The following is a 71691-nucleotide window of genomic DNA, read 5'->3' on the forward strand; positions in this document are numbered from 1 at the left end:
CACCACATGTTAATCTCAAAATCACAACCCATATGATATGTTCCCTCTAAATATGTGCACACAAGTGCAGAATACTTGTGAGAGACATGCACTTGTCATTAATAATAATGGTGAATTTATCATATAGATTGGACTTATATCACATAAATAGAAAACTTATACTAGACATTACAAACTTGAAAATAAATGACATGAAAAGAACCTACAACTAATAAACTATGTAGGTTACTTATAGATTAGAGAGAAACATAAGCAACCTACCATATGAAAAACTTATACTAAACATTACAAAGAAATAAAATATGCACATGCAATCCTAGACAAGGCAAATGTACTAGATGCAAAACAAAATACATGAACAACAATCTAGCTATCATTACCTCTTCACCTTTGGATGGAAGATTTGGATATATGATGATCAAAATCTTCATTAATGAGCCCAAACTTGTACATTTGGCTTCTTGATTGAATATTCACTTTATCTTGTGAGTAAGTCTTCAAATCCCCAAGTCGACCCATAGACTTTAAGTCTTCTTTGGAATCCAAATTGATTGGAGCCTTTTTATGTTGGTGATGACTTTCTTAGGCACCCAAATAGGTTGGTTACACCCCTAATCCTTTCTCCTAACCATATGTGCAACCACTTTGCCATTGTCATTCTTCTTTAGCTTATAGTGATTGCTCTTGGAATTGATCTTGTAGTTGAGTTTGGTGTAGATGTTGGATGTCTTGTTTGAGAGATTCATCATCTTTTTTCTTCTTATTTGTCTCCTTCTTGACTTTTTTGCATTGGAAGGACTTGTGGTCTTCTTGATAACACTTGAAGCATGTCACAGTGGACCCCTCCATAAGCTTGTTCATCATATTATCATGGTTATCTTGAGGAGATTGAACAGGATTATTGTCTTTCTATCTTGCTAAGTTCTTCTTGAGCTTCTCCACTTCTTACTTGAGCTTATCATTCTCTTATGCAATTAGATCATTACATGATTCTACAACATTCAAACAGATGTCTCATTGCAAAGGGGTGAGCTAGATAAATCAAGCTAATCATCACAAGAAATAGAAACATCTACCTTAGGATTAAAACCAAAGAGAGAGGTAGATTGTTTCAAATGAGCCTTTGTTTGAGATTCAATATCCTTAAATTTTACCTTAAGCTCTTCATGCTCCTTGTTTAGCAATTTGAATTTACTCAACAACTATTCATAATTGGAAACAAAAGAAGCATGAAGATCATTATGGGTATTAACTTTTTTAGGTTCTTTAGCTTGTTTCTTTAAGGCCATTTGTTGCTCATTGATCAATTCAAGAAGTTCTTCTTGAGAGGGTGAATCATCATTTGGCCAGAAGGCACTTGTGTGATGATGACTTCTATAATGATGATCTTGAGGAAGAGTTTCTCTTGAAGGAGTGGATGGTGAAGCTCTCATCACTTGAGCTTGAATCTTTATCTTCACTCACCCATATTCCTATGCTTGTGAATGCTTTGTCTCTTCCTCTTATCTCTCTCTTGTTCTTAGTCTTCTTCTCCTTCTTTATATGACCAATTGTGTTGACCAAATCTTTTTTGGAGATGGATGATTAACCTTGGCGTTGATCACCTTGATGTCCTTCTCCAATCTTGAGATGAGCTTGGCGATCTTGGGATCCATTTCTTCATCACTTGAGGTGTTTTGCTCATCTTCTTCATCGCTCTCTTCATCTTCATCACCATCATCTTCGCTTGAGCTTGATTTTTGCTCTTACCTTCTCATCTTCTCTTTCATGTGTGGTCAAGGAGCTTTCTTGCTTGTGAGTACAAAGTTCTTGGTATCATATGAGGATGAGCCTTCAACCTTCATGTTTATGGTCATCTCATGAACGGTGATCTTACCGAGAACTTGGTTTAGAATTATCTTGTTAATATTGTTGTTGTCGTAGATGATGGAGACTATCAACTTGTACTTTGGAAGAAAAGCTTGAAGTATTTTCTCACCACTTAATCATCTCTTACTAGCATCAAACCTAGCTCGTTGATTTCATTGACAAAAATATTCAAACATGAGTACATGTCATTAACATTTTTATGGGCAAATTATTTAATACTATTAAGTTGAGAGACTAGCACATGATATTTCTCATTGCGCATATCCTTTGTGCCTTCATATATTTCAATGAGATTGGTTCAAATATCATGAGTATTGGTGAGAGAACAAACTCGATTAAATACATCAATGCTTAGAGATGATAAAATAATACTCTTTGCTAAGGCATCAAATTGCATCTCCTTGTTTGTGATACATTGTTTCATCCCCTCTTTGATAACTCTCCAAACATCTAAACATTTAGCTTGCAAATAATAAGTCATTAGAATTTTTCCAATGGGAGAAATGAGTGACATCAAACGTGAAGCGCTACCGGTATCTATCCATACCTTGGACGTCACAACTCACTAGGCAGTGAAGCCTAACTGATAAAAATGAGAACACGACTCAAATGCCACTTTAATTAGCGTATCCTTGTGAAAGGTGTGAGCCCCAGCTCTGATACCATTAAAATGATCGATGACGTCCTAAGAGGGGGGTGAATTATGACACTTAAAAGTATTCAGCTCTAAAATCTTTACAAGATAAATCTATATTAATTTCTATCTAAATGTGCTCTAAGTTCATCTAGTGTGTCTACTCTATCGTTCAAAAGGTTTACAACCTATAGCCAATCCTAGCAAACTACTCTATGAAGGTAAATATGTAAGGATAGATTGTAAGAAGTAAATACGAAAATATAAAGATGATAGAGAGAGCAAACTCGGCACAAGAGATTTTTATCTCGTAGTATCGATAGCATAAACACCACCCCTAGTCTACGTTGGAGCAGCCACCTAGGCTATAGCTCCCAGACAGCATTTGGTCATGGCCTTTGAGCCACCTAGGCCTTAAGTAGATTGAGTCACCAAGCCACCAAGACAAGTCCGCACCATAAGCCTCTCTTTCGGTCACTTACCACCATCTTTGCTTCGAAGCTTGAGCCACCAAGTTAAGGGTCTCTGTGTCCCTGTACAAGAGATTTGTCACCGCTCCACACCAAGTTGGAGGGTCAACAAACTTGAGCTATCAACACTCAAGGTGTCAGCAAGTCACCAAGACTCCAAGGTATCGGCGTACCATTTGGTACAAGTTAGAATCACTTTTTGATCCTCTCTCTAGGCAGCGGCACCTAGCAACAACTCTCTCTAGGCCTATTATCATTAATTACTTTCTAATCATGTGTTTAATTGCATTAGATGATAACTTTAAGCACTTTGGTGGTTTGGATGTCTTCTTAAGTGTCTATGAGCTTCCATATTCTACAGTACACTCAAATAGTGAGTGTAGACCCGCGCACTAGTCATTGCTCCAATGGTCACAAAAGACAGTAAACACCAGATGATTCGGTGTTAACACCAGTCCAAACACATGGCCATCAAGTGTGTACAACAGTAGAAAACTAGCCATTGAAAACCCACTTAAAACCATTGTGAACACTGGATATTCTGGTATAACCTTGAACTTCATCGGCAGACTATCCGGTGTGTATACTTGAGCCGACCGAGCCACATCTTCTTCACTATTCATTGTCCAGTGTGTAGATCTTCAGGATACCGGAGCATCCGGTGTGTACAACCACACCAGACTAGAATTTGCAACATCTCTTAGAAAATACTCCGGTGAAGCCTCAAGTGTTTACTTATCTTCATCACTGGATAATCCAGTGTTCAAACGTTTTCAATCACTAAAAACTCCTCCTTGAAAATTCTCTGGTGTATACTCATTCTGATCACCGAACCATCCGGTGAGTTTAAATCCATTCTTCTGCAAATTGTACTTCTCCTGTAAAACACTCTGGTGTGTAAACTTCTCCTTAATACCGGTCTATTTGGTGTGTTGAACTGTAGAACCACTTTAGATACAAAATGCTCCGGTGTGTGCACTATACTGAACACTGAAGCATCCTGTGAGGTCATTTTTTTCAGGGACTTCTCTAATTCAATTAATCTTTATCGCGTCTGCTTTGACTTCTTCTTGTATTGTATCTATGAGACCTACAAAAGTATATACTTGATAAACATATTAGCACATTGACTATGTTCTCATTAATCACATGCATGCTATAAGAGAGTCATGTTCGCTACAGCAGGGACCGCCTGCGTGGCGCCATTGGCGGTGGCCGCCCCTCCTTCCACTGCTCCGGTTGGTGTTCGGTGGCCACGGCGTCATGTCAGTCCCAACTCTTTGGCATTTGCTCCTCCCCTTGCCCGGCCTCCTTCTCTTCTACAGGTTGAGCTCGTGAGGAGCTTCGTGCCACTAGGTTGGTCGAAGGATGACACAACTGCGAGGTGGCGGTGATGCTGCTGCTTTATTCATGACCTTTGTGCGGGCCGACCGTGTGCGAGGGGCGGGAGGTGGTAGCCACTGGCAAAAGTTTTGCCTAGTTTTTGGTCAGCATCGATGATGACGATGTCCTCGGGCACCGTTCTCCTCCTTATTTTTTCTTGAAATAACGACCACCCTGTTTTCACCTTTTTCCTTTCTTCCTCTCTGCAGATTGTATTCTCACTTGAATGTTCATGTGGTGTTTCATTACTCGGTTACACAACTCCATGATTTATCTCAGATTTGTTTAGTGATTTGATGGTCCAAGAAGCACAATGTCGATACTCAGTTAGTTCGGATGTTTATGGTGAAACCTATATACTTGGGTTCGGAGTTTCAGATTCGGTATAGATGCCCGTATTCTTTTAGGATTAAATCCTAGAAAAAAATCAATACATATACATATAAGTGTGTTCAATAGTCAAAGGAATTATGTGTATTCAATAGTCAAAGGAATGTAGTATGACACACTCATATGGATATGTACAGATATGAGCGTGATATATATGCATGTACTTATCCGACTTGTACACGCAAAAAGAAAAAGTTATGTCCTGGTCAGCGCTTTAAACTCCTCTGTTACCGACCGGCACCTGTATGGAATTTGTCCTTCTCAATTCTCACTCCTCCATGGGATATCGAGTCTGAAATTTTGTACACTTCACCGCCATTGGATTCCTATCGCTTTGATTTTTCACAGAAATTTTTCCGTCGTGACCTGGAAATGAAGTGAAATACGGACCCGTGCCTACTGCCTCAGATTTGGCATCGGTTCAGTTAAAAGCCGAGCCACAGCCCCGCTCGCTGTTCTCGATTCTCATCAGATCACAAGTGCCAGCCAATACGATTTCTTCGACAAAGCAAATAGCTGATCCATTATAATATAGAGCTTTGTTTCAAAAATGTTACATACATGAGCTTCTTCCATTGTTTCAGCTCAGAAGCATGAACATCTTCGGAACCGGCCACCTTAAATAAACGCTGTGGAACGCAGCTGCCAGCTAAACATTGCACTGTAACTCTCAGTACATTACGCTACAGGCAGGAGAAACGAAAAATGAGCTACAGCGTCAGCCGCGTTGTTTCTTCGCACTAGGCAAATCATCATCATAATGGCCGCCATCGTCTGCTCCATCTTTCTCGCCCTTCTTCCTGGCCAGGATCTTGTTTATCTTGTGGAGGTCATTCGTGAGCTTCTGGTCCTTGTTCTGCTTCCTGGTCTTCCTGCCGTCCTGCATCTTCACCCCAAACTGAAATGCAGCCTTTGGCATGGCTTCTTTCTGGTCGTTGTATTTCGCCCACTCATCTTCCGTCTCAAAGTCCCACCTGTGGAGACGGCCCTTAGCCTGCTCAAGAATCATATATCAGAATGTAGCAGAGTTACAGCGCAAAAACACCACGAAAGATGAGTAGTGTGGTCACAGGATGGATAAATCCATTAATTGGCTCAAAAAACTACAATTGCAGCAGGATGCAAGGGCTTTTATAGCACAGCAGAACATTAAAAAGCTGAACATCCAGAAAACAGTACTATCAGAACAGCAATTTTAGATCATGTTGAACATCAGAAATGAATAGTGCGCTAAAGTAAGAACCTCAAGAGAGCTATTGAAACACCAAAATTGGCAAAATACCAAATTTATCCAAAAGAATCAAAGTAAATGCATCAACCAGTTCAGTTGAAAGTTTCAACTTAAAAGTAGCCCAACAATATAAGTCAACTAAATGATGTTCATCCATTGCAGTTTTCCAGGAATCCATTATTCAAACATAGGCTTGTAAGTTGTAACTGCAATGGAACTTTTGCGCATATGAATATATGATAATTCGAAATAATTTCACTTACCCGTCCACCCATATCCATCTTTGATAGATCATCTTCATCATCACTCCCTGCAATCTCATTATTATATTCCTGATAGCCAGGATAACACTCCGAGTAACTATCTGAAATAAAATTCGGATCTTTCTCCCGTGCATCTTTTTCCCTCAGCTGCTTAAGCCTTTGGTCATCACGTTTGAAAACAGAACCTAAACCCCGATCCTTATCGGCTTGAGTCATGAAACTTGGATCTTGGGATATGCTTGGGTCAGCTAACACATCATACTCCTGGGTACTCTGTTGCACATATTGTTCTGGATAACCCAATTGCTGTTCTGCATACACATAGCCTGACCAGTCGCCTTGATATCCAGCAGCTACCATTTGGGCTTGAACAGCATCATACTCACTCTGACAACAGAAGAGACATTAACTGTTAGGACCAAGTTGAATGAAATATAGAGCAAACAAAAGCCTGATAATAGCAGCTGTCTTTTGTAACAGACCAAAAATATGAATAAATGATAAATATTTAGTTACACTCTAACATTCAATATGCATGGTTCAAATTATACAGTACCCACCAAAACTGAAGTTGATGAACATTAATAGGCTTACCGGTTGTTGCCAAGCCTGAGCAGGTTCAGACGGTGGTACAGGGCCATACATAGGTTCAGTGAAATAGGATTGCTTCTGATGGTTACGTGGGGATTCTTCCATATCCTCAGAAACAGGGCTCAGGCTCATTTCCTTGTTAGGAACAGAATAGTCAACTCCATCTCCGACAAAAATGTCATCATCGTCTGTTCTAGCGATAGGGACAGACTGTTTCTCCGTCCCATTAAAATCATTGTTTCGAGGGGGTGGTACTGGTGGTGGTGGCATATCCTTTTCTGATTGATTTTTCAGAGCAGAACCATTAGTTTGAGAAGGTCTTACTGGCTCATCATAGTCACCGCTTGCAAAATTGTTCTTCCCTGCAATGTAGCAAATATATAACTGGTTCATCAAGTGAAAGTGCAGATATTGGATGAGGAAGTACAGACATTATATCACATCATACATTACAAACACCATTAAGTCAATTGATTAATTTGCACTGAGTGTAATATTAATGCGGAAGCATAAGATATGACCATCACTAACTCACTAGCAGAGGCACAATACAAGGACCAGAAGTTAATTCTTGAAAGTATACTAGAAGAACAAGTGAAATAAAGCTCAAGTATCCTGGCAAAACTACCAACCTTACTTTTATATATCACTAGAATACAAGTACTCTTAGTTCTTCCAAACAGACCAGAGATCACTTTACATATTTTCTCATATCTTACCCAAGAAGTTTTCCTGTTTTCAGTATCTCAATCAACAAGATCTACAAGTACAACTTTCCATTTCATTATCAAGTAACACACCTTTGGTATCTCTCTCCTTTTTCTTTTTCTTTAAGACTTTCCCTGATGATCCAAGTCGAAGGTATGACATAATTTTAGCAATCCTGTCAAGTACAGAACCATCCACACTGACAGTAACCATCTCCTGCAGTAGCAAGAAGACTATTTAAAATGAAAATCAATAAGACACTTCAACATGGTATATGTCATATTGTCACAATACCTCTGGAACAGGGCAATCTGCTTTGCTCCTGTGAAGAGTTGTTGGAATATCATTGGTGAGTCCACCATCCTGATAGAATTGAAAGAAACATAATTACTTAGGCCACTAAAATGAACAGTTTGAACCGGGAAAAAAAGAAAGAAATGATGAAACAAAAAAAAATGAATGTAAAAAGGAAAGCGAGAAAAGAAATTGACAACACTGGCCATATCATAAGAGTAGGCTATGCAAACACCTCTACTCTATTTTTCTCTGAAAATCATTGGAAGGGATATAAAGAAGGTGTCACAGCAATGAGCTACTGATGATTTCTAAATTGTGATTGCCACAATGGAACATGCATATAGAGAAGGTACTCTAGACAGAAATTATGAGGCCATGATGCATTGCAATTTGCAATCACAATTAAATTTGCATGACATACAAATCATTGCATGAGAGGTAAAATAGTAAATTAATATAGTACTTAAATATAAATGAACATTGAAAGATCAGAAGATTTTAACTTTATTAAGTTCCCTTTTTTAATATTATGCCGTGAAAGTAGTGAATTCAGAAAATTGATTGAAGTTCTGCCCTTCAGGCGATGGGCAGATAAACAAACAAAAAGTATCTATCACTGAAAGAAACTGTCAAAACATAATCATGCATTTCTACTGTAAAAAGAAACAGAATGATCATAACATAAGTGTGATATCATTTATATGCTAACCTAGAATAAAAAAAAGGCTAAAAACTTGAAATATCAATTTCTTTTTCGAAACAATATAGCAGCGTCGAGTTAACACCTCAAAATATGTTGGATATTTATATATACATAACATACGTATGTTAGTACAGATGAACAATGACGAGTGATAAAAATTGAGCAATGTATGCATCCGGTCATTTCTATGAAGGGAAATAGGGAAGAGTTAATGACTACATTTTACAACTTATGATATAAGACTATTCCGAAACGTATCATAATCAATCGTGTTAATAACTAAAGCACATGAAAGCACTAGTGCGGGTTTTTTTTTAAGAGAATTACCATATTGTAAATAAATGCCATTCGACCAGGAAGAAACATTTCGTTCGCCTTTACTGTGCTTTGTGGCTTAATGATCCATTGGTAGACAGACTGCAATCAACAAAGAACGGCATTTAATACATATGATATATTACATAATCCTTATCATATTAAATAAAAAATAGTCACTGAGAAACTAAGAAAAATCTACCTTTGCAGTAGCAGTGCGGAACGTGACCACCTGGTCTTCTTTTGTTATCCTGTACAACAGAAGTAAAGATATGTAGTATCTAGTATGCTCCCAAAGCAATAAGCGTATCTAGAGTAGTAAGGACATGAAGCTGTAACTTTCATATTGCTACGGCTCAAACTGAGAGATGCAAAAATATTATATTTATCATTTCATTCTAGCACAAGGTTATGCTAGCAGGAAACAATTTTGACTGAGAGGTGAGAAATAATATTTACTGATAATGCAAATAGAAAAGAAAACATTAAATAAACATCAATTATCAGTTATCACACCCAACAATTCAGTTGTGCATAACACTTCAGAAAGATAAGTTGGTAAGGTTATGAAGAATTCCAAGAGATGTCAATACACAATATTACTTGAGGCAGAACCCTTTTATTTTTTTACTTAAAAGTATCCATTTCTAACAGGAACAGGAAATTGATCACTGTAACTAACTCTTCAAAAATTCAAACAGGAGGAAATTGGATCCCTCTTAAAATCGGCTCAAATTAGAGCCTGTTTGGTAGAGCTCTCCCTGATTCAAATTCTCTGTGAAGAGTGATTCTCTGGGAGAAGTGATTCTGTGACTGAAAGTGATTCTCTAGAATAAACTATATGGAGGAAGTGATTCTGTGCAGGAAGTGAATCAAGAGAAACTGCTTTTTTCAGCTCCCTAGCTTCTAGTTTATTTCAGAAAATCACTCCCACGGATTCCACTCAGGGAGCTAAAAGCTGAAAACTGCAACAAAGCTCCCCCTGATTCCAGCCAGAAAACTGCTCTAGGAGCTTTGCCAAACAGACCCTTACATGAAAGAGAGCTAGGCCAAGAAAAAGGTGGTCCAATTAGTTATCATAATGTGGAACAGACTTGCATACCGTTGCTTTGCTTTCTATGCAAATGAAAATTATGCAGGTTCCAGTCACTATATTAAGCATATTACAGCATTTGAAATGTAGATTGTATATGATAACCTTTCGAAATCCTAGTCAATGTTACAATCACAAAGGGAAAAGTATGATCAAATGGTACGAGGCTAAACGATATTGTGGTAGCAAGTACCTTGACTTTGCATCCTTCCCATCATCTGCATCAGGCTTCTTTTCATTTTCACTTCGTACTTTGTGAAGTAGAGCGTAGTCCAAGCCTTTGACCAGATGTGTATGCTCCAAGTCACCTTAAAAGCATAAAGCGGGAATAGATGTCAATCAAAATGGTATAAGATGAAAAATGTAAAATGTACCGGGCATGTTAGTCACCATATTCACAAAATCACACCAATACATCATGTACCTTCTCTACCTTTCTTTTCAATTACAAGAATTCGAGAAACTATTTGGAGGACTGAATATCACTGATTGATTTGGCTAAAGGACTCAAGCAGATGTTCACTCTTCATATTTCATTCAGAAAAAGGATGTTCTGAAACAGTGTACACAAGGCATTTTCCAAAGTAGATGACTATGTCAAGCTCAGACAGATTCTCATTTTCGCATGAATTACGATTCCAACGGCGCGTTCACATCCTTGCAATGTATTCACACTTGCACATACACATATAAAATGAGTACAGGTAAGAAGTAGACAATACGACAAGCCAAAAGGGACTTCTCCACCAAAATGGGAACAATTTGCTTCTAAATAAATGTAAATCGTCACACAACCAACCTCCAAGATATTTGCTTTTTTCAATTGAAATCTTTTGTGCATCTGCCAGTCTGTAGCACAAACAATTGCAGAAATTAGAATCGATAAAGAACATATGATAAACTAGGCACAAACAAAAGCGTCAGACACATGAATCATGTAATTTGTTACCTCAAATCTGTCCCAGGAGGTGCCACTGCATGAAATGAACCAAGCTCTGTAGGTTCATAGTCTGGATTTTGATCTTCACGACGCTCCTTAGCACGATCCCGATACCTCGGTGTCTCCGGTTCTTCTTTTTTCTCCTCTCTAAATGGAAAAACAAGATACAGCTAAGTTTGCTGGAAGGACTTAAAAAGCTAACATGAGAGGTGCATTAGAGGTATTTGTAGTTTGCATCTGATTTGTAACTATCACTTCCTATTTACACATGATCACAGATTCCAAAAGGTGTCCTGCAAAGCTGCATAATGCTTCCCCCAAAAGTGTGAGGAGAGCATGAATCCCCAATATATTTGCAGGACTCCCATGGTATGCACTTTAGCTATGCTATGATGCATCAACAACTCGTGACACATATACACAAAATAATATCATAAAGAAGGTTAGTATATTACAAAGACACACATAATTAGCCATATGGGCTTTTTCAAAAGAGTACAGGAATCAGTGAATCACCAGCAATGGTAAAGATCCATGCAATGCAGCAGACCGGTTAGGTGATTAAAGGGTTAAGCAGAGAGGAAAAAATAAGTCACAATTGCTCATTTTAAATCCAGCCCTTCACGCGATCATATTTTTTTTACGGAAGCCTTCAAGCGATCGTGCTACAAAGAATAGTAACTTTTTAATCAAGAGTTGCAGCTTTTATCTTTTATAGAATAAATTTTCCGCATTATATGTATCAGAAATATGACACACAAATATTTTTTCCCCACTTTCAAGTTCTAATTGCAAAGTTAGTTCCTTAATCTAATTTGCCCAATCCTAAATCACTTGGCACTAAGAAACGCGTAGAACAATGGAAAAAAAAAGGTACTGACGAGTACTTACTTTCGCCGCATCATCTTCTCCTTGTAGTAGTTCTTCTTCGACGACATCTTCTCTCTTCAGACTGTATCCCTAGAAACCCAAACCAAAGTGGGGAAATTAGAACCTTGAAGACGAAATTACAAACTTAGCTCACAGACTCGCGGCTCCGACTCCGCGACTCGATCTTACGTACCCGCTCACAGGAGCCAAGAAGTAGATGGCGGGAGCGAGACAGCGGAGGCGGGGACAGACGGCGGCAGCGTCGGACGGCGCCGCCGTAGTAAGCGGACTGGCGGATGCAGGCTAGACGGCCCGGTGGGAATGGCGCGAGGCGGAGGGAGACGGTGGCACCGTCCGGAGATGGGAGGCTGGAGAGACGGCGGTAGACGGCGGCGCGCTGGTGCCGGAGTGAGACTCGATTTTGCCCTCGCCTTTGCTGGGTTTCTGGCTTTCTGCGGCCGCAACGGAGCCACGGGTCGGATCAGGATTCTCTGCACCAGCCACCCGACGACGCGCATTGTAGGCCGCTGGATCGAGATCGGAGGGTCCTAATCACACCAACCGAGAAACTGATTTTTTTTTCGCGATATATATTATCAATTTATCGTGCACTAGATTTGACCGTCCAACCATAGATCCTGTCATGTTTGACCTCACGCAGCAGCTCCCCTTTGAACGCGACGGTGAGGTCGCCGATGAGGAGGCGGAGGCGCGCATTCTCGTCGAGCGTAGCGCCAGCATGCCGTCGTTGGAGTCGACGCCAGTGGCCGTCACTTCCGTCGTCTGTTCGATGCTTCGTTTTCGGGCCTCCAGCAACAACTGAGCAGTGGTAATTGGGCTTCCCCTCGGCTCATACAACAGTACAAGTGCACTTCACTCACTTGATCCTGACCGTTCGTTTTAGATCCAATGTCTCATGTGACCCTAATGCCGGTCGGGGAATGAAACACCGACCACCCCAGGAACGAGGCACGGAGTGTCGGAGACCCTTGCCGCGTGCGTCCACCTGCTTCCCCTCCGCCGTCCGCGACACCCAACGGATGGAATAGCGTCCGTGCTTGTGGAGGGCCAAGACGCTTGTGCGAGTCTATGGTCGCTACACCTATTCTCCGTTCAGTCTTCTCCGAGCAGTGGCCGCAACCGGAGCAGGGTCAAGGTGCAGATGGATGCTGCAAGAACACCATTTGCTACCTCCGACAAGCAAACGCCAGAACTGATTTTACTCAGTGTTTTTTCTTAGCTTTGGAGTCATCTGGATTTGAAGTTGCTCTTGAGTTCGAAATTGGGTTCATTCGATTATGCGCTGATCAACATTAAGCTACATAGGTTAGAAGTACAAGTAAGAATATGAGGAAAAAGCTGAAGGGCAAGATCCATCTGAAGAGGAATAACTTGGATTATGAGAAAATTCAGAGAATGTCCTCGAAAAAGGCAAGTCATAACTCCTGGATCATATTGGATCCATGTTTACAATTAATAAACCTAACAACTAAAACTTGATAACTATATGCTTGTATGCTATTTTCTCTATTCTAAATGTTGACCTAGTTATACGTAACTATGAGATGTGTTTCTGTTATCACATATCTTACAGAATGATAACCCTAGGAATGCCCCGTTATTTGCTATAATAATGACGGATGTTGCCTTGATACTAATATACTTAGGGTGGTACCTTATCTCACTGAAGATGTGCTACTCAATTATTCGTGATACATGTTTTATATAAAATGTGTATGTGAGTAAAAAGTGTTTGGATTGGTGTTAATAAAACTCTGGGTGAAAAACCTGTTTTGGCGGGGTGAGCAAGGTAGCCCTCTGAGGAGGGTGCCTCATGGGGCAAGTCCTCAGTGAGGATTGCTAGTATGAAAATACTCACCTTGGCCATATAAGAACAGGTTCTTATACCATCGTGCTAAGCAACCTTTGTGCAACCACATATCTTGTATGGGCATGACTTGGCTTCACACCCTACTAAGTTAACTCTGTATCCACTCAGAGGTTGAAGATGCAACGGGGACTAGAATAAGACTCAGATGATCTAAGTGGAGTCCCGAGGTCCGGCTTGGGTTTATAAGCGGGCCATGTTTAAGCCATGTCTAGAGAAAGCTATGTTTTATGTCCATAGTTAGTAGTCCCGTGAGTGGATATCACAGTGATACCCGGTGTGTACGAAAACTCATTATGCCTACTCAAATCACGATGGTGGTAACAACCTTAATATATCTTGTAGGTAAAATATACAACATCTGCAAAGTGTAAACCTATCAAGATAGCCATGCCGCGGTCATGGACATACGAAGTTACGACCACACAAAGGTTAGTTTTTTATGGTGTGAGTACTTCTTGACGTGTGAGTGGGTCGTGTGGTGCCCATGTTTTGAATATGCTGTCATGGAGCCGTTGAACTGATCCAGCCATTGAACTTGAGAACTACGAAGAATGAATAGCTTCCCTGGGCCAACAACCTTATTAATGACTAAACATGTATCTATTTCAAAGTTGAAATGCGGGTTACATATAACTCAACTGTATCAAAATTGGCTTTTCGCTAAAACTAAGCCATATGTCCGGATCCATTGATTAATCCTTTAAGCATCTATCAAATCCCTTGAGTAGTGTTAGAACTTGCTGAGTACCTTCCGTACTCAAATTTGCTTGTTGAATTCATATAAAGAAGACAGCATATGAGTATGATAATGAAGCACAGAAGATTATGTTAGACTTAATTCTTCATTTGACCATCATAATTGCTAGCCCTAAGATCAAACACCCTAAATACGGAACTGTGAGGTGTGTACCTACGTTCGGTGACGCCATAAGATGAGGGTGAAGTATGTGATCGCGTCGGTGTAGACGTACTTGTCGGTGAAGGTGATGTTGTGCAGCCCGTTGATGCAGATCACGTCGGTGACAGTGATGTGGTCACGATTGTAGACATGTAGTGGTCACCGGCATGGTGAAGAAGCTTCGGCTTGATGTAGCTGATCGCCGACACGTAGTCGTGGATGAAGCGATGGTGGTCTTCACCTCGTTAACATCACCCTTAAGGATCGATTGGGGTTTAGGTATGGGAGAGGCGGCTGACTTTCGTGAGTTGATTGATATCCCACCGACCCCTCCTCTCATCTATTCATATGGTGTTGCATGGGGTGGGACCACAACCAACGTGGTGGGCGCCCCCTAGTCAGGGCGTACGTGAGGAACGGGCTCCTCCTTAGGACTCGGTCTTTGATCGTCCATGATAGGGCTGAGATCAAACACCAACATTCTCCTTCTTGATCGTAAAGCTAACATCATAAGCCCACTCTCAATGAAACAACATACCAAGACAAAGCATCACATCGGCCAATGAAATACCACTAAAACTCAAATACTTATAGTGTACCACTTCATCTCAAAATGAAAATTCATTATGCTTAATGGAAGTTGGTTTGCTTTTATAGGGCTCTTATCCAGAATCATAGGCTTTCCAATAACCTCATATCGGCAACATAATCACAAAAATATATGGGGTGGTAAGCCTTTGGTGAGCGGTGCCGTAAGTATTAACTCAGTATTTATATGCTTGACACTGATGGTTTGATTCTGGATTTTATCTTTCACAACATAATACTTAATGCCAATATGTTTGGCAATACTACTCGACTTAGAAAAGCTACGTAAGTGGTTTTAAAATTTGTCTACCACTCTTAATCTGGGTATTAAGCTCTTTAGCCATACAGCCTGCCTAGTAGCCTCATAACATTCTACAAACTCAGTTTGCATCGATAACAATGTTGTAAGTGTTTGTTTAGAGCTTTTTCACGAGATAGCACCTCTGACAAGAGTATGAATATAACATGTCATGGTTTTTTTTAGTATCCACACACCTCGCAAATGAATTCTTAAATATAAGCATGTAGTACTTAGTGCCTTGCAAATACGAAGGACTTTCTCAACAGCTTTCCAGTGGTCCAGTCTTGGATTTGACTGATGTCTGCCGAGTATCTCGGTTATGAAAACTAAATCAGGGTGTGTACATAATGCTTCTGACAGCTAAAGCATAAGGAACCGACTCCATCTTATCAACTTCATGATGGTTCTTTGGATATCGCATATTAAAATATTCCAAACTTATTGCCCTTAATAATAGGAGCAGGCGAGGTAGAGTACTCATGCATATTGTATTTTTTTAGTACTCTGTCAATATATGCATTTGGACCTATCTTGGTTAATATCATTATAAACACTATTAGAGAAAATATTTGTACAGACGGTTCGGAAACCTCGTACGGAATGCTTTTTCAAACCGTCTGTGGAAAAGAGTCTGTACAAATCAGATTTGTATAGACAATTTTTGAACCGTTTGTATAAATAATTAGTACAGATGGTTCCAATTTGGAACCGTTTGTGCTAATAATTTGTACAGATAGTTCTAATGTTTTTAGAATCGTCTGTACAAATAATTAGTACAGATGGTTCCAGTTTAGAATCGTCTGTACTAAGACAAATAAAATACCAAAAAATAAAATTATGACCCATACTTTCATGTTATAATACATGAAACTCAGGATCAAGAAGAGGCAATCCAAGAATATAGGAACATACTATGGCAAAACTCACAAACCAGTCTATCACAATATTGCACCTGAAACTCTAATTCAAATATAGGAACAACTTATTTCAAAGTTTACACTGCACACAGAGACACTATTTCACCCTCAAGATTCATGACAGCAATGAGTCCTACTAGGGCAACGACAAATGAAATAGCATCTGCACAATGGTGCCATGCATTAGCTTTCATCAGCCAACACCCTTCCTTTTCCCCGGCTCTTTTTTATCCAGTAGAGCCTGTAATTACAAAGAAATAAAACAAATGATCAAGAAAATAAATTAATATTGCTAAAATAATTAAAAGGAAATACTTCTGAGAGTCAAAATAGTTGTTTCCTTCAGGCTGCTATGTATTCACATAGACAAGAAAGTTTCAAGCTACACATCTTCTATCAATGAAGTTAACAACACTTCCTGCAACAAACTACATGAGATATGCTACATGAGGCCAAATCGTATACTACTCCTTAATCTTCCTTAATATAATTGGTAATTTGGTACGTAAAGAAAAGTTAGTAAAAATACTTCTAACTGCAACATGAAATTTGACATACATAGACGATCCAATGCTTTTCGTAACAATGCATGACATTTAACTTAAAAGACCACCCTGATAAGCCAATTAACTGCATATTTATGAGGAATCACGAGCAGGGAGAGATTTGAGACTGACCATATGGATGCTCCTTATCTCTGGGAGCCTTAGTCGCCTTGTATGACAGCAGAGCCACCCCGCTCAACACCTTCACGCCCATGAAAATGCATAAGCAAATCAGCTAGTCCTTTGCAAGTCCAGCGCCTAGATCCCGCCGTACCTTGCGAGCGTGGAGGAGGAACTGGAGGAGATGGTGGCACCTGGAGGAACCCAGCCAAGCACTTGCCACCGCTGCCATAGGGTCGTCCTCCTTTTCGACTTCCACGGTGAAGCGTGCGAGTCAGGTGGAACTCCGCGGAACCCGCAAGATCTATGTGCGGGAAACCCCAAATTGGGCCCGCCGCGGCGCAGATCTAGGCGGAGATCAGCGATTGCTGCCCCATTGTAGATCTAGGCTAGGGTTCTATGGGAGGAGGGAGAGAAGGGAGGCAGAGGAGGGAGAGGAGGAAGGGTTAAGGTAGGGGTCCGGGGCACTAGAAGGAGAGCTAGGGGAGCTAGGGGGCTGGCGAGCTCGCCGAAGATCTGAACTAGCTTAGCGATTGTGGAAACCTCATGGGAGGATAAGCTTTCACTCGTTGGAGAAGGTTCTGGGAGATGCAAAGCGTGGACACGTGAGGAGATGCAAAAGCGGGACGCTCCATTGTAATGGAACTGTCTAAACTATGCGTGGGGGGGGGGGGAGACGCAAAGTGGGACGCTCCGGTAGTATTGGAACCGTCTGAACTATTGCATTTGTATAGATGGTCATATTTAGGAATTGTCTGTATTACTAGTACAGACGGCTCTAATTTAAGAAACGTCTGTACTAAAGCGTTCCACTTTGTGGGATTGCTCCTCTTATTTTTCAGACGGTTCCAGTTTAGAACCGTCTATGTTAACCTTTCCACAGATGACTCCAAATAGGTGTCAGTACTAGGGCATCCCACTAAATCATTTTTGTAGTACTGAAAGAACGTAAGAAACTTCACTAAGATCCTTCTTATGACTAAGATGATGAATTTTCTTCCCCTTTGAACTTTACTTAAATGCAGCTATTATTTTCCTTATGATTTGAACCAAAATAAAAGGAATCATTAGTAGAGCTTTATTATTATCAATCTCTTCTCTTTGAGCATTACTTTGAACCTTTTGATATTTTCCCTTAAAGTCATGCTTTGTTTTCTAGACTCATTTTCAGCCTACTGTTTTGGCTCTATCAGGAGCTTCTACTAAGTCTCATTTATCACTATTGCTCATAGACTTTAATTGATCCTTATATAAGTTGGGATCTTCTGAGATTGTTAAGGCTTGTCATTAGGTGCTTCATTAGAAATTTCAGAAACCTCAACAGCTCCCCCTCATTTATGCAAATGGCCAAAATCAGGGAGTCCTGAAGGTAAAGGGTGGAGAAATAGTTCCTTAACGAGACATTATATTATCTCCCTCGAAACGTGGCCAAAAAGACAACGCCACGGTTTCGAATAAGTCTCATTATTCACATCACATATATTCAGAGATATCAAAAACTCATTCAGAAGAAGCAAGAATTAAAAAACTTCTTAATTTAAACTTAATGATATAATTATTTTCTCCAAAATTACATTAATAATTGTAATCGTTCAATGAAAAAACTAAAGAAAGATTCCACATGAAAGAAGAAAACATGAAAACATTATTAAGTTGAAGAATGAAGCCGCTATCTAAATACTAATGAAAGTGATATGACGGCTTCAACTTCAGCTTTCTTCTATTGGCGACTCTAAACTTTGCACCCCATCTCTTAGGGTTCTCATGGTATGTAATTCATGTAATGAGTTGGTAATGTACACAATGTCACATGAATCAATTCACCATGAAATAAGGAAGAAATTAACATAAGGATATTCGTTAATAAATGTTATTATATCATTACCCTTTCTTGCCAGCCACCTCAGGAAACCAGAATAGTTGTCACATCCCAAAATGCTAATTACGTAGTTACGTATGCATAATCATCATGGTATTACGTTGTGCACATTTATTTGTTAATTTAAGCTTAAATTTACTTCAAAAATACCTTGGATATAATTAAAGCCATTTAGAAAGGAGGAAAACAAAAGAAGGGATATAATTAATTTGCTTTCCGCGGTCAGACCGCGAGTACCCACGGTCTGACCGCCTGGGCCAACCATGTAGGCTTGCTACGTGGATTTCTCACGGTTCTATCGGTACCTCCCACAGTCTGACTTCCAGCACGCAGTAACATTTAAAGGAATTGATCACTCTTTCTCTCTCACTTTCTCCCACTCTCACTCACTCTCTTCGCACGAACCGAAGGAGAGGAGAACCCTGATGACCGGAGATCGACGAAGGAAACTTCCCTAAGCTCCTTGAGGACTTCCCCGAGTTCATCCCCTTCATCCTCTTCGTCGGAGGAGCTTCTACGCGTGTTCTTCCACCTTGAGCTCATACGCCACTCCGGAGCCCGATCTCCCAACGGAGCCTCCCCGGAGTGGACCCCTCCGCTAGAAAGTTTCCCTACATCGAGGTGAGACACCCACTACCCTTGCCCCGTCATTCCCAAACTCTAGTTAGTCTCATTCCCGATTAGGCCCAACCTCAACCCTATCCTAGAACTTGTCCATGGAGCTTCCCGAGATTGGCTCGGTGAATATCATCCAAATCACCCTAGAAGCACTCTACTAGTCTTTTAGAGAATTTTTGTACCCGTCACGGTAGAAAGCCTCGCCGGAGCCTTCACCGGCGACCTCATAAAGGTACCACCAACAGGGTTCCAGCGGTCTGACCGCCGCTCAGGCCGGTCTGACCGCCAGCCACCGGTCTGACAGCCACCGTGCCTGCGGTCTGGCCGCCAAGGCCCTAAACTCTTTGCATGCCAGCGGTCTGACCGTCACTTAGCTTATCCGAGGTTCGACCCTTCGAAACCCTAATCATTTTGAAGCAACGCATCCTATTTGTTATATGAGCACGCATTATGTGCACACTTTTCCATTGTTTATTTATTTATGCGATGCATTCTTGGTTGATTTAGAGAGTGTCGCGCTGACGTTTCGAGTGAGCGAAGGCAGCGTCGAACTTCCGGAGTTTTGTGAGTGATGCGCAGGTAGCGTTAGGCAAGCATTAGAGCAGCAAGGCAAGCATCTAAGTATACTCAACCCACTATTTTGGATCAATTGTGTCTAATATGATAGATTATTCTTTATGTATGTTTGCATAATTAGCGTTCTAGAGTCGGGTGATATGGGTAGAACCAATGTTGATGCATTACCTTAACCTTGATATTGTTGTTGATCCTTATTCTTGTAACTTGGATATGATAATGTTGATGTCCAACTTCAAATGTTAACCGAAATGCTTAGCAATGCATATGTCCTCAGTAGAAATCGAGTAGTTGTTCAACCATTGCTCGCGAGCGTAAGGCTTACTTATGGTTCACAATGATAATGGCATTGGGATGGATGAGTTGTGAGGATGAAGCGAGATGTGGGTGGTGCTGGAGATAGGTCAGGAGAGGAACTTGGATGCTATAGACTGCTTGCATCATTTAAACACCGATCGTTATTGCAGTTGGCTCTAGCACTTTTCGTACTAACCACATGTTGATATAATGGTAAGACAAGTCGATTATCATACGTCGTACTGACGCTTGCCTTGTGGCCCTATCACACGTAAGAAAAAAGAAAAGGGAAGCAAGATGGTGCGGAGCCGGAGGTGTCCGGGACACGCTCGCGGTAACCCTGGTGTCATAGAGCCATGTGCAAATGGGTAGTTCCGAGTATGAGAAATGTTGACATGAGTACCCCTTATATGGGCCTGTGTAGTCACGTATGCCGAATAGTTCTCGAGTCATGTGGGTAAAGTTGTATCCGTGCAAGATGTAAAAATAATTTGAATTGTCACGCTCTCAGTTATAAGTATGCTTTTATCTATGCTCTTCAGGCATTCATAAACTATGGACTGCATACATGGCCACATACATGGCCACATGGGCATGAGAAACCCACTAGTGGAGCTGCTTATGCAAGAATCTAGCCAGAACATATTTCATTTCATTATCTTCGGGTTGGATATGCTCCTATTGCTTAGATAGCCATAGCCTTTTCATTTGGACTCTTGCCTAGTTTTCTGGAAGCCAACAACATAGTAAGCTCTCATATATTCACTTAACAAGAAAATGTTTCTTCTCAGTACAGTTGGTTTGATCTCAAGACCATGCAAAAATAACCAGTAGGAGGCCGAAGCAATTTAGAGGTTGCCTACTTTTTCAATGTGGGACAAAACAGAGTAACAGTACAGCAGCTTTCGTCGATGTACCGATGTATGCTGCGAATTCTACTAAAGAAATCTGAACTGTCTTAGGACAGGAACCGCTCTGAGTGGATAATCAGTCTTTTGCATCCATGACTCCACCTGATGTAACCTGGAAAACGTGCTGTTGGTCAAGGGAAACAACTTCTAGGCATCAGATTGCTAATTTGTATCATCTGAAGCTTTCAGTGACTGCAGTTAGTAGCATGTACAGTTAAATAATCACAAGAGTTTGCTGTGCAAATCTAAGCAAAGCAATTTATCTGGATTTTAGCGACCTGCCAAATTAAAGCAATCAGTAGCACAAGCATAAACATGGATAAAGCAAAAGGATATAGCTTCTCCCTCAGGGAGGTTAGGGCATCAAAGATCTTGCAGACACGCTGTTCGCCTTTGCCTTTCCTCAGCATCAGTCTAATGGTGGCAGCATGCGCCAACACATGGCCGCCTGCTGGTTTCTTTGGATCGGTTATGAACATACCTCCACCTGGATCAGCAATCACTGGAACAACAAGGAGGCAGCTTATAATTCGAAATTCATAAATCAAAGAACTCTTGGAATAGAGACAGGCCTAAATCGGAAAGCAAACCTTGGTTGGTGATGTACACTGCAACATTGAACTCCTCAGCAATCCTAGTAAGGCGGGATAGCATCTGTGCTAGTTTTTGCTGCAATTTCATAGCATATAGCCTTAAGAAAATAGATAAAATAGTACCTTCAACGCCTACTGTCAACAAAGTTAACTAACAAGAATACCTGACGCTCTTCAAGTTCACCCCTGCCACTGAAATCAACACGGAATAGTGCAATCACAGAATCCACAATCTATTTCCAGGACAAAAGAAATACCACATTAGCACAATTGAGGTACATGAAAACATCAAAGCACTTCACAGTTTCATGCCTACCAGAAGCCTGAAAGGTTCTTCAGCTATATTGGCAGCAAGGCCCAGGAGCAAGTTGTACTAGTGCTCATAGGTGTATGCACGAGCATATATGATCTAACCAGAAACAGACGTAAAATTGAACAATGAGCTTGGTCTATTAGTCCTGAAATCGGTTAACAGAAATGAGAAATGTTAAATGCACAGAATTCATACATTGTCAAGAACAGCGTTGGCATCGATCCCTTATCTCTCAGCAATTGGCACAATACGTTCAGGCCGGCTGAAAACTTCATTAAGGAAACAGTTTGGAGAGAATGGGAATGAAAATAAATCCATTGAGAGAGTCAACTTGACATATTACTCAGGAAATTCCAAAGATACAATGTTCCCTAAGTGTCATTGTAGGCAACCTTCCCATTCCCCCCATGCATGTGGATTGGAAGCTGTAATTTCATTAATTAGAAATAAGAAAGCTATTCTGTTGCTCCTTTTTCCTCAAAATATATTGCTTCTATAGCAGTAGGGTGCTATCGACAAAATTCGATGTGAGGGATGAACCTGAGTGGAGACAGAGAGTATGAGCCAACTGGGTCTTCCCTGACCTGCAAGAGAAAGTAAATGATATATATGTTAAGTTAGAAAGCTGGAACTGAACTCAGAAATATAAAGAGTTTAAACAAAAGTGCATCAAGGGCATAATCATTATGACTGTTCTCATTAAATAGTGAAGAGTATTTTTCATTTGCTGCCAAGAGGGTATGTGTGCATGATTGTGTGTCGTATACAACCACAAAATGTCCCAGCAACTTTTAAATTTTTTATATTTTTTAATCCGAAAATTGTAAATATATATATATATCTGTTTTGAAATTTTACAACTCTATACTTTTCGGGTTAAAAAATAAATAAATATACAGCGTTTAATACTCTTAAAATTCAAAACATTAACAAAATAGTCATGGAATTTTTTGAAAAAAAAATTGTGGTGTAAACTAGTGTAGAATTGCAAAATTTCAAAAAAACACATATATTTATAATTTTTGGATTTAAAAAAAATTGTGTGTCACAGTGCGAGGTGGGGTATTTGAAGGCTAATTGGGCCATCTCATTTTAGGACGGATCGGGCTGGGTGAGGGATTCAGAAATCTGTAGCAAGACAAACGGGTCAATACCGTGGATTAGTGGGTCTCACAACCCACGGCTTAGTATCATCGTTGTAGGCTTCGTGGGCTCCTCAGCCGATTCGGTGAAATTAGGCCTGGACTTGGTGCAGGCCTGGACTACAGATATGGCATGCAGTCCATTGCTAGCGCAGTGTATGTGTGATCCCGTTAAACGGGTGATCCATATGTCTCGCATGTGACAAGAGCTTTTTTTAATTTTAAAAATGAATGCATATTTCTAATATTTTTAAAATAAAAAATATATAAATAAAAGAATTCGCGAGGGGAAGAGCGACCGCGTGCTCATCCCTCACCCACACCACGATATTGGAATTGATCTCGGCTCTATCCTAATGTATCCTAACTAACATGGTCTCTACCCCGCACCTTGATCGGGAGAGTAGCCAACCCTTTGATTATGATTCTGTTTCACCAGTGCTATATATAAAAAGGGGGCTAAGGCTAGGGTCTTGAGATTTTGATGATATCATAAGACCAACACACTCCTACTTCCTAGGCTCTAGACCGATCACAGGAAGCACTACAATGGAGCGAAGACCACTGTCACGATGCCACCATCGAACTGCATCACGCTGGCACTGCATTAACCCATCTACACTGACGGTCTTCGCTGCAACATCTCCACCAACATAAACGCCTACAACTTGACCTACCCCAAGACATCAATCACGTCTAATGGCTGCACAAGGATCCGGTATGTATCCACATGCTTCCGCTCTATGTGATCATGAGCTAGGCTATCAAATTATGCCAATTACATGCAATTTTAGTTAACGCCAGCTTCCACTTTGCCGTGGCTACTAATGTGTCACAGTTTCCACTGAACTTTACCGTGATGCTACTGTTACATTTGTAGTACATGAAGATTGTTGTGCAGCATATTTTTCTATGAACACCAAATTCAGGCTCATGTGGGACGTTTACAAGAGCAGGGCTACATGCTTAAAAAAAGGAAAAATAAATATTCAACATGTACTATTTGAGTACGAGTATGCATTTATGCCATCCGATACATTTATAAGCTTCCATCCACGTAATTTCAGTCATTGGATCATGAATTGTACTAAAATAGTTGTACATTTATTGAAGTCGTTCAGTTTTTCCTTATAAATACCAAGAACTATGCAAAAAAAAAAAAAAAAAAAAAAAAAAAACTGCACCATGCACTGCCTCCGAATCAGTGAAAGTTTTTATTCCTGATCATGGCAGGAACCATTGTTCACCGTGTCCGTAAAAAGATTGACTTATTTCATCACGTGGAATAAACAATTGCGGAATCCAGTCTCCTGTATGGCTGTATTGATCGAACCTTTTCTCTGATCATTACTCGAGTGATTACAACTTCTGCCTCGCTGACTCTGTCTCTCGCAGCTGTGCATACATATCTGAGATTTCTTTTGCAAAGTATGCCTTAGCTTGCGGTCTTTTAACCTACAGAAGTATAGATATGGAGTTTCAGCAATCAGCATTCCCGTATTGGAATCTCCTCTAACAAAACCAATGGGCCTACCTTGAATGTTGGGGTGAGGAGACCATTTTCCAATGTGAAAGGCTCGGCAGCAAGAGTAACAGCTTTAGCAAATTCAAAACCTCTTAGCTGGTACAATAAGCACAGGGAGATCAATAACAGATCACATCTATAATAGACAGTTTCATTTCTTCTATAATAGCAAGGTCAGAGCAGAAGAGGGAGACCTGTGCTTCCTTTCCGATAGAATCCATGTCAGCCAGGACAGCTGCTCTTGCTCTAGGATCAGCACAGAGCTGTCTTAAATCCTCGTACTGCATGTTGGAAACAACACATTAGCATATGAAAAAGCAGTTCTATTGTTCCAGTGCTATGTTTGTTTTAATAATAAAAAAAGAAGAGTGTTGCTTGTGTGAGGAACTGGTCTTCACCAGGTTGTTGGGAGGAGCCTTTTAGAGGATACATTAATTATTAAATGACAAGAACACTGTATAGTAGAAACCATGTGTGTTACTTTTTGGCACTATTTTTAGCATGGTTGACGAGTACATCTACAAGGTTTCCCTAGAAAAGAAAAGCAACACAGGATTAATGGTAGGTTTACATTTCTAAACTTGATTTGTGAGTTCCTCCCATTACTTCTTTTTTCACGAGGTAAAGTAGATAGGTGACAAATGCAATTTTCAAAAGAGTTTTACCTGGATTCCTTCAGATGCAGCCCAAGCCTTCAGCAGCTCTGGTTCAACTGCAACAATGGCTACTAGGGCAGAGTTTAAACTATCACCTGCATTCAAATCAACAGCTTTAGGATATAAATGCCGCATTCATTATTACAGACTATATAGTTACGAACATTACCATATATAAAACATTGGGCAATGAACTTGCACTTAGCATAGACATTTTCAATCTTTTCTGGAGCTATGTATTCTCCTTGAGCTAACTTGAAAATGTTCTTTTTCCTAGAGTCCAAAAAAATATAAAACAATTAGTAAGTTAGGAAGAAAACTAGTCAGACTAAAGAGAAACTAGTCAGACCAAACAATATGTGCAGCAAGAACACGAGTTCTGCAGACGAATGGGAGGTTTTGATATCAGAAAGACTGAGATCCAAATGAAAGCAAAAAACGCATAATCGTCATCTCAATTCCAAAAGAAAAGGTGAACTAGAAAACAGTAATCATTCAATTTTACCTATCTATAATTTTTAGACGCCCTCCAGGCAGCCACAAACCTATGTCTCCAGTGTGCAACCAGCCATCTTGATCAATGACCTCTCTTCTGCAGGTTTTCAAATGCATTTATTTTAGCTCACTAATAAAAAACATAGAAATGTAAACTGAAGAGAAGGATAGCAAGTTACGTTTGGATTTCATCTTTATAATAACCATGGAAAATTGTAGGTCCCCTGACACAAATTTCTCCACGAGGATATGGTTTATCCTCAGAAGTATAATTCATTTCTGGGACATCCACAAGTTTAACCTCTGAAAATGAAAACAGGATTTGCATTAGAAAGAGTGTGGTAACAATGCACAAAGACAAATTGCGTGTAATCTTGGGAATTGAACCTAATTTTATTCCTTAAGAACATCCGATTAAAATGGACTATTGGAGCAAAGTGGACAACCTGATCGAACTTGAAAGTAACCCTTGAAACAAATGTTGGGTACATATCGTAAAATAACGACAATTCAGAATAAGTTTCTTCAGTGCAACTATTTTCAACCACCAATACCTCATTACTTTAGGGTGGCTTCTCTATCTAGGATGTACTATTAATATACTAAAGTTGAATTCATGAGAAAATTTCTGTCAACATAGGTGCAAGATTTACACAAGCAAATCTAATTGTGTCCTTGAAAATCCGAAAACAGAGCATACCGCAAGAAGGATTTGGGGATCCGACATGACCAATTAACTTATCACCAATATCCATTGTAGAGATGACACAAGATGTCTCTGTCATTCCATAGCCTTCAAGAATTTCGCCGCCAAAACATCTATAAAAGTTTAAACAGTATTTGTATTTGTTATTAGTAAAGCAAAGTTCCAAATGACGATCATGCTGCACCAAGAGAGCTCAGAAGAAGTCAGTTACATTCTCAAGAATTCCATGACATCTGCTGACAATGGAGAAGCACCTGAACTCATGAGTCTCACTCGTCCACCAAGCCTAGCTTTTATTTTGTTGAATACCAACTTGTCCCACATTGGGGATGGATTTTGCCCTAATAACACAAAGTATAGAAGTAACATTTTGTTATATATGTAGGAGACAAAATGGAATCAAATGATGAAATAAAAATAATAATTTTTGCATCTTCGAGTCCAATTAGAACTTCCAACTTATCCAATTACTGCTAACCAATAGAAAATTGAATAAATTCAATAGAATTATTAGCTGAAGTTCCCGACATATGAGTTATGACCATGCGCTATATGTTAGGAAATCCAGAAGATGCTACAAAATCTTCCTGTTTGCTATTGCCACACCTGATATCTCTACCTTCCAAGGTATACTTGGCAAGAAAACAATTGTTGTTGTTTTTTTCCCGGGGGGGGGGGGGGGGGGTGGGGGGCGTCACTTTCACAGGAAAGAAGGCTGGAAGGTATGGTATTTAGGGATCTTTTTCCAAAGAGCATAAGGCATTATAAAAGTTGTAGGAAAACAGCTTTCAAAGAACTTATGCTAATCAATATCTAAACGACAAACAGTAAGGGCACTTGACTTTAATAAACTTTGGGCCGTTCTTACCATTAATAATTGCTTGCCTCTTGGCACTGTATGCAGTACGGAACAATCTTTCTTTCAGCCCACCAGACTCCTTAACAGCATTTGTAATTCTGTAGAGTAAATAAGCATCTAGCTAGTTAACAGTACCAAAAACGAGGAAACAATGACCTCACAAATGATGACTACATGGTTCAAAAATCGTTTATCAGTAGTTTCCCAGGCCTTGGCTGGGAGCCAGTAATCATTCAGTTTATGGTCCAATCCCAGCCCCATTTCTATCTCATTTTTCTTTCAAACTTCCAACAATTTTCAACATCTAGCAACACCTATTTAGAATGTAGAATCCCAAACAACAAAAATGCATCTCAAAATGGCATACTCTCACTGGGATCACTTTACCCACTAGGAATTTCAGTTCCCGATGGTAACCGGACCACTGGGATTTAGAACCCGAGAAGTAGTAACACCAAAGTACCAAAATAAAATATCTAAATTACTGGTATAGTTGTATTACGCGGCATAAATTCTGTTATATAACCGGGGAACACTTGCGAATACTGTTGGTCTCAAAGCAGCCAGATCATCCATCAGCTTCAAATTATCCTGGAAATTAATGTAGTATACTCATAAAAAAGATGACAAACAATCAGAATTGAAGGTAAAAGATTATTATGACATGCAAAAAGTGGTCCAGGGTTAGGCTTTAGGAGCAAGGACCACCATAGTGCTCTGATACTACATTATGTAATGAACTTGTGTGTTTTGCAAAGGCCCGAGAGGGTAGAATATACACGAGAAAAAAACACAAGAAATCCCTATACAAGGAAGTAATAACATTGACACAGTATACTCTCTAATAGAAACAACTCAAGTGCACATTAGATATTTAGATGTCCTATTCTGCTCCTGTGCCTACCGATAACTTATAGAAGCAATTGTCCAACCAGTTAATGTTCTGAATGCATGTCAAATTTGTCCTACAGATTATAATGTTATTCAAACAAAGGAAAAAAGTAATGTACTATAAAGCCATCATCCTAAATAATTTTGATCTGCATACCCCTTGGTAGAATCCAATGGCAACACCACAGTGAAGCAATGCAATCTGGTTAGATCTCTCGTAGATGTGAGCCAAAGGTAGATATGAGATATACCTGAGCAGAATGATCAACAAGGCTATCGTCAAGAATAAGTTGTGGCAGGAAGAGACAATTCTAGAGTGAATGAAAAATCCTCACACATCAGTGGGGTAAAATTTAATTCCAAGGCTTGATCCTGCTACATTTGCGATTAAGTTCTCATGAGAAAGAACAGCTCCCTGGGAAAAGATTGGCATCCAATGTCACAGGTTTGAAATGTAGAAGTAGAAGAATTTTGCTTATGGATGCAACGAAAGCAAAGAATAATTAGAAGGATGGATGATTTACCTTGGGAGTGCCAGTAGTGCCACTGGTGTAGCAGATAGTTGCAACATCTTCAGGTTTTGGAGATCGAAAAGGTTGAGGACTCACCTTTCCCTGAGTTAAAGATCGAAAGGAATTCAAAAAACAGGGGAACACAACATATAGGAATGAGTGAAATTGGATGTTCTGGTAATTTTTTATTCAAAATAAAACACCAAAGACAATTTATTAAATTGGAGGTCCATAAAAAGAATTATTTATGTTGGAAATACATATGCAGACACTCGGTGCAAAACTAAAATAAAGGCAACATGGCCAGCTGCCAGCATGCACACACTCTGTATGCCTACAACACACAAAACTGTAAATTGAACAAAGAGACCATTTGTTGCTGTCCAAGATTGTCTCTATGCTCTCATGTGTATTGCATATAAAATGGAAGCAAAACACTAACTTAATGTCACAATTATGCCATGGTGGCATACTCATACACTGATACACATATAACATCATGTCAGTTTACTCTCAACTGGAGATTCAAAGGATAAGACCAATTTTCACCAGAAAAGGAAAAATAAAAACTTCATATGTGCGACTAGACGTCACATCAACACTATAAGGGATGAATCATTTAGAACATGGACAAGGAAGAAGAACAAGAAAAAAAGCAAGGAAGGAACCAAATGAAAATAGAAAGCACTATTCTGCGAAGTGCTTCCACAAAAGCTTGCTTAGCCCATTCCAAATTAATGTCACTAACAATGGCTATCATGTAGTTGATATCTATCACATTTCTTAACTTCATGTACAAATAAAAAAACAGATGGCATTGAAACCAATATTTAGCAGTTGTACAGTGGTAACCTCTATGTAGTGCTTAACAGTGTTTTCAAGTCATCCGATTAGCCACGATTAGTCGACTATTAATCGACAAATCAGTCAGATGCCGCTGACTGGGAACTGCTACGCGACTTGAGCGTCTAGATGCTGGTCGTCCAACTAGTCGTCGATCAATCGCGATTAGTCGTCCAGACAAGTCGTGGACGACTTGATGGAATTAGGAAGTTGGGCTGGTTTCGGCGGCCCAATAGGGTTTCATGAGCCCATATATATACCTCCTCTGTCCTCTCTCTCCATCTCCAGTCTACGACTCCGCCGCGCTTCCTTCTCTCTCTCCAACCCGCCACCGCCGCCACGCTTCCTCCTCTCTGCAGCTCGCTACCGCCGCCGTCACGTAGGAGTTCTCTCTCTCTCCGTCTCCAAGTCTCCAGCACGCAGCCGTCGCCTCTCTCTCCAAATGCTACACTGCCAAGCTCCAAGGGATTACAAAGATGAGCCACTCCTCGTCCTCCTTTGGCGGTTACCGGTTAGTGTACTACCTCCTCCATCTTCTTGCTAGTTGCCACTAGTGCTAATTTGCAATTTGTGCTCTTGGATGTGTGCTCATGTGTAGATGCCTATATATGTGCAGATGCATATGCTCAGCGTCTCTTTGTGCACTTGTGTTATAGTCTAGTAGTACAGTACATCCTGAATTACTGATATAGTATATTTATAGTATGAACAATGTATATTATATAGTATATTACTACTATATTTATAGTATTACTACTATCTGTCCCTGAGGAGTGCCAGGATGACTTAGCAACCTAGTCGACCGACTAGGCACCGACTCTGTGCCTAGTCAGCTGTTTAGTCGACCTAGTCGCCTAAACGGTGCCATGGCATCTAGGTTCAACTTACCATCTTGAAAGCATTGGTGTTTAAAACAGTTAGGCATAAAAAAAACTAATATAAAAGGTGAAGGATCAATTAAAAATCCCACCTGATTGTGCAGCTTGGTGTAAGATATAATTTGCACTCCAGTAGTTGTGGGTGCAGATGGCATCTTTGCATCATCTCCACCAACTACCTATACAAAACAAGTTAGGCAGAATAAGGAAGAGAAGTCCTTGAACACATGAATGTTACATCGCATTTATTAACTGTGAATAGTCCAGACTTACCACTATAAGCCGAACACATGGCATTTGGGCTATGAAACTTAACAGCTGCAGTCAGTAGATAAGGAAATCAATAAGTAGGAAATCAAACATACTTCTTTTCCAGAGAATATATCACGATATAATGCAAGTTGGTAGAAAATAAAACATACTTCTTTTCCAGATAATATATCATGATATAATGCAAGTTGAACGCTAAGCAGTGTATATAAACTGATCTAGTGTTTTAAACAAGAATAAAATTGTGATTCTAGTAATCACAAAAAAAAATGATGTAGTGTTTGTAAAGCCTATTTCGAGATCAGGCCCCAATACCCACCACCTTAGTCATTCTTGTATGGATAAGGGTCAGGAAAAACAGTTTTGAAGCATTAGAAGCATCCATGACGAGTCATGTTCAAAATAAATAAAAAATAGCCAAGTTCCCTGGAAATAAATAGCCATCTTCAACCTCCCTAGTTAGCACCGGTATGACTGGTGGCATGCAGCCTCATTGGTTGTATAGTATAAATTTATTGTAGGAGTTGGTAATTACCTAAGGTTGAGAGAAGGTATTAAAGCTTACAGTGCTTAGTGTTTGAGGCACACAGAATATAACTTCTACTGTTGCATGGTTCACAATGAATTGAACTGCATCTGGACCTGTGAGAAAGGACCATACACAAAAACTGTCACTAGATGAATCATGAACGAAAAAGAGACATATGGTCACTCTGTGATTTGAACATACCAAGAGTGTCATAAAGTGGCACAGATACATATGAATATGCAGCACAAGCATGGTCCACTATGATCCATTCAGGTCTGTTTATAAAATACAGACCAATGCGTGCACCCTGATTCCAATTAAACAAAATATTAAAAAACAAGTTCAAATAATGAAATAACTTCACCATAGAACACTATAGGTGCTATATCAATATACCAGTGTATCACAAGATATCTGCTTGTGATAGGCAAAAACAAATGGACAAGTGCTTGTAGAGACTCACTTCAAGTATTCCATGATAAATAAGACCAGAACCTATTGCAGTCCTGCTCGTACTAGCTTCTCCATATGTCATCCATTTGTACCTGCAACGTTATTTCACACAAATTAAACAAGGCTAGGTAAAAATCTACAGAAGGCAATGATATAGGATGCATCCGATAGACAATTCTTAGTTCCTTACTCTCCAACTGTTCCATCTGTGCAGATTCTTGTACCCAGGTATCTACAATCTCTAAAAGTCTCAACTGCATACCTGTGCAATTTGGAACACCATAGAACATTGTGCCTGAGAGATGATTACTGTCCTAAATTTTGAATATTGGTAATTTTGTATCAGTCATGTAGTATGTAAGAAAAATAATATAATTTTACCAGCTTTCACAAAGCCATAAGATAAAAACTTCTGCGTTCAAGTTTTTTCCAGCTTTTAATTTACCACTAGATTAAAAAACTCACTTCGGCAAGCTCAAGCCCCATATTTGGCTTCCGTAAATAAACAAGTAACAGAGTATACATTCCAAATTACTTCTTGCAGTTAGGTTTTGATGAGAATCACTGCTGGCCACAATTGCAAAAGCAAAAAATTAATGAGAACATCCTAAGGAAGTAAAGAGCTAGCATTGGTTTAGCTTTTGCTGTTATGTGCGGGATTACATACCGCAGAAAGGAAGGAAAGGGCGCGTCAACAGGGAAAGAGGCAGCGGCAGCAGATTGAGGAGATATTCGGTTTAGATGTATTTTGAAAGAAATAAAGTAGCGTTGGAAGTTATGTCCAGTTGGAGATAAGTTAGGAAATTCATATTAGGTAAGATTGGAGAGTTAGATTCGGTTTAGAGATTTAGAACCAGATTCGGTTAAGATTAGATGGAATTGTTTAGGGCCGGGCTCTATGTCTAAAGAGCAGCCGGCACCCTTTTGAAGTTAAGAAATATATCAGTTGTTCCTCGTCTCCTGCTATATGTTCCTAATCTCCTTGCTGCTGGCGCCTCACCTCCCTGCTGCAACCGACGCCACCAGGCATCAACTCCACCACCACGGGCATGAAACCGGCCAAGGATCAGCCGGAGACCTCCCACACATACCCTATCCGGTCACGTGATATTTGCCTCCAGAATAATCTAAAAGACTATCGCAGCATGATTTTATATGCACAGATTTGTAAATAATTCAAAACAATAATTTGATAATTGATAGTAATGTTGGTGATAACAGGATAAATTTGATCAAGTTGAGAAATTAAGAGAGAAAGGTTGCATGTTCAAGAGAGATGGTGAGGATCCTTACACAAAATTATCATGCAGCGTTCCGATGTCTGGGTTACCAGGAAATCTGTTTATTAACCTTAGAGGTGATCGTGCAGATCTGCAAGATGGGAACAGCAATTATCAGCCACCACACAAGCAAAAAATCAGCTTAACATTAAACATCCTACCGGTACACATCCCACTTTCCAGTTTGCAACTTCTCTGGGAGAACAACACTGTAGCCCTGCACTGAAAATACAATATAGAGTGAATTTACTAGCGATAATTTTTTGAAGAAGCTATTTTTCAAACTAAAACAATGGATTGTTTTCTCTGAGGAAAATAATATGTTAACTCAAGCATGTACAGTTCAAATGGAGAAGACATAGGATAGGCAATGGGTCATCGGAAACGAAATGGGCATGAAATTGATAGCAGCAATACCATATACATATCCTTGTTCCTGATCAGGATATGGATACAAATGCTGACAGATATCAGGGTGGACTCACGTCATTGCTAAAATAAATGTTAAAATATGGCTTACGAGTGCATACAGATCTTTTACTGACCGAATTAATGTTATATACAAATTACACTCTTGGATGCATATGGGTACAGATATTTACTTAAACTTTGCATCCATCCTCCGTTTTTATGGGGTACCCTGATCAGGTCAACAGAGAGGGGTACCCCGATCAGGTCACACAAAGCAATTCAAAATTGAAATGGCATATGCTCGCCTTTTGCTGAAAAATACTTCCCCAGAAGTTCCAATACTGCCGCCCTGGTTGCTGGTGCTCAGATGCAAAAAGGGGAAAGTGTTGAATATAAATGTATGTACCGTAATGCACAGCAGCGTAGCAACGATTATATTCTAAAATCTCTTTCCACAGAAAAAGAACTCCATTAAGAGAAGAGAGGGAGCAAGGCCAAGGAACAGATGCGCGGTGCCAGTGCCCCCAGATTCGGAAGCAAAACCAATGCGCCGGTCTGCCCCACTAATATCTCCATCACGACTGTGACCGCCGCCGCAGCACCACCACTTCGGAGAGAGGCCCCATTGAATCGACCGCAAATTCGAAGTCGCAGCATCGCCACACGGGACGGGAGTCGGAACGGTTGAGCATATCAACAGGTGAAAAACAGGGGGGAGAGCGACGCACCATGAGCGTACTCCCCGGCGGTGGGATTGGCAGCGAGGCCGCAGCCTCCGGTGGGCGCCGGCGGCTGGAGGTGGGCGGAGACCGCGCGGAGCCGTCGCTGGGCGGCGTCCATTGGGGATTGCTCTGGCTGTCCCCTTTCCATGGCTTCCGTACTCAACTCGAGTCCTCCGTCTCTGTCGGTAGCGTTGCGTGCGGAGGTACAATATGTCTGGCGTGGGCGTGGGGGACTCGTGGTGTTCAAACTTGTTGACAGGAGGAGATGTTTCAAATTTCTACTTATAAACCTTGGCTGATTCTTATCTTTTCGTTTACTCTTCTCTTATATCTAATAAAAACTTCTAAAATCTCTTTATCTTATTATTAACTATAAATATAAGACTCATTTTACTAATAAAATAAAAAATTGTGAACAACTGCTAACTCTTTCTTCGAATTAAAAACAAACTATGATAACGCTCCAACATATTTAATCGACAGTGCTCTCATAACATATCTATATTTCTACTTTATAAAGCATGGTTGATTCTTATCTTTTGTTTATTCTTCTCCTACATCTAATAAAAACTTCTAAAATCTATTTATCTTATTATTGATTATAAATATAGGACTCATTAAAATAAAAAAATAAAAAATAGTGAATAACTGCTTTCTCTTTCTTCGAATTAAAAACAAACTCATATTTAATCGACAGCCCTGTCATGACATATCTATATCCCTATATATTAAATTTATATTTAATATTATTATATCTAATGTTTATATTTTTGTTATGATAAAAAACGACGTAGCTAGTTTGGAAAGGTTTTGTTCGGATAAACGAAGACCAGATTCCAACTTTTCTAGACGGACGCATCGATGTTTTTGACGCTTTTCGGAGCCATTCGGGGAGCACGGCACGGATAGATCGGATCGGTTTGCTTGCGTGGGCGTCTCGTTGTGCGGCACGGCACGGCACGCCGTACAGCCTTTGGTTGGCTGCCTGGGCCGAACAGGGAACAGCGGAGGTGGGTTTGGGCGGGGGAGTACGGGCCAGGCGGCCAGCCGCCGGCGGGCGTGGCGGCAGACGAAAGCCTTTGGTTGGTTGGTTGGTTGGTTGGTTGCTGGACGGTGTTGCGTGTGCTGGTGGCAACTCTCGTTGGGAACAAGACTTGACAATCCGGTTCGTGGTAATAACTTGCACGTACTGCAGCTAAACGCCCCTTTTGGGACAACACTTAACAAAAAACGAATTGATCTTGCGAACGGTTCGCTTCTCACGAACTCCATCATGGAACGTCTCCCTCATACACTAAAAGACAGAAGTGGTGAAAATCAAGTTTCTCTCGGCCGCAACGGGCTTTCGCGGGTTAAGAAAATAGACTTGTCAGAATTGTTATTTTCTCCTCGAGACTGAAAACGGACTAAAAGAAACTATCAAAACAAAAACCGTTAGCACGTCTTATACTAATAGGGAAAGCACTAGAATGTTAATTTATGCTCATATCATTATTACATTATGTTAAAATTATCTTCTTCATAGTTGACAGTATCGTTAATGATAAAGGATGCTAGCTCCTTATTTAACATTGTAATGCTTGAAGCTGAAGATGATCGTGATGAAGAATATTAACCCACTGGCGAAGAACCACCTGCACTTGCACCCCTTATTTTTCCCATGTTGTTTTATTCTCACTTGTTATTAGTGTTGGTGGAGGTTGTTGCAAGCGAAATCCACCTTACTTGCTTTCATACTTATTGTCGATGGTTAATCTTTGATAATATATCTGGGTAAGGGCAGATCCAGCTCAATACCAAGGGATGCTAGGCCTCTTGCTATTGGATTAAATTCATGGTTTATGGGCTAAAATGATGCATGTTTTTTGGATTTTTTTTCTTTCTTTCTCCTGGGCTTCCTGGACATGTGGGCTAAAATGATGTATTTTTTTCTGAATTTTCCTCTATCTTCCTGAGCCGGGCCCGTGCTACAGCCCCCCAGCACGGGTCCTAGATCTGCCCCTGTATCCAAGGTATGTCGGATGATAGGTGCGTGATCACCGTTTTCAGTGGCTATTGGTGAGTATGTGTGTGTCGAATGAACTTCAAGACAATAAGGTTTATCCAGGTTTAGGCCTCCCTCAGGATAATAGACCTATGTCAAATGTATTTTCTTATGAGTTAGATGATCTTCTCCTCGTTATAGGCCCGATCCTCCCCCTTTATATAATAGGAGACGAAGTGTACATACAAACAGAATGTGTCAAAATACGGTTGCCACCTTATACCTAACAAAGATAGCTACTCCTAAGTCATCATTATAGGTGGCGGGCACGCCCAGCTCGACCTGGTCATCCTGCACGTCTAGTCCCATCCGTCAACCACTATCATGCCTACTGCGCTTGTCACACCCGCCTGCCCTACCGTCACGCATGCCTACTAGGCCGTTCCGTAGTATTAAATACTACGGGATAGGTCACACTTTCTCTGTGTCGGTCCACGACTTCGCTCACCGAAAGGGTGCATGGGGAAGAAAAACGCATGAGCGAATGGCATTAAATTTTATTAGATTGGTTAGGTGAGTACCTACCCCACGACAAGCCCTTGATGGTTGCGGGATTTCCATCTACGACCAGTGGACTGGTCACGCGAGCCCCACCTAGATGCGCAGGGGGACCATGGTCTTAAAATATCAACCACCACCTGGCACCCGACATGAGCCCTCTTGACAGGAGACCTCTTATTCTTTACATCGATAGTAGCACCCAATCTCCACTGTGGATAGAGTGGACTGATTGGTTCACCTAATGGTTCTGAGGTCACTAGACCCCATTTGGCCATGGTCGAGTCTAGTCGGACCACTTAGGCCCTGTGTGAACATAAATTCGTCCAAGGAGTGCTCATAGAAGTGGCTTGCTCTTGGGGTCGACTCAGGAAACCTCATCCCAAGTGGAGGTTTAAACGTCCGGAGAGAAAGAGATCGTGGGGGAGAGAAAAATGTGAGTGGAAGAGAATAATGGGACAGAGAAACATTAATTACCACCAGACCCGAGAGAATTTTGGTTCCCCAGGTGCATATTTGCAAATTTCGTGGAGATTGGATCCGCGGCGGTTAGGATATCGCACTGGCCTTATAAATTAGAAAGCCCAAGATTTCTCATCCTTTCGCTACCTCCCATAGCCTCCACGCCTTTTGCGCTCAGAATCCTTCTTCTCCATCCCCGTTCCTATACCCGCCATGCCCGTGTACCAGCAATGAGCCAAATTTCCCCTAGTCCAGGTGCAATGCGACGAGGCTGAAATAGATGCATGACACCAGCCTGCTTCCTCTTCACCTGTCTTCTGGATACCGCTCTAGGGAGAGCGTGCCTACTCATCGCCAAGGGGAGGCTGTCATGTTTATTTCCTTCTTCCTAGCTAGCCTCGTGCCGACCTTCTCTGAGTTCTTCACTACTATCATTACCTTCTACGACATCAATCACCTCCATCTTAACCCCAATTTCATCATCATTCTGAGCATCTTTTCTCACATGTGCGAGAATTTTATTAGGGTCAAGCCGTGTCTCGATCTCTTCTGGCTTTTCTACTTGGCCTGGTCAATGACTGGACTTGCCACCAGGAGTTGCGAGTTATGTCTTCGTGATGGCATCGCGGATTCCTATCTCGAGATGAGCCTCAAATCATCGTGGTCGGATTGGATGGATGATTGATTCTACCTATCAACAGATAACGCCTTGGACCTGCGCATGCCGAGCGCACCGGCGCTGGTCACCAGAAACAGGAGGAGCGTCCCAAAGACAACTACAGAGCTTCTGACCCTCATCACTGGGGTCAAGCGGCTTGGGGAAGCCGGGCTGACAGGATCGGACGTCGTCCATGATTTCGCCAAATCGCCTAGCCCTTTCACCAGTGCATGGCCCATTATGTTCCCCACACCCTCACTAACCAGGTCGGCCAGCAAAGCAGTCAAACCACCGGAATCAAGGTCGACATGCCTACTGTCCGGTTTCTAGACGTGTTCTGCTCGTGCACTGGATTTGCAGTTGCGTTCCCCGTCAATCCAAAAGTTGTATTGAAGCACCAACCACATCACGGCGTGTCCCATCGAGTCTTCTACGTGACCCTAGGAGCCCATATCCGTTTGTGCAGCGACACGACCAAAACGCAATTGGCAACCACAGCATGTCGCAACCGTCACCCATCTCGTCTTCGTTGATCGTTCTTCCTCTCAGTGGATGATCTACCAAAACCCATACCGTAGCATTGTGTTCCCGAGATATATGAACGTCTTTGTTCAAACGGTTTTTCAAATTTCATAGCAAATCTCCTAGAACGCGAGTGTCTTCGTTGTTGCATCTGTTCGCGGTCACCACCAAACCTAGCAGCAGTCATCACCGTTTTGCCGCTACCTTAGATGACCCCTTCCAAAACCAACCATACCGTTAAGTTAGTTTTTCCGCGTTCTACGCCATGCTTCTCTCGTTTCGCTGAAACGTCATCGAAGCCTGAACCACCACCGTTACATAGAGTTACTGGTAGTATCCTTAACCTAGAAGCGTAACCTTTGGCCACTTGATCCATCATGGGTGGTCGAAACTAGATCTCAGTGTATCCCTTCTTTAATTCAAGATGGTACTTGCACAGCATACCAAGTCAGCACAACATCATCCTCCTTAGCCTAGTCAGCAAAGTCTAGTCTGCCCTACACTTCTTGAATCTTGCGCAATAATATTGTGAAATAAAGCCATTTCACATAAGAAGATAACACCACTAAACTAGTCTTTCCTTTTCAGCCTAATCCATCTTTCAAAAGGCCATTCTCTTTCACCTTAACTCTGATTTAGACGATTCTTGCGTTTAAATATTTCTAAAATCACACATATCCAACCATAGTATTTTTAAAGTGTTTTGATGATATTTGGTATGTTATTCTTATTGTTTGCTTTGTATTGTTTGTCGGTAGTTTATGTGATTAGTCGATAATGTTTCGGAATAGTTTGAGAGACTTCAAAACCAAAATTTTGATAATACTTAGCAGCGTTAGGTAAAAAACAAATGTCCTTAATTATTTTGAAGCTATAATTTAAACTGTTTTATTTTACAAAGTTATATACAATGTCTATCAATATGATGGGTAGTCACGTATGTTAGGATTTTTTTAGATTTTCCCATATCATCCATTAAAACCTAGGTGAGTTATGGTTATATGTCATTTATGGTTATGTGTTCTTTAGCCATGCTTTTGGGATGTTGAGAAGTATCATATACCTGATTAATGAACTTATGCAACAATGATCGTTAATGTATTAATGGTCTAGCAATATGGAACCTTAGGCCTTGAGCAAATTGGTTTTGGTGATCGTCTTGGTTATGTTGTTGGTTTAGTGTTTGCTCAAGTAACCTAAGTAAGGATCAGTTCGTGGAGCGACAATCCAAAAAGTATTTTACCAACCACGAGACATGATATGTGACATGCTTGGCCTATTAATTAGTGGATTCCAGTTTTTGTGCGTGCCAAACGAAAGAGTGGATGTGTGGGGATGGCTAAGGTCAGAACCATTTGGTTAGTGGTATGAGATGTGTAGTGGAAGGGAAGGGTGAAATTTTGCTGAAACTATAAGGCGCAAAAGGGGGCTTCTGAGTGGCGTGAATACCACTTTGATGGTGGTGAAAACTAGCAGGTATGCAAATACTGGATGAAACTTTGTAACGCCTTTGTAGTGACTTTCCGGGCGATACACACTGGTGTGTGTTAAGTGTTTCATGGACATGGCAACAAGGAAAATCACGACTCATGTGGAAAACTGGATAACCTCTGCAGAGTGTAAAAACTGTTATAACAGTCGTGTCCGCGGTTATGGAAGATTTAAATCCTTATATGATTAGTGGGTTGTAGTTATAAGTTTGGTTGTGATTTTAGTTATAGTACAGGGAGTACTAGACAATTATGATATGCAAGGTGGGGAGCCTTATATGTTGCACTGTATAGTTAATTGTTTAATATTTTTTGTGTCCAAATATCTTTTCATTACTCGTATTTACGCAAATATACCATGTGCTAGTTTATTATTATTGAAAACCTACATATCATTATCTCTCCCACATTTCCTGAGCGCGTCATATAATTGCACTTGTTATTTTTTCTATACCATACGATATGTATGTTGCTGCTCGGTGAGTGAAGATGTTGAAGACTATCAAGACGAGGTTGCGACGTTCTATGCGCGTGTCTCCTGATCGGTTGCTTACGGTGTTGGTGGACACCAGTGCTTCTGTTCCGATGCAGATATCTTCATAAAAGATAATATATGTCAATTGTTGTAAGAGTTAACATTTATTTAATAAAAATATTGTTTTTGTTATTTTATCTGTGACTTCTTTAAAGAGTTAACGTTTATTTAATAAAAATATTGTTTATTTATTTAATCTGTGATGTTCTTTTGTGTATTAAATATTTTTGATACATATAAATTGCATCTAATTTTGACCGTTAAAGTCAGATATGACAGCACGATTAGTCGGCCATCTTTAACCGGACGAGAACGAAGGAAGGAAATGTATGTTACTGGAAGACAAAGGAAAACATGCTTCGTTGCGTGCTGGTTTAGAAGGAAATGGAAGGTCACAAACGGCCCAGAAAAAAATAGACTAGCGGCCAACGAAATAGTCATGGACCACTTAATGACCTTTACACGGCTTGTGACGGATCGCGGGCGCGGTAAATATCCTAACCGTAATTTTTTTATTTTTGGAATTTGTAACATACGTCTTGTTTGAAAATCTGTTAGATAGGCATGTCCATGTGGCACGAGGTGAGGCTGATTGTGCAGCTTTTTAAAGAGATATAGATACTAGTAATGGACGGTGCCACATGGTCACCTCATCGTCCATCCAGAAGACATACATGTAGATCTGCAAATTTTGATGCACATATTTGCAAATTCCGAAAATAAAAAATAAAAAATCTCCCTCGTTTCGTCCGGTAACAAGCATATTCGGCTCTCCCTCGTTTCGTGGCCCTGTCAGCATATTCGGCTACCACGAAACCTACCCATGCACGGCTTACACATGGGCCTCGTATATGGATGGCCCCACTTCAGGGAGAAGGTGCTACGCGCCAAAGTCTCTCTCTCAATCCCGTCAGCCCACTCCGGAAGGTGGATCGCGAACACGATTCCCAATCCCCAATTAACCCTAGAACAATACAAGCCGCAATCGAAGGTGCAGAGACCAACCTCATCCCAAATCTCAATCGCCGCAGCAGTCCGAGGCCGTGGAGGCTGCGCGAGGAGGAAGGTCGTGCCGAGGATCCAGCCATGGCGAGCGCGGATCTGCTGCGGAGGGAGGAGGAGTTCTACTCCTCCCTGTTCGATTCCGCCAAAGGTAAACTCCTTTACCAGTAGATTGCGTAAGTTCGTAGGTCCTGATGTCGATTTTGCTCCAAAGCAGCATGATGTAGTAGCCCCCCCCCCCCCCCCCTTGAAATTTTGGTTCGTGGACGCAGGCGACGGCGTCAAGGCGCGTTCACAGCTGATCGAGAGGAAGATTGAAGCCCTCGAGGACATGGCTACCAAGGTGAGAGCTTGTACCTCGTGCAGTTGCAGATTATACCAAACGGCGTTCCTTTGTGCCTCATTTTTGTGGATGTCTAAAACAAATTGTGTGCTATTCTTGTGATAAGAAACAAAACGCGAATGTGTGCTGCCGGTGCGTGGCACTGTGTGGTGCAGCGCAGGCGGTGGTCCTACTCGGAGGCTGTTGGCTCGTGGTGCTGTTCGTTGGCCGTTTGTTCGCCGTGTGTTGGCCGTTGTTTGTGGTGCACAAATGTTTGTGGTGCTATGTTGTGCGCATCTTCGAGTGCGCCCCATTTTGCAGGTGGAGGGACGGCGCCATTCTTAGCGCTGTGCATGCAGTTTGTGGAAGCCGAGACCCATTTGCTGTCATCTGAGCTCCATATCGTCCCGTATCGCTGTCGGGTTCCTCCCCTTGCTTGATCTCTCCTCTCTCAGATCTGGCCCGCGGGGAGCCTGGTGGCACGGTGATTCGGGGACGGGGTAGGTACGAGGTGTTGAAGTGCGGCTGCTGCCAGAAGCTGGGTGGGATTGGGAAGGCACGGGCGAAAGTCTTGCCCGGCTTTTTACCAGTGCCAATGACAGCGATGTCCTCGGGTGCCGCTCTCCTCCCTTGAGGTGTTGTTGTGACGTTTTCCCTTGTCCTACCCGTGGGGGATTCTCCGGGTGAAAGCCTTGTCCAAGCTTCCGGACGTGCGACGGCGGCGCAAAAACGTCATGTCCTCCTCGAAGGCATCACATTGGAAATCCATCACAGCTTTTTGGTGGCCGCGGGCCTCTTGGTGCAGCTTTGGTCTGTTCGGCAACGGCTTTGATCACACCTTGTGAAAGACCCTTGATGTCGTCTAGAGGGGGGGGGGGTGTGAATAGACGTTTATCTGAAATTTTAAACTTGCAGCAGAAATTAGTAAAATCGGAAGTTTCGACCTTAACCGGAACTTCCGGGTTCAACTCGGATATTTCAGTGACAGAGAGAAAAAACTTAACTTTAACCACCCCTACTCAATTCTAGTACTTGTAATGAATATCCACGAGTTCACAAGGAAGCTGTCGACCTATGCAACTGATCTATTTCAACTAGAGCTTCACTAATGTAGAAATCAATCGAGTATAAGATGAAGTGAACAAAAAGGAACAAGTGCTCAATAAAGCAAACCAAGTGAAGGAGATAATGATTTGTTTACCGAAGTTCAGATCTCTCCAATGAGGTTCCTACGTTTCCGTTGAGGGGCTCCAAAGAGCAGGGTCTCTCCTAACCTTTTGCCTCACCAAGCAATCACAAAGATCGAACTTGGCTGTCACTATGTGATTTCTTCCCTTCAGAGGTGAAATCGCGGCCTTCACAAACTTTCTTGTGGTATACCACAAGCTTGGGTGCTCACAAGCGATACCTAGTCGTCTAGGAGCTCTAAGAGTAACAAATTCGACGATGAATCGACTTGCTCACGAACTCAAATGCTCAAGATGGGAATTATCCTCACTTAATCTCTTGCTCTCACAACTCAACCCACAAATCTTTGCAAATCTCAAGCTAAAGGAAGGTGGGAGTGAGTGCTTTTTGACTCTAAAGGTTGTCTCTTTCGTGCAAAAGCAACAACCCCCTCAAAAGGGGTGAGGGGGGTATATATATCAAACCCCCGAAAACTAGCCGTTACAAAGCATTCTTGTCTAACCCGAAACTTTTGAGTCCTAAGTCGGTTGAAAAGTTACCGCTACATTTGTTCTATTTAGAAGTTAATCGAACTCGAAACTTTCGGTCCAAAATCAAAACTTCCGGTTTCATGAGAAAACCAAAACCGAGAGCTTCCTTCTGAGTTGAACCCGGAACTACTGACTAACTCGGAACTTCAGAGTACCCAAGTTAAATTCTAGATTCCCGGTGGTCGTGGGTGATATGTATCTTCTCAAATTGTCCTAGATATTCTATGAGCATTGAGACATGTCAAGTAAATTCATTGGCGCATCCCTCTTGATAGTACGACATCCCTAAACTCAAATTCAAATTCAAACTTAAAAACTTAGGGATAACTATATACGTTTCTTTCTTCTTTTTTAGGGTCGCGAAATCGTCCTTTATTTTCTTCAGATAGGACTATTAGCTATTCATCAACTTATTGAACTTATCAGTCTCTTAATCGTTTGTCATTAATCATCCAAAACCCACACAGGGGCCTAGATGCACTTTCACCTTGCCTCTTGGAGGCTCGGAAGGAGTTGCTTTTTGAGGGACGGTGGGCACACTTTGAGAGGAGCTTGTGGAGGTGGAGTTGGAGCTGCTGCGTTGATGATGCGACAGAGCTAGGCAATGATGACATGAAGCAAGGTCTATCTCGAGGTGCCAATGGTGCCTATGGATGCGAGCGTGATGATGATGGGTTTTGGGTCGTGGTCCGCTATGGAAGTCAGAGCTGCTATGTCCTTTGCGGAGCTGGGCAACGATGGCCGGCGCTAGACCCCGTCGTTGTAGAGTCGTGCTGAGTGGTATGTGAGCTGTTTTGCGGTTGTTCAGTTGTGGTTGATCTGGTGTCGTCCTGTAGTTGATCGGTTGTATAGTTTTCGGATCCGGTTTCCCTTATAAACTGTGTCAATTCTCTTCTTCTAATTTAAAATCGGCAATGCTTGTGCTGTCCTTTCGAAAACAAAAAAGAAAACACAAATGTAAACAATGACATAAATGAATCAGTATCAGCGTGGAATTTTTCCCCTTTTGGTGGGAGCATAATGAGGAACAAAAGCTAGTTTTTCGTTAACTAAATATGCTACTTCTATGTTTGTAGCTACATTTATGTAATATGATTACATGAAACATGTTATCTTGTGTATTAGGGATCTGCAGGTTGATGATCTACAAATTACAATGTTACACAGGTCAGTAACCGGAGATCACGTAGATGGCTGAATGATCGCTTGCTGATTGAACTTGTCCCGCGTCTTCATGTTGAAGAAATCAAAGGCCTCTTTGCCCCTCCGCCATGGGGTAAACTCCAATGCCGATAGAGTTTTTTAACGCTATTTTTGTAACTTGGTAATACACTTTGCGGTTCCATGCACCTTTGACTATTTGTTGTGTGCTTTAGATTGCTGCATGTAAACATATAACAGAAATGCTCTTGACTGTGTTGACAGAGAGACAATTATTTCTCTTAAGTATGCCCATGTTAAAGTTTCACAAGTACTGCTGTACTGAAATTTATGGAGTCAAGTGTATGCTCGATGCTGTTCTATTTGTCTGTTAATCACATGTTTTCCTCCAAGTGCTTGTGTGGAGTTGCTCTTCCATTTATCATTGGCATCACATACACGATTTTTTTCCTGTGTATATTTTGGAAAAGCTCATCTCTATGTGATAATGATTATGTAGGTGAGGAACTGCCCTTGTCAGCATTCTGCAGGACAAGTGTTGGTGAATGGGATGCCTTCAGGAGCATTGACATGGATGATGAGGTATGTTAGTGCCTGTCTTGCTACCACATGTTGTCCATCATTGGTTCACTGTATAATTTGGTGAAATGTGAAAAATAGAAATAAGATTTGTGTATCATACTACCGTCACATGCATTCATTTATTGATCAGTTATACTTATCAAGTTTTCTTATTTGTAGGCAAGATTGATGCAACACATGAAACAATCGTCAGAAAAACAGAAGAACCGTGTGGATGAAGATGAATTGATTGCGCTGAATGCTTGGCATCGTATAGATCGCCAAACAAGAGAAGCCATTAAGAGAAATTTCCTACCTGATCTGCTTGAAATATATGAAGTACTGCCTTCTCTCTTTTAATTCTAGTTTTCATAAACCAATTTCATTATATTTTTCCTTCGCTGAGAAAAACTTAATTATATTCATAGTTCTTACTGTTAAAATGATTATAATAGATTCAAGACTAATTAGTTTTTATTGTAAAGTGGACATCCATGTTCTTGATTATGTACTGTATATTTGTATCTACTATCTAGCACATGTAAAATAGCTCATCATGCCACATCTAACTGGTTTGTGATGTATATTTCAAACCTCAAAAGGTTATGTGAAGTATAAAAACTAAAACAGATATTATTTGATAGTTATTAATTAATTGTTAAGCTTTTAGTATCAACAACAGGTTAGCACTATGCTGCATGCTCATAAAAGCAAAGAAGATGTCCTTTTACCACCATTTCTATGCTGCCTAGGTATTGCTAGAAAAATATTTGTCGGAATAGGACATCGTGCTGTGGACCTTTTGTGCGGTGCCCACTACCTGCTTACTGGAAACCTTGTGTAATATGTTTACGGGCTTCAAAAGTTGCAGCAATCCTAGATAACTGAAATTCTTTTTAGCTTACCAGAATTCACAGCAGAGTTATTGTCACTTAGAATTCTGATTTTCTTCACTTAACATACCACATGTTAGCCTACCCCAACTTGTTTGGGACAAAGGCTTTGTTGTTGTTGTTGTAACATACCACTTGTACCAACTTTTCTTCCAGCAGATTTGAGTCCAGAGATTCTTAACGGCTTGCCAGTTGCTTGACATTGCAGCTTCTGCCTTTCAATTTTGCAGGAACGTGTTAGGGCCTTCATTGAAGATTCTAGTGATAAAGATGTGCTTGTGCTGAATGTCCAGGACCCATTTCAGAGGCTGCTTCTGCACGGTGTTTGTGAGGTGAATATGTTACCAAGCTTCATAAAATTCTTTACTTTTTTGGAAGAATTTAATTTCTCTCTCAGGATATTTGTAGTCTTGATCACGATTTTTGTGTATGCAGTTTTACAATGTAACCTCAACAACCATGAGCAGTGTAAGAGATGGAAAGCCGTGGAAGGCAACTACGATTAAGAAGAGGCTGGGCACAGGTGTTCCTTCCAGAATCACATTAGTTAGCTTTCTGAGAATGAAGAAGAATGGGTCCCAGTAACATATCGTTGCGTGAGGACCTGTGGCACCTGCACCCAGATTTGCTGGGATGTCTACTAAAGTATCGACAATTGCTTTAAAAAATGTTGCTCAAGAAGACAAACTTGTTGCTTTAGGTTCTGTTTAGGTTGTACACAAATGTAAATTATCCATGTTTTCATCTGTGCACACTTCAAGGGAATTGATTGGTCGCAGGCTATGATATCGAATGCTTGTTGCCTGTTGCACCTACCTAAGTTTTCTGTTGTTGTACTAACCAGTTGTCGAATTTGATTGATTTCTTGATTGTTGTCTTGTGGGAATAATTAGCCAGATCTCCAACCCACAGTCAGTTGATTTTCAGAATGATGCCTCAAGCCTAACATTCAGAAAGACTGTACGAACCCACAGTAGCCTACGAAATTGAGCATACGAAGTAATAACTGTATGAAGGCACTCCTGCCAGTAGCCTGCTACTGACTGCTAACTGGCTAGACTCGGTTGTTTTTGTTTTGTACTGTCACAAGATTCTGTGAAGAAACTTACTCTTATTAGATTATAGATCGTATGATTTTATACTATAACTTAGCTGGTGAATTATAAGAATTAGCCTTTAAAATACAACTGTTTTTTTTTTTTTGCTTTTAAAGCTAGAATCCATAATTATAATAAAAACAAACATCACTTTAATCAGATCTACTCTATTGATGGAATGATGGTTCATGGTATATCCTCTGCCTCGACTAACCTCTCGTCTGATTTGGCATGCATGCTCTGCAGCAGCGAGTCTGGGGCCAAGAATGACCAGTCGTTGGTCGCTGTGGCTTTAGGAAAAAGATGGTGAGGCAGGGGCTGCTGGGCGCAGGTGGCCTGGCCGGCTACGTGGACACCGCGCCATGCCAAGCACAGGCGAGCTCCCACGCCTTTACGTCCCATCGTTGCAGATTGACAGGCCGAGTCTGAGGCTCGAGAGACCGTAGCGTCGGCAGCGAGCAACCCGGCGGGCTGTCCCCCGGCTCCTCGTGACCCGAACGTTGGTTGGCCGCGGCGCCTCTTGTTCTGGCTTCGTCGCGCGAATCTAGTCGGCGCCTGCCTTGTGCACTGCGTCACCCGCGCACACTTTGAAGATTCTGCATGGGCAGCGGGGCCGGCCGGCCAACGGCTGCTGTTCCTGTCGCCCAGCCGCGGCTGGCCAACACAGAAAAGACTCGTCGCCGAGGGCAGGATGCAGCGGTGAAACGCGAGAGGGTGTGCAGAAACACTAGACGAAAGGCAGCACAGGCTCAGCAGACGAAATGCAGCAAGGAAATTAAATACAGATTTACTACATTCAATCCACTAAATGTCCGTCCGATCGTTTGACAGTACGTCTATTCTTTGATTTATATTTAGCCAGAATTTTTTATTTAACATATCACAAAATTGTATATAACTCTACTAAAAATAATATTGTTCACTCATAAATCAATTTTTTATCAACCGTTAGATCTTCATCTAACAGTTACTGTTATCGAGTGAGACATACTCTTATCTTCACTACATTAAAAATTAGCAACTCCCAGTTAAATACTATGTGTTTCTCGTTCTGGAAACTGGGTCCCCATTCGAAAACAATCTGATCTCATCTTATCAAAATCTTTACCGTTTTATTAAAATCTTTCGTAAATAGCGTATCATGTCCCTCGATCTCATGGACTCGAGAAGTATGACTATACTTGGAGACGCATGCGTTCCACAGCACTGACAGCCGACGCCACGGGCCAGGACTTGGGGAGTCAGTGTCGAGGCTAGCGCGGGTAACGGCCATCTTGACAAATAATGTAGAAAGCTACTGCAGTACTGCTGCAGCCACGCCCGGTCACACTAGCGCAGTGCATCTTTCACACACTCCGGCGTCACGCGGATCGACCTGTTCGGCTCTCCGTTCCCGTTGGTTGCATTGCACGGCATCTACCAGACCACTGCTGACTCGCTGTCAGAAACACAGAGCGATGATGATCTGGTACGTGCTGTGCGCTGTGCTGCAGTAGCTATGCTCTTGTGACCAGACGGGTCGATCAAAGACGTCAGGACGAGACGCGACGCGACCCGGCGAGACGCTCGCCAAACGGTCCACTGAAACGTTGGGCTCCATCAGGCACCATCCATTCGTTCATTCCAGGATCGAAATCGATCGAATTCCCCAAGAAAAGCATGCGCCGGCAGCATCCCATCGTCATCGTAGGCTCAGCTCGTTCGTGGCCGCGGAATGACCAGGTCGGTCCAGAAGAAGGAAGACATATAGCTCCAGCGACGAGGGGTTGTGATGTCGAGTCTGGTGTCTTCTGTTTGCGCATGCATGCACGGGCGCGGCGGCGGCGGCAGGCACATCGATCAGTACGCACCCTCCCTACCATGATCGACCACGACCACTGCTCACAAGTTTAGGAGCATGTGGTCCAGGTGAGGTCGTTGTAGATCACCAGTCAATGTGCATATATTGACATGAACATCTTTCACGGGCATGCCTGTACGGGATAGGGCCAGTCCTTGAACCCATTTACATGTGTGAATGTTATACTTACGGTGTGTGTGGTTCCTCCTATTTTCCTCATCTTAATCTAGCGGATGCTGGTAGAATCTAAAAAAAATCTCATTTGACTACCTGTATCTGTATCTACTGTTACAGTTTAGTCTAACAGATGTAAATATACAGTATCATCTTAATCTAAGAGTGGAGCTCGATTCGAGTTTTACTTTACACCATAATATGTCGGATACAGACTTTACATCCGCTCACGTAGATAGACTCACTTATTAGTATCACAAATAATCTTCACGAGTAACTAATCACACTCTCAACTCTTACATCCGCTCATACGGTTTCAGATTTAATCAACCAAATAAAAATCAGCTTAGTCTATCCAGATAGATACAACTAACAAAATATTCTTATGTTAAACAAATATAACTTTACTCAGTCCGCTTTCACTAATCTATTTATACGATACAACTTTATAAAATCTAGTACAGAGAAACAAAACATACGCTTACTAAGCTAGACTTATTTTTTTTAAATCCATCTCCATCAGTAGCTTACTTTTCGTGCGATACGATCCTATTATTAGATCATCTTCAGCAAATACTTTAAAAATATATCATCTATAACACTGTTACAGCATTCCCTAACACTATTATAACATTCTTTATTTTTTAATCTCCAGTAGTTACCCTATTTCTTACCTTCTATTACTCTTCTGCGCCTCTCAAACTCACACGCATACTCTGTGCACAGTGATACGTCCTCTAAACCGATGACAAATTTACCGTTCCCCGCTGCTTCAGTGTTGTGACCGTAACACTGTAGCATAGAAACCGATTCTGTTAGAGAAAAGATCAGACAGATGGATCGATAAAATCAACGCCAACATGAATACGGCTGGCCGATATAGCCTCTCTTAAAGATGACCTTAGTAGATGTACATCTACACACTTACTGAGCTAGACTTAATTTTTTTAATCTGTATTTTTGAGAGGAAGGAGACATGATCTGATAAATTTATTTTATTTTATACGGAAAGGATGCATGATTTGATGTGACGAGTACGTACAAACGCATGCGTGCTAGAGGCCCATGATGTTGACAAAGTGAGAGAAGACCACACATAGAGTACGGCCCAAACGAATTGGAAAATGACGGGGCACGTCCAGCATCGATGCGCATCCAAATTCCTAACCGCATGGTCCAGACTCCAGAGTTCAGACATGTGAAATGTAGTACCAATGACCAGTAGCCAGTAGTTCATTCACCGCTCATCCGTTCACTATACATCCAAATAAAAAAACAATTATACATCGTGAACGTTTCGATAAGGCCGAGCAATTGAATTGAGCTGCCGAGTACAACAGGAAAATGTAACTTCTATCGTCTTGCGCATATATATATATATATATATATATATATATATAATACTTATATATCTATTGATTTTTTATCTATTTTATAATTTTTTACACCTATCTATTCAGTATAAATATCAATACAGATAAATGATACTAATAAGACATACATCTGAATTAATGCCCTAGTGAAAATTTTCTGGGCGCTATATCTTCTTCTTCCTCCTCAACAGCTTCTCACATTTATTCCCTTCCGCCGCCGGCCGGGGTCTCTCCACCGCCGCCCCGAAGATGTTCATTTGGAAGTGGATCAGAGTTGCTAAAACTTTAAATACTCTTTAGCAGCAAGACACTCAACTACTCCGTAAACGTCTCCTTAATTTCTTTTAAGTTGAATCACATGTCTACAGAAAAAAAAGGAAAAGGATGTGTCATTGTATGTGATTAACTTGAAGAGTGCAAGGAATGCTTGCAAGATACTGCTACCGCCTCAATCAAAATCGTTACTTATTAAATACCTACTCGGTACGTACACTTGATTAATCAATTGTGCATCGAAACATTATTTGACAACACAACGATTTGTCACCTTCGGGAACTCGTCACATTGATTGAGTATAAGATGAGCTTCGTTCACTGTCGATCCTGTGTCAAGTAATAAGTCCATGCTTGATATGTTACATGACTCCCCTTTGGGCAGGATCTCATGATATGCTGTGGAAGAACAACCCCTCACGCCATCGCCACAAAATGATGAGGACAAAGCCTCCCATCTTTACATAGAATACGATAACCTGAACATGAAGTACTACGGTCCGTTTGAATGAGAGAAACGTTTTAGATTTTAGTTAGGATAAGTGGAATCTCTGTTAAACTGTGACTTTCGCAAGTGGTTTGAATACGGGAGAATTTTTTTCTCTTTTTTACACTGCAAGGGAGAAATAGGTAAAATGTAATTTCTCTTGTTTCTGAATCATCTTCTTCTCATTTACAAATGTCATCTTCTTCCGAGAATAATAATTTATCTAACTAGCCAAACGATTATACAAAGTAATTTTGGTTTACCAAAGAAACGTTTTAAAAAAAAAACTAGAATCAAAACATTTGTCGAAGAATACAGAACCCACCAAATGGGTCATAAATAAAAATATCTCTCTCTACCGTTACCTCTCCTAGGATGAAAAAAAGTTCTAAGAATTATTACTTGTGCTAGAAAAAACATGAGAGGGGTTCCTGTGGCAACCTATGATGAAAGCATATCATTGACCAAATGTTACCGTTCGACAGTAAACACCCAAAATGCATGCTATGTTGCTCAATAATTGTAATTTGTAAGTAGCAATTTTGCGCAACAAATGATTCTGCATGTGCATGGACGAACCTGGATTGACCTGCGATGGTGACACGCAAACTGTCACGTACACCACCCCTTCCCTTTCCGTGGCCGTTGTCATGCATCAGTTAGCAACGTCAAAACACCGGGCCGGGTGGGACGCTGGATGCAAGTGGTACACTGGTACCTAAGGCCATCTCCAGAGAATTCTTAAATCTTATTTTTCTTGTGCTATAGTGTTTTGCGGTGTACTGTAGTACTGAAAATTCATCTCCACCACATTCTCCATCTAGTGCTACAGTGCTGCTACAGTAAAGAATGCTGTAATAGTGATAGGGATACTGTAATAGTGTTTTGAGAATGAAAATTTAAGTAGCTGTTGGAGATAATCTAATAGGTAATTATGAGTCATTATTTAGTTTATTTTTTAAAATTTAATTATGTGTAAGTGAATCTCTAATTATTTTTTTAATTTTATATCGATCTAATAACTAAAAAATATAAAACTTGCATGGCCTACGCTCGCCGTCCGTCAAATACTTGGATGAACCCTCCTGACACAGCCTTGAGGTGTGAGTCAGTGCGATCCCTTCTTCTTTTCTCCATTTCACTTTTGGTGTGAGATGAACGTAAATGTGACGACCAGAAGAGGAGTTACGCCACTAAGAAAAGACCGTAACAGCCTAACAGAAAAAGGAGGGCGGATTTTAGTCATGTTTAACTGAGTTTTAGTTTAAAATTTTTTAGGACTGAATATTTCTAATTCTAGAAATTTATAGAACTGAATTTATAGGTACATTAAGAACATCTAAACGAGTCATCAGTTTTTACTTTAAACTAAAAACTATTGCTTAAATTATTTTATTTTAACTTACGATCTTAAAATCCGCCGTCAAGATCTGCTGAACGGGATTTTAGGTAGCAACCAAAAGGCCATAAATGAGTGAAGAGTTAATGTGCTCACCACCCTCCTCTCCTCTGACTGACCAACTGACACACATGCAGAGCGCGCGTCGGCGGCCAGCTCCACTCCACTACGCTACACCGGCGAGCGAGCGAGCGAGGACGGTGTGAGCTCGGCGGGAGGGGACCTGATGGGACTGCGCTGCGCAGTCCACGGCGCCACGTCACGGGTGGTAGCACCGAGGCCCCGCATTAAACCTCCTTAGACTATCTCCAACAATATTCTCTTCATTTCGTTTTTTTCTTAATTCCTTTTCCCGTTCTCATTTCCTTTATTTTCACTCATTTTCAACAACTTCCTTTCGAGAAAAATCGTGAAGGGAAAGGAGAAAGAATCCCAGCCTAGAGAGAATGACCCTGAGAATCCCTTCGCGATGAGAACTGTGAAGAGAAACTGTTGGAGCGCTGAAGGGAACGAAAATCCCGTCGTGAAGGAATTCAGGATCCTGAAGGAAAACCGTTGGATACAGTCTTACAAAACCTGATCTAATTATATATTTTTTTATCTAACGATTGAATTGAAAAAGAAGAGAGAAAGACGTGTCAATATATAAAATCGGATCTTTCATAGAAAGAGATTATATAAAATTTACTTCACACGCGGGGCTGGGCTGTGGCCAATTATACCAGCCTCATGTGCATCCTGCATCCATTCTTCAGTCTTTTTTTACATCGAGGCCCCTTCTTACAGTGCTATTCCCGATCTAGCACCTTGGTTGACATATCCGCAAAAAATGGTAAAAAAACACCTCGTTAACGGATGAAGTCCACGTGACGGCGTTTCGTAAACATAAGTATCATACAGGGCATTTTTCGTGATAACCCAATTTCTAATTGGTGCCAACCCCTTTCCATGGTACCAAGGGAGCGATGACTGAAAGTGTGAACGAGGTTGGTTACACCGCTTTCAAATTTAGTTTTCGTGAAATGAGTTGCGGTATTTCGTGAAGTAGATTTATCATTGATTGAAAGTGTAAATGAATTTACGCTACTTTTTAGTCTATTTTATATTGTATAAATTGGTAAATCATGTGACATTGAGCGTTTATTGTTGCGTAGGAGATAAAATAATTATACTCGGTGATCGAGTGTAACAGCTATGTCGCATGATGTAAACATCTATGGCTTTGGTTGCATTGGCTAACTGTTGTTGCTGGATATGGTGAACAATTTGTTATCCAATGAGAGTTTGTAATATCTACTCCAACAATCACTACTACAAAACCTATTTTCCGAGACATCTAGGATTGATTTGTACAGGCGGTTCGTAGTAAAAACCGCTTGAGAAAGTGGCTGCGGCCCCGTGCGGCCGAGGATCGCCTGTGAAAAGTAATTTTCACATGCGGTTACTTACGTGGACCGCCTGTGAAAATTACAGGCGATTTATTAAGTCGACCGTCTGTGAAAATACTCCATAAATACTGCTTCTTCTCGGTCAGCTCCATTCAGACAGACTTACTGTTCGAAACAGTAAGCATTTACTGTGGCGGCCGATTTGGAAAATAGGGGGGAGGTTTTGTTTTTGATCTCCTTGGAGGAGCCAAATAAGGTATGTATATCTCATCCCTAGCTTGCATTTTTTTGAAGTTTAAATTTAGATTTAAGGCTAAATTAGAGTTTCAATGTGATCTAGAGATGCTCATGGTTCTTGCTATTTTGATCATCAAATTGGCTCAAATTTGTTGCAATATTGATTTAATTGTGTAGATTCACATGATTCTAGTATTATATTTTAAAAATGTAGCTAGAATGTGATGTTTAGCCTTAGGAGGTTTCATCATGCATGAATAGGGATATTTTCTCTAGATTTAGATCTAGATCTAGGGAGAGGGAGAGGGAGAGAGAGTAATGAATTCACATTATTTTGAGTCATAAATTTATGTTAATGTAGATTCAATTGCGTAGATATATTATAATCATAATAATCTTTTTTAATTCTGATTTTCAAATAAATTATTTAATTAATTAATGTATCTAATTTTGTGGTTGAAGTTAAAGATGGACAGACCATGGATGTATGATACGCCAAGACATGGAGAAATATACATCAAAGGACTCTCTGTTTTTATTGAAGCCGTAGAGAAGGACGCTTTAACTAAAAAGACAAAGGAAATGTACTGTCCATGTTCTGACTGCAAGAACCAGAAATTGTGGGACAAATCAAGTGTAATCAAATCGCACTTGATCTTGAGAGGTTTTGTTGAGAATTACAAATGTTGGTCCAATCACGGCGAACAACGTATAAGCAAACCAAACCAGAACATCGCTGCTGATCAAGTAGAAGATGATGATGAAGGAGCAGTCGAAGGCGACAATGATTTTATGATGGATGATGAACCCGATTTTGATCTGGATGATGATGCTGACTTTGATCTGGAGGAAATGCTGCGTCACGCTGAACCGCATGTTTTAAGGGACACGAGAGGTTTAGATAATTTTGAGGCATTAAAAAAGGCATCGAAGGAACTTTTGTATGAGGAATCGAAGGGCTGTGATAAGGAGTTCATGGTGTTGCATTCGGTGCTTGAACTTCTAAGGTTGAAGGCCAGCAATGGATGGTCCGACAAGAGTTTCTCGGATCTGTTGAGTCTCTTGGCAAACATGCTTCTGAAGCCTAACTCCTTGCCCACCACCACTTATCTGGCGAAGAAGCTTATCTGCCCGTTGTCATTGGATGTGCAAAAAATACACGCGTGTCCGAACCATTGTATCATGTACCGTAAAGAGTACAAAGCAGTGGAAGAAACATATTTCACCATATTGCAGCAGATCCAGTTAGTAGCGCCGTACGTCGAGCAACACCTAAATGAGCTGTACACAAAAAATCAAGGCCGCTCGTATAATTGGATCTTGAAAGAGCACAAGCGTCGCTTCACCACATGGTTCAAGAACCAAAACCTTCCGGACGGTGAATCTCTAGATAAAAAAAATGTTAAAATGTTGGCTTGTGGCCCATCAAGTTTAGTTACGTCATGGCAAGCGTATGACATTAATGGGTACACGTTTTATACCAAAGCAAAAGACAAGAAGAGCACGACCCAAAACAGCGGAGTTCGAACAGAGCCTATGACACAACAGGGGAAAAGGTCACCTACTATGGGTTCGTAGAAGAAATCTGGGAACTCGACTATGGAGTGAATCTGCAGATTCCCGTCTTTCGGTGCAAATGGGTCAAACACCCAAATGGCGTGGCGGTGGACAACTACGGCTTCACAATTGTCAACCTCAGCATTGTAGGCCACAAAGATGACCCGTGGGTACTCGCTGATCACGTCGCACAAGTTTTCTATATAATCGACCCCGCAAATGAAAAGAAGCACGTAGTTGTTGCCGGAAAACAAAGAATTGTCGGAGTCGAGAATGTGGAGGATGCGGAAGAATACAATCAGTTCGATGACGTGCCGCCTTTTGGAGATCCAGAAAAGATCAAACTTGTAGAAGCAACCCTCGATAGATCTGTGATGCCGTACATGCGTCTGGATGGTGTAGGAAAAACAGTTCAAGGCAAATAGTGCAATGTTATACGACTTATTTTTCTAATGTAATAGAACCCTGAAATTTGTATACAATTAGGATAAGCTTTAATTTGTATTATGGACTTGTATGCATTTAAGATGCTTCAATATGTAATAGATTATTTAAGATGCTTTAGTACGTAACAGAATATTTAAGATGCTCTAATATGTAATAGAATAGTATTTCCCAAACTAGCAAAAAAACATCATTCAACAGGTTTTCACAGGCGGTTGACTTAAGAAACCGCCTATGAAAATGGATTTTCACTGGCGGTTCACCTAAGGAACCGCCTGTGAAAATCAGGCGGTTCCTTAGGTGAACCGCCTGTGGAAATCGTTCCTATATATATAACCGCGCGCAGCCCCGAAAACCCTAGTGCTTTCAGAAAACTTCGACCTCGTCGTCAGGCTTTCCTTCCGTCCCCCTACCGCGCTCTCTGTTTCCGCCGAGTGTGACCGCGTCGAGGAACCGCCGAGGTCGACAAGGCCGACGAGGAGCCGCTGCTGCCACCGCTTGTGGAGGGCCGACTGCGCCGAGGAGGAGCCGTCGTCGCCGCCGCTGCCGCCGAGTACGACAGCGCCGAGGAGGAGCCTCCGTCGCCGAGGTCCACAGCACCGAGGAGGAGCCGCCGCCGCCGGTGAGTAGTTCCATGTCCCCCTCCCTGCCGAGCTGTCGTAGTCGGTTCTCCGGCCGGTCGTGTGTCCCCCCCCCCTTCTCTGTGATGCCGGCCATCGTGCCGTGGTGCAGCGCCGCCGGTGAGTACCTCCTTTTCCCCCTCCCGGCCGAGCCGTCGTAGTCGGTTCTCCGACCGGCCGTGTTTCCCCCCTCCCTTCTCTGTGATGCCGGCCATCGTGCCGTGGTGCTATGTACTGCAGATTTGTTCCTTGTATTGGTGAGGTGAACCCACTGCAAAGTTGTCAAAATTGATGCTTCAAAGACATTGTACATTTCCATTTCTAAAAATTTTCTTATATGGGAGTGGTAGCTCTTTCATCGATATTTCGTGTCATGCATGAACCTATATATCTAGAGTGATTTTGTATCTGTACTATCTCTTGCGTGTCTTCCTAGAACGCTTTCAGCCAAAATTTTAAAACTTTAACCATTCTGTAAATAAAAAGTACTTACTTTTGGTTGAATATGAAAATCAACAGATCCATCATCAATCATATATACTCCATTGCCATTATTATAATTTTATTTACCTATGATAACACATGCTTAATTAGAAAATGTAATGGTAAAACTTGTGCACCAGATTCTTTAAGATGCCCTACACGACAGACAAATCACACATGAGGTAGTATTGATTACCACTTATTAATATTTATTGTGCTCTATTTTGGCAACTCTTAATTTTTTTTATCAATTAGTTCCACCCATACATTATAGAAATCGAATATGAAAGAAATCGAATATGAACAATTGATTCTGATAGACTTTATTGATATTCACCATCTAGCTTATGTGTAATGCTAACTAATTCGCTGCATCTTTGTGGTTTAGGAACATTGTCACTAAAATTATTTTTTGTTGGCGATTTGCTTCTGGGGAAATTGGTCACCCTCATGAAAATTCCCTAGTCTGTTTGTGTTTAGAGGTTAAAAAAAAAGAAGAGATTAGCTGCGAACATGTTAGTTAATACCTAATAGCTACTCTCTCTCACACACACACACTAGAGTTCATGTGGAAGGAAAACCATGTCGAAGGTTATGCTAGAATATGCAAATGAGCCACATTTTTCTTTATGAGATAATAGAATATGCTGCATAGCATACTGATGCCTAAAGTAGGAAAGTGCGCATATAGATTCCCAAGGAAAAGAACATGGAATTTCAATGTAAGCGAATGAATTTCAATGTATGCAAATGAATCCATGCATGCTTATCTCCTTTATGTCATCTAGACGGATATATTGGACTAATGAATAGGATGAGTTAATTACTACGCTAGTTAGTTACTATTACCTTCATTCTTTTTTGCTTGTTGTTTTGAACATGGATATAGTCTCCAATATATGCCTTTGACTATTACTTTTTCTAAAAATTGTTATTGAATGTTATTGAAAATATAGTTATTTGGAAGTATTTTTGTAATGAAAAATCATTAATACCATTTTCATGTGAAAATCCTAATACTTTCATATATATTAGAGATCAAAGTTTCTGAAGTTTGATTGCACATATCCTAAACTACATCTATTTGAGAACTAAGGGAGTATTAGAACCTAACCAAAATGGCAGAACTAATATGTTGTAACAATATATTATGTGTGCCAATCATTGGAAGGTGTCATCTTAGAAATTTTCATCAAGCATGGATGGAGATATATATAGTACAATAGGTTTGCTATAAGATTCATATTTTTTTAGAAAGAAAGAGCAATACTGAAATGTATAAAACATCACCTCTTTGAATATTTTGTACAAAGATTTATTGGAGTGGTGAGACATATTGCATTTGTATTAGATGTATTTTTTTTCTTGTAGTAGTTGTAGGTATATAGCATGATTAAATTAAAACTAGTCTTTATTGTGCTTGTAAAGCTTTGTTAACTATTTGTATATGATGGCTTAACAAATCACATACAAAATGTTGAAATCGGCTGTATAGTTTTATTGAATGCATCACTGCCCAGCATTTTTCAGTACACTTAACTTTGTACACATGCGAATAACATGTTAATACCCTGTACCACTACTGTGTGTGTTTCTAATATTTTTAGCCTTTGGTTTGTCCCTAACATATAGTCCCTAGTAGGGATCAACAGAGAGAGACCAAATTAAGTTCGGTAGCCCATTTCCCAGGCTAGTTGTTGCCCATGTAGAATAGCCAAAAGTTAAGTGCATAAAGTGCTATTGTAGCCGATCTTTTCTATAAATGGCACCACCCGTCTCGCAAACTTAATCTACCATAATGGTGATCACCAGAAGGAAGACCCTCATTCTTTACTTCAGGTTTCTAGACTTTGACATTGCGGCGTTCGAATAATCCAATATTGTCATTCTCTGCTCTCTAATTTCTATGTTTTTCTTGTGTTCTATGATACTCCATTTTGCATTTTACACTAGTACTAAATTCCCTTTTTTTTCATACTAGCATACTTGTTAGCTTTTTCTAGACAACAATAATCCAGCGGTCGATTCAGTACTATGGGGCAGAAGATGACAGTAACCCAGAAGAAACCAGAAGCAGCCAGGATGTCGGATGTTGCAACAGAGGTCTCCCCGGCACAGAGGACGCTCGCAATAGAGGCCTCCCCGGCACAGAGATCGGATAGGGACCCAAGCCCACACCAACTGTCCTCCTCTGACAGTAGCAAAAGCTCGGGCTCGTATCACAGCCCGAGCCCTGTTCCGTGCGAGCGGGAGATCCGCTGTCGGGAAAGTGACAACAAGTACGATCTCGCCGAAGAGGTATTTAGTTGAGTCAATGCATTTCATACTTGTTAAATGGAGGAATATCTTCTTTTGATGTCAACTCTCATTTATTTTCTCTCTAGAGGGTGAGGGTGCCAAGTTCTTCACGTCGATCATCTGCGCCACAACATTCTGCGCCACAACCCACCGCTACATTTGTGCCCGAAACTGCGGGTCCCTCTGGACCGACGCTGAAACGAAGAAGGGGCGAGTGTAGCAGGAACAAGTTGTCGTCCAGCATTTATACAATAACACATGTCGGAGTTGAAGTGGAGCCTATTGCACCTTGTGAGGCCTGCGCCAAATTCCGCAACGGTTGCGGATTTCTTGTCAAGGAGTACGTTCCAATCACTGTAATTGATTGGCGATTGGTGTCGGATGAGACGAAGGATTTCCTATGGGAAACATTGCAGAGAACCATTCGATTCCCCTCGGGAACAAAAGAAGTAGCCAAACAGAATGCATTGAAAACTATGGGAAAAAGCTTCCGGGGTTGGAAGAGTGAGCTCAACAAGGAATTCGTGAAGAAGAATCTGGTACCCTTTAATAAATACGGAAAAATTACACCAGAACAATGGGCAGAGTTTGTTAGGCAGAAGACCACACCTGATGCCATCAAACTGGGTGAATCGTTCAAGCAACTTGCGAAGAAGAATAAGCACCACCATCACCTGGGCACATCTGGGTACGCCCCCAAAATTCCTGAGTGGAGGAGGCAAGAGGAAGAGGCTGCCCGTGTTGGGAAATCCAACCCTTTAGAAAATTGTGACGAGCGAAGCAGGAACTGGGTCTATGCTCGGTCACAACGAACCAAGTCTGGGGACTTAGCCTTCAATAGCCCCGAGACCATGGAGGTGACCCAAACCATCCAAGGGCTTCCTAAGGAAGGGTCTCTAGAGCCTGACAGGGAGAATGACCTGCTTACGAAGGCCCTGGGGAACAAAGAACACCCGGGTCGCACTCGAGGTATCGGATCAAAAGTGAGCTGGAAGCATGGGTTCCCAAACGATGCGAGCCAGTACAAGACACGAAATAGATATAAGAAGACCCTAGAGGAACAGATACAAGAACAGGTTAATGTCGAATTCATGAAGATATGGAATAAAAAGGAGAAGGAAAGGGCGGCATTAATGCTGATAGAGCAACCAACCAGCCCAGGATTTCGGAGCAGCGTCGGGTCCACACATTTCGATAGCCAGAGATATCCTGTGGATGAAATCAAAGAGGCTACCCCTTGCATTCTTCATGTTCCGGTCGGCAAGGGAGACTTCACTGTCGAGGCTGCCACTGGCCAGGCCTTTCCAGGCCGTGTGTTTCACAGTCAAGATATTTCGGCCGGTTACGCCAAGGTACAAGTGGACTCGGTGCAGCCGATTTTCAGAAAGTACAAGCTCAAAATCAGCGCACCTGAGGGTATTGAGATTCTCGATGAGGCTGTTGGAAACTTCATTTTGTGGCCCAGACGGGATATCATAGTAAGCTATCAGAAGTCACGATCGCCAGCGTCCCGCCTGTCCCAGGGCCTTGCATCTCTGCCTCAGGCACCGCTGCCCCAGAGCCAACCCACTCCGCCTCAGGCACCTCAGCCCCAGAGCCAACCCACTCCGCCTCAGGCACCTCAGCCCCCGTGCCAACCCACTCCGCCTCAGGCACCTCAGCCCCCGTGCCAACCCTCTCCGCCTTAGGAACCGTCGCCCCCGCGCCCGGTATCTCCGCCGCAGGCAACTTCGCATCGTGCTTCACCGTCTACAACTCAGGCACCTCCGCCTCCAGCGTCTTTGACTCCGGTGTCTCCGCCTCCGGTACATCCATCACCTGAGCATCGGAGAGTTCCTACAATGATTACCCCATATGAGAAGATTGAGCTACCTGATCCGATGAAGAGGTGGCTTCTGTCCTCGTCAAAACCAAATGCATCATCCGCCTAGGAATCTCCAGTGAAGGGCAATCTCACGAAAGATATCGTCAAAGCATTAAGTACGTCACAGATAGATTTCGTGCCTACACTGGATGTTCCCGAAAAATATGAGCATGGCAAGCCATTTCTGCCATCATTTCAACTCCAGGAAGGTCCGTGGGAGATGAGGAAATTCCACGAATGGTACAAGAGGGCATGTCGCGCGTGCCTCTCCATAATCACTGCTGCTGTCCCCGCTAACGTTTATCTAAGCGGAGACAGCTACCTCATGTTGGATTTCAAGGACATGCACGTTGTGTTCCGCCTCGACAAACTTGACGTCAATCTCATAAGCGTGTGGTGCCTGTAAGTGCCAACAATCTACCTCTACGTTCATATATGTACCAATATATGTTATAGAAGCTAACATATATGTTATAGTCAATCTCATACTATTGATTTGTTCTGTAGGATGCAATTTAACGATGCAGATAAGTTAAAGAGGCATGTCGGATTCCTTGATCCGCAATGAATTTCCCAGCCAAATATGATCGTGAACATAAGGACTAATGACCCTAGGATTAAGGGGAAGAGTAAAAAGGATAAAGCACGGGTCATAAAAGAAGCAACCAAAACAAAAAGGCTCGAAATGTCAACCTACGTAGGAAGGGCTTTGCTTGAAATGCAGGACAAGGACTGCATCTTCGCTCCCTATAACTTTAAGTAAGTGTGATACGTTATGAATCTAACATAAGTGTTCAACTTAGTTGATCCATCAAGAATCTAACAGAAGTATTCATGTAGCGATCACTATATTTGTATAATGCTGATGCCGAAGTCGAGCAGACTCGTGGTCCTTGACTCTGCCGATTTCCAACAAAAATCCTACTAAGATTTCATTGATGTTATACAAAGGTAAAGGAAATCTCTCATACTTAAAGTTCTTATACATTATTTATGAATTGATAATTACTTGTTGGTATTCGAATAGGGCCTACAAGTGTTATGTAATGAAAGGTGGGATACACGATACGAACAGTCCGGATGCGATGACAGTCCGTACATATTTTCCGGTACTAACACAACTTCTAATTCTTGTATTCCACTATTAATGACGAATAGTTTTATTGAACTAACGAATACGTTGCGTTTTTTTAAGTGCCACAAGCAAGGTTTCAATACCGTTCTTTGTGGATACTATGTTTGCGAATTTCTTAGGATAAACGAGAGGTACACAACGAACACTGAGAACGTAAGTCATCATTGCGCATGCATATTCTTATTTGGTTATGTTTTCGTTGTCAGTAGTGTTTTAACTCTTTTAGTGTGTTTTCAAACCAGGCAAGGATGATCCAATGTGCGAACCAAGCTCTCATCGATAAAGAAATTCAAAACGTCCAACGTGACATGTGCCGGTTTATTATGCACGAAGTCATCCACAAGAACGGTAGATTCTTTGATCGCGGAGGCGAATTAGCTAGCCATCCGAGACTTTGTATGTGGGATAGCGACTCTTAGCTATATAGGTTTGTGATGTTGTAAATATTATTTTGTAAATATTGCTGTACTTGTGTTAAATATTGAAATATGTGATGTTATTTATATTGTTACTGAAACTGTGTGAAATCTGAATGGAGTAAAATATATTCTATATATCTTTTTTGAAATAAATACATACAACAGGCGGTTCTCATACGGAACCGCCTGTGGAAATCTTTATATCACAGGCGGCAGCTAATGTGGACCTCGCCTGTGGAAATGGATTTCCACAGGCGGTTGTCTTAACGAACCGCATGTGGAATTCTATTTCCACAGACGTTTGGCCTGTGAAAAGGCGTTTCCACTCGCCTGTACAATATCGTTTTGTAATAGTGAATTTTGGCAACTAACATTATAAAACGTAGAGTTAACATGTCTAATGTGTTTGTCCGGAAACCGCATTGCTCTCATCATGCAGAATAATTGCAAGAAGCACATCACAATCAAACTACGTGCAACAAACTAGTAATTTGATTATAAGGAAACCACATGCTTTGATCAAATATCAGTCATAATCAACGTAGTAAATAAAATGCGATGTTGCATTAAGCTGAGCTAACTTGACTATGGTGTTGTCCCATACGGTAGATATTTTTCCCATTACTGCATTAAGCTGAGCTAACTTGCCTATTGTGTTTAGGACTGTCAAAAAAAGCTGGAAACTCACGAGCTACTCGAGTTTAACTCGTTCTAGACTTAATTTGAGCTCTGTTTGATCTCAAAACGATCCAAACTCAAGCCTAAACCAAGGATCACAAGTCTCATAAGATCAAGCTCGATAAGACTCAATAAGGCTCGAATTAATAAGGATTGTGATTTTTATTTGAGTTCGTTACCTATCAAGTCTATATGGTTCTAACTTTCTTTATATATCTCGAAAGCATAGAGAGACATTGCAAGGACTGGAAAGACAAGATCATCCTCAAGTCTACCTAAGTGACTAGGTCACAACAACCAACCAAGATGGCAATATCTACTTAAGATTTCTTCCGCTATCGAGCTTAAACGAGCCGAACTCGAACATATTCAAGTCTGATTCAAGCCGAGCTCAAGTTCACCCCAAACTTGGATGCCATCGTAAGCGCACTCGGCTCGATCTTTTATCGAGATCGAGTCTGACAGGGCAAGCTAGCTCGAGCTTGACTGGTTGATAGTCCTAATCGTGTTGTCTCGTAGTTACATATTTTTCCATGAGTTACTGTATCAAGCTCAGCAAACTTGTCTATCGTGTTGTTGTATATGTTGCATATTTTTCCATGCAAGATATAACATATTGCATGAAATCACAATGACACCGTATAATCTTTATCTAAATAATTGCCTATTGCTAGTGCGTATCTTGCAAAAACATAGTGACAATGACTTCATCTCTGCTTTGACAAACTAATTATGTTGTACTATTTAGCAAAACCCATCAGATATTTTTTTCAAAAGATGTAAAACCCATCATATACATCTAGCCGGCAAAAATCCAAAAATAGACAACATACTCGACCGTATTTACCGAAATAGACAACATGTTGTCGTATTTATATATTTAGCATGCGTATTCGGTACCTCATTTACCGAAAATGGTGAACAGTGACATATTCGGCACATCAAATACCGAATATGACACTATTCATCATTTTCGGCACCTGAGATACCGAATATCAACTGTATTCGGCACCTCACATGCCGAATATGATAAACAGTGTCATATTCGGCAACTGACATACCGAATACAACCATCCCGTCAACTCCCGTTTGCAATGAACAGTACCACCGTTTTGGAGGAGAGAGAAGACAAAATTTAAAAAACGTGGTACTGTTCATTGCAAACCGGAGTTGACGGGCTGGTTGTATTCGGCATGTCAGTTGCTGAATATGACACTGTTTATCATATTCGGCGTCTGAGGTGCCGAATACAGTTGATATTCGGTACGTCATGTGCCAAAAATGATGAATAGTATCATATTCGGTATTTGATGTGCCGAATATGTCACTGTTCACCATTTTCGGAGATGAGGTACCAAATACGCATGCTAAATTTATAAATACGACAACATGTTATCTATTTCGGTAAATACGGTCGAGTAGACAACATACTCGACCGTATTTACCGAAATAGACAACATGTTGTCGTATTTATAAATTTAGCATGCGTATTCGATACCTCATTTATCGGGATATTTTGGGATTTTAGACAACAGACACCGTCGTATTTGCGAAAATAGACAACATGTTGACGTATTTACAAATTTAGCATCCGTATTCGGAACCTCAAACGCCGAAAACTGACTTTCGGTAACTCAGAATCCGAAAACAGCCCGATTCCACAATTTTCGGCAATTCAGTTGCCGAGTTCACCGTATTCGGCAACTGAGTTGCCGAAAACACTGTAAACAGTGCCGTATTCGGCAACTGAGTTGCCGAATACGGCCTCTGCATGCGCCGGCGCCCGGAAGAAGCTAGCAAGTAAAAGTGTATAAAAGTGCATGTTTTTTATTTAATTCATGATTTTTTTTGAAAATACAAAAATAATCCAAAAATTCTAAATGTTTTCATGATCAAACTAGAGATCACCAGCAACCCATTTTAATTAGTTTGGTCCAAAAAGCCTGAGCCAATATTTAATTAAAATTCTCCAAATAAGTCAACTTTTATAAATTCTAGCAATATTTAATGCCTCAAATAATTTCTAAAAATCTAGAAAAAAATCACTAATATTGTTATAATGTGATATACTAATTTATAAAAATATTTTCATCCCTATGTTATTTGGTGAAAAAGTGAGTTCCTTTGTAATGCTTTGTTTATATGCATTTTTATTATTTCATGTGATATTCTCTTTTTAATTCAATTTGAATAAAAATAATGCAACATGCACAAAATTTTGGTTCTCATATTAATATTAAGCCTTTGTAATGCTCCATTTATATTTTTTTTTATCATTTCATGCCAAATTATCTTTTTAATTCAATTTGAATAAAAAATTATTACATCAAAGGATGGATTGTGTAAACAAATGTGACAAGTTATGCTTGAAGGACAGCACATTAAGTTATATTAAGTGTTAGCTGCAATGGAACTGTTTGGACATTAATACAAATGAAATAGTTACGGAAGTTAGTTTTCCCATGACGTATGTTAAACACAAAAGGTAGTAGCACAAACTATCTTAAGAATGAAGTGATAGCCTAGTGAGAAGTAGGTGTTTGAATACTGTGAATCGTAGAGCAGATAATAATTGTATGCTCATTTAATAAGATTTGCACAGGCTGAATTAATTATAAAAATGGATAAACAAACAAAATTGTCATCATAAATGTCCATCACAAAATGTGACAGAAGCAGTCTACCTCCATGCGATATCCCGCTCTTGATGCACACATTGCATGGTAATAAGTAGAGCATTTCCAGCACTGGGTGCAGGCACCATGCATCTGCTTGCATATAACGCATGTCTGGAGTTGACATGAAAACATCACGTTAACAAAGATTAAGTGAGATTTGAACAAATAAGCACAGACAATAAATATCTTGCACAAAATTGAGAAAATACCAAATCAAAGTATTAACCTTCTTAAAGTACTCTACAGGGATGCTCAGTATGCCCATTGCTGGCTCCATTGTCGCATCAACTAGAAAAGAGACTTTAGGTTGAAACCAGGCGCATGTAACATGAACCCACAGTTGGTCAACATCTGTTGGCTTGAGAGCACCACCTGTGGCAATGCAAAAAGGTGGTAAAAGTTTAATAGTATGAAACAGGGTAACAAACCAGACTGGTGACAAAAACAGATACCATCAAGCACTAGTAGAATATATCTAATAAAAGAACACAACTTGAGCATGGTGTGAGGAACAGCAATAATATGAAATATCATTTGAAGATCCTACTGGTTGATGAAACTATGGAGCAAGTGAACAAAGAAGGTAACACATCAAAATAAAAAAATATTACCTTTGACAGGACATGAAATGATAAAAAATGCATATAAATAGAGCATTACAAAGGCTTTAATATTAATCTGAGAACCAAAGTTTTGTGCATGTTTGAATTTTTTATTCAAATTGAATTAAAAAGATAATTTGGCATGAAATGATAAAAAAAAATATAAATGGAGCATTACAAAGGCTTAATATTAATATGAGAACCAAAATTTTGTGCATGTTGCATTATTTTTATTCAAATTGAATTAAAAAGAGAATATCACATGAAATGATAAAAATACATATAAACGAAGCATTACAAAGGAACTCACTTTTTCACCAAATAACATAGGGATGAAAATATTTTTATAAATTAGTATATCACATTATAACAATATTAGTGAATTTTTCTAGATTTTTAGAAATTATTTGAGGCATTAAATATTGCTAGAATTTATAAAAGTTGACTTATTTGGAGAATTCTAATTAAATATTGGCTCAGGCTTTTTTGGACCAAACTAATTAAAATAGGTTGCTGGTGATCTCTAGTTTGATCATGAAAACATTTAGAATTTTTGGACTATTTTTGTATTTTCAAAAAAAATCGTGAATTAAATAAAAAACATGCACTTTTATACACTTTTGCTTGCTAGCTTCTTCCGGGCGCCGGCGCATGCAGAGGCCGTATTCGGCAACTCAGTTGCCGAATACGGCACTGTTTACAGTGTTTTCGGCAACTGACTTGCCGAATACGGCACCGTATTCGGTAACTGAATTGCCGAAAATTGTGGGGCCGGGCTGTTTTCGGATTCTGAGTTACCGAAAGTCAGTTTTCGGCGTTTGAGGTTCCGAATACGGATGCTATTTTCGTAAATACGGCAACATGTTATCTATTTTCGTAAATACGGCGGTGTCTGTTGTCTAAAATCCCATTTCAGCCTATTTATCGAATATGATGAACAGTATCATATTCAACTAGTGTCATATTCAACTGGACTTCCGAATACAAACAGCCCCGTCAACTCTTTTTTTCCATAAACAGTACTGCGTTTATTAAATTTCATGTTCTCTCTGCTTCAAAACGGTGGTCTTATGTTACTCCAAAAATTTTAAAAGTTTTTGTACGTGTTCCATAATCCATGTGCAACCCATTTTAATTGGATTCACCCAAAAATCCTTTGTATATTTTAAACTAAAATTCTCCAAAAAAAGCTACTTTTATAACTTCTAACCATTGTTGGTGCATCAAATAAATTCCCAAAAATCTGGGAAAATTCACTAATATTCCTCTTATGTGATGGAATAATTTCTAAAATTATTTTTAGCCCTAGGTTATATGATGAAAAAGTAAGTTCCTTTGTAATGCTCCATTTGTATGCATTTTTATCATTTCATGTGATATTCTTATTTGAATTCAATTTGAATTTAAACAAAATCTAACTATCTCATTATTTTTATCCCGTTAACATGCTAACCTGTTAACTACATTTCTGAAGAACTACTGCTTAAATATAATCATACTTTAAGCAACTACTGCTTGCACCGTTCAAGAGACGCGCAAGCTCGCCGACCGTTCTTCAGAAATATAAAGGAACTCACTTTTTCATCATATAACCTAGGGCTAGAAATAATTTTAGAAATTATTCCATCATATCATATAAGAAGAATATTAATGAATTGTTTCATATTTTTGAGAATTTATTTGAGGCACTAACAATTGTTAGAAGTTATAAAAGTAACTTTTTTTTTTGGAAAATTTTAGTTTAAAATATACAAAGGATTTTTGGTTGAATCCAATTAAAATGGGTTGCACATGGATTATGGAACACGTACAAAAAATTTTAAATTTTTTGGAGTAACAGAAGACCACCGTTTTGAAGCAGAGAGAAGACAAAATTTAATAAACGCGGTACTGTTCATAAAAAAAAGTTGACGGGGGCTATTTGTATTAGTAAGTACAGTTGCCGAATATGATCCTGTTCATCATATTCGGCAACTGAGGTACCGAATACAGTTGATATTCGGTATCTCGGGTGCCGAAAATAGTGAATAGTGTCATATTCGGTATTTGATGTGCTGAATATGTTACTGTTCACCATTTTTGTTAAATGAGGTACCGAATATGCATGCTAAATTTATAAATACGATAATATATTATCTATTTTGGTAAATATGATCGAGTATGTTGCCTATTTTTGAATTTTTGCCGCGTGTTAGGTTTTAACAACTAGAACGCTATAATTTTTCTCACAGCTTGTTCTTGTGAAACCATTTGGACAAATGTCGTTATACACTTAACGGAATATTCCGTTATGAACAGTTGTTTTCATACCCCAAAAATACTACACTGGTGTATGAAATTGGCAGGAGAACAAGACTTGTATGCACACTTTTGCAAAAATACAGAAACCGACATTGGTAACCGTAGTATAACATCTGAGTAGTACGTAGTACTTCACATGTTCAACATCTCCCTGCACTAACTGACAAGTAACAATGGGTTATTTAAGCCCTCTTTGGCTAGTCTTTTGCAAGAGTTCCATTTCACAATCTTCTGAAGAGAAAGGAAAGGCTTCCAGGGCGGCCAAAGGTGAAAAGAGATAGTTTAAGGGTAAGCAGACTGAGATGCATGTGCTTAACCTTGTTGTAGATAGAGAGGAGGCTCTCTTCTTTCTCCCTCTCTCAGGGCCACTGGAGGCTTAATAGCCCTGCGCTTGGTTTTCTTCAAACACACTCTAACAAGGGTCTCTCTCTCTCTCTCTCGTTGTGTGAGTGTGTGAAGAGTTTGTATTATATTGCAGGCCATTAAGTTCTCTCTCTAGCAAGTAGATCTTTTCCCCCTCCTGTGCTCACGCGCCTTCACTCTCCGCTGTTTCCTGAGAGAGAAATGCTGCTAGTTCTTGTTGTTCTTCCCCTGATTTGAGGCTTGCGTGTACCAGATCTGTGTAGCCTCTTTCGCCTTTGCTGGTGGAGGCTGCAGCAGTTGGGGTGGTCAGGGATGAGTAAGGAGGATGTCCTCAAGGTGCAGGTGAGTTTTGCTTCTTCTCAACTCCAGCATTAGTGAAGAGACATTCCATTTTCCCCCTAGTGTTTGCTGCCATCCTCACCAGGCAGACAGCAGCTTGCTTTTGTTTTCACCATGTGTTTCATTCCATGTCTCCTGCAGCATGCTGTGTTTTTTCTTTCTTTCTTTCTTGAAACCTCTTTGTTTGCTATTTTAGTGACCTTTGTTCTCTGTTTCTCTCAAATTAACAGACCTGCGTGCTGAAAGTGAACATCCACTGTGAAGGATGCGAGAAGAAGGTCAAGAAGATTCTCCACAAGATTGATGGTAAGATCGAAAGACCGATTCTTTTTTTTTTTGTTAAAAAAGAGCAAGTTGCTTCAGTTTTCTTCTTGTTTATTTTCCCCCATATTTTGTGTTCGTTTGCCTGCTCACTAGGGTCTGTTCAGCTGAGCGGCTTTGTTCTTCTTCTGCTGATGAAAAGATGGACATTTCCTTCTGTACAGTCTGGAAAAAAAAGATGTTTTTTGCCCGAATTTGCTCTCTTTTTCTAAGAGAAATATGCTGGATGGATGTGCAGGTGTGTACCAAACCAGCGTAGATGCGGAGCAGGGGAAGGTGACGGTGTCCGGCTTGATGGATCCGGACACCGTCATCAAGAAGCTGAACAAGGCTGGCAAGCCCGCCCAGCTGTGGGGCTCGAAGCCTGGCGTGGTAAGCCAGCTCCAAAAGCTCCAGCTTGGCGGCGGTGGCAAGGGCCAGCCCAAGGACGCCGGCGGCAAAGGTCAGAAGGGTGGAGGCGGCGGCGGAGGTGGCGGCAAAGATGCAAAGATGGTGCTGCCGCAGCCGACGCCACAACAGCTACAGCAGCTGCAACAGCTTCAGCAGCAGATGCAGATGAAGGGAATGACGCTTCCTCCTCAGTTCATGGGCGGCAAGATGCCGTTCCCGGCGGCCGCGCCGGTGAAGGACCCCAAGTCCGTTAAGTTCAACCTCCCCGAGGATGACGAGTTCGGGGACGACGGCAGCGAGTTCGACGATGAGTTAGATGACGATGAGGATTTCGAGGACGACGGCCTCGACGACTTGTACGACGACCCCAAGATGATGATGAGGCCCATGCCGCTGGGCGCCGGCGGGGGCGACAAGAAGGGTGGCAATGGCGGCGGAGGCGGCAAGGGTGGCAAGAAGGGTGGCGGCGGGAACGAGATCCCGGTGCAGATCAAGGGAAACGCAAACAATGGCGGCAAGAAAGACTCTGGCGCCAAGCAGAACCAGGGTGGCGGAAGTGGCCACGGCAATGGCAAAAACGGTGGCGGCGGGCAGCCGCCGCACAACGGCAAGGGAGGCGCCCCGGGCGGCGGGACCCACCCGGGTCAGGGCAAGAAGGGCGGTGGCACCGGTGGCCCCGCCGTCGGTGT

General features: G+C 41.0%; 4 protein-coding genes, 1 long non-coding RNA gene and 1 pseudogene across 10 annotated transcripts in view; 2 read left to right on the top strand and 4 right to left on the bottom strand.

Annotated features, from left to right (window-relative positions):
* Positions 1 to 5241: 5241 nt before the first annotated feature.
* LOC133904732 (suppressor of mec-8 and unc-52 protein homolog 2-like) lies at positions 5242 to 12243 on the bottom strand. Its single transcript, XM_062346245.1, has 12 exons — positions 11951 to 12243; positions 11779 to 11847; positions 10897 to 11034; positions 10747 to 10796; positions 10141 to 10255; positions 9057 to 9105; positions 8867 to 8956; positions 7834 to 7902; positions 7632 to 7755; positions 6835 to 7193; positions 6241 to 6627; positions 5242 to 5740 (listed from the first exon to the last, which is right to left on the bottom strand). The coding sequence occupies exons 2-12, from the start codon at positions 11823 to 11825 to the stop codon at positions 5465 to 5467; spliced, it is 1704 nt and encodes a 567-aa protein (XP_062202229.1). The 5' UTR covers positions 11826 to 11847; positions 11951 to 12243; the 3' UTR covers positions 5242 to 5464.
* Positions 12244 to 21470: 9227 nt separating this feature from the next.
* On the bottom strand, positions 21471 to 22898 carry LOC133905382 (meiotic recombination protein DMC1 homolog B-like; annotated as a pseudogene).
* Positions 22899 to 24312: 1414 nt separating this feature from the next.
* Positions 24313 to 34613, bottom strand: LOC133904390 (long chain acyl-CoA synthetase 6, peroxisomal-like). 3 transcript variants are annotated; one of them, XM_062345860.1, is made up of 23 exons: positions 34383 to 34613; positions 33405 to 33465; positions 33257 to 33334; positions 32154 to 32258; positions 31974 to 32055; positions 31712 to 31817; positions 31547 to 31623; positions 30985 to 31029; positions 30804 to 30890; positions 29003 to 29092; positions 28814 to 28893; positions 28636 to 28729; positions 28090 to 28178; positions 27597 to 27685; positions 26940 to 27069; positions 26723 to 26841; positions 26202 to 26325; positions 26033 to 26119; positions 25697 to 25800; positions 25537 to 25622; positions 25066 to 25152; positions 24881 to 24967; positions 24313 to 24801 (listed from the first exon to the last, which is right to left on the bottom strand). In XM_062345860.1, the coding sequence occupies exons 1-23, from the start codon at positions 34522 to 34524 to the stop codon at positions 24706 to 24708; spliced, it is 2145 nt and encodes a 714-aa protein (XP_062201844.1). In that variant the 5' UTR covers positions 34525 to 34613; the 3' UTR covers positions 24313 to 24705. The 3 variants fall into 3 exon arrangements, with proteins under 3 accessions (XP_062201844.1, XP_062201845.1, XP_062201846.1); XM_062345861.1 differs by having other exon boundaries at positions 32154 to 32225; positions 34383 to 34612; XM_062345862.1 differs by having other exon boundaries at positions 33405 to 33460; positions 34383 to 34515.
* Positions 34614 to 41444: 6831 nt separating this feature from the next.
* LOC133904930 (uncharacterized) lies at positions 41445 to 47057 on the top strand. Its single transcript, XM_062346582.1, has 7 exons — positions 41445 to 41738; positions 41860 to 41930; positions 44795 to 44903; positions 45288 to 45370; positions 45530 to 45688; positions 46473 to 46574; positions 46678 to 47057. Exons 1-7 carry the CDS (start codon positions 41672 to 41674, stop codon positions 46825 to 46827), a joined length of 741 nt encoding a protein of 246 aa, XP_062202566.1. The 5' UTR covers positions 41445 to 41671; the 3' UTR covers positions 46828 to 47057.
* Positions 47058 to 66625: 19568 nt separating this feature from the next.
* Positions 66626 to 67311, bottom strand: LOC133904425 (uncharacterized). The gene is made up of 3 exons (XR_009907484.1): positions 67298 to 67311; positions 66913 to 67058; positions 66626 to 66797 (listed from the first exon to the last, which is right to left on the bottom strand). It is a non-coding gene; the product is annotated as an uncharacterized LOC133904425 (long non-coding RNA).
* A 2434-nt stretch (positions 67312 to 69745) lies between these two features.
* The window catches only part of LOC133905451 (heavy metal-associated isoprenylated plant protein 33-like), a 3023-nt gene continuing 1077 nt past the window's right edge, over positions 69746 to 71691 (top strand). Inside the window, exons 1-4 of one of the 4 annotated variants that reach the window (XM_062347230.1) lie at positions 69746 to 69877; positions 70206 to 70294; positions 70522 to 70597; positions 70851 to 71691. The exon at positions 70851 to 71691 is cut by the window's right edge and continues 1077 nt beyond it. In XM_062347230.1, the coding sequence (XP_062203214.1) occupies positions 70265 to 70294; positions 70522 to 70597; positions 70851 to 71691 (947 nt within the window). In that variant the 5' untranslated portion in view covers positions 69746 to 69877; positions 70206 to 70264. The other 3 variants (XM_062347231.1, XM_062347232.1, XM_062347234.1) reach the window with 3 other exon arrangements.

Source organism: Phragmites australis, chromosome 22, assembly GCF_958298935.1.
Source record: "Phragmites australis chromosome 22, lpPhrAust1.1, whole genome shotgun sequence".
In the NCBI taxonomy this organism is placed as follows: Eukaryota; Viridiplantae; Streptophyta; class Magnoliopsida; order Poales; family Poaceae; genus Phragmites; species Phragmites australis.

Coding starts and splice junctions, on each gene's coding strand:
- LOC133904390 (XM_062345860.1), bottom strand. CDS start 34,524: ATGGAAAGGGGACAGCCAGAGCAATCCCCAATGGACGCCGCCCAGCGA. Junction 29,093..30,803: donor ACACCAAGCTGCACAATCAG/GTGGGATTTTTA, acceptor TCTTTAACTCAG/GGAAAGGTGAGTCCTCAACC. Junction 28,179..28,635: donor CCATTGGATTCTACCAAGGG/GTATGCAGATCA, acceptor ATTAATTTCCAG/GATAATTTGAAGCTGATGGA.
- LOC133904930 (XM_062346582.1), top strand. CDS start 41,672: ATGGCGAGCGCGGATCTGCTGCGGAGGGAGGAGGAGTTCTACTCCTCC. Junction 41,739..41,859: donor CCTGTTCGATTCCGCCAAAG/GTAAACTCCTTT, acceptor TCGTGGACGCAG/GCGACGGCGTCAAGGCGCGT. Junction 45,689..46,472: donor ATCTGCTTGAAATATATGAA/GTACTGCCTTCT, acceptor TCAATTTTGCAG/GAACGTGTTAGGGCCTTCAT.
- LOC133904732 (XM_062346245.1), bottom strand. CDS start 11,825: ATGTCGTCGAAGAAGAACTACTACAAGGAGAAGATGATGCGGCGAAA. Junction 10,256..10,746: donor AAAAAGCAAATATCTTGGAG/GTTGGTTGTGTG, acceptor TATGCTTTTAAG/GTGACTTGGAGCATACACAT. Junction 8,957..9,056: donor TCCGCACTGCTACTGCAAAG/GTAGATTTTTCT, acceptor TGTTGATTGCAG/TCTGTCTACCAATGGATCAT.